Genomic DNA, 72089 nt, shown 5'->3' with positions numbered 1-72089 from the left:
TTTATTTATTTATTTTTTTATTTATTTATGATTTTGATTGTTAAATATTATCATATTGCATTATAAATAATTTAAATAGTATATAAGAATGTACTATTATTATATTACATAGAATTATTTGGATAAGTTAGTGTTTATTGTTATGTATTTTTTTTTTCTCATATCATTTTATTTAATATTAAAATTCAGTCACATCCCCCATATATATCATTAAATTATTTATATTTCCACTCTTTTTTATTTTAAAAAATTTTAAATATAATATTTTGCCTAAATTAAATAAATAAAATTGACCACATTAAGTGGAGTAATGCTAGGGAAACACTCATTCTCACACCCAATGCATCAAAGGAAGAATGAAATACAAAACAAATCAAGTTAGAAACACTAAATTAAAAAAAAAAAAAAAAAAACCTAATAGTGCATATTTAATGTCATAGAATCATCATCAAATTTTGGAAAACGATAGGTTGCCAATGGAGAGAGAGAGAGAGAGAGAGAGAGAGAGAGAGAGAGAGAGAGAGAGAGAGAGAGAGAGAGAGAGAGAGAGAGAGAGAGAGGGTATAAAAAAAAAACCAATACAAACTAATAAAGAGTAGATAAAGAAAAAAACCAAACGTCAATTAGTAATCATTGATTGGAAAACAAAGAGGTTGTGAGGAGAAGTAAAAAATAAAATAGAGATTACTGTATGGAGAATATTAAAAACTTTACAGTGCAGTAACATAAACCGTTAAATTCACTTAAAAAATTAAATCAACAATAAAAAATTAAATACAATCATAGCACTAAATTTAAATTTAAAACTAATCAAACTTTAACTATAGAAACCATATTAATCATAACTAAAGAAGAGATGTTCTTTGATAGTAGTAGAAATTACATAAGAAATAAAGTTGGAAAATTTAAAAATCCATTTTTTGACATTTCATTTAACCTTATTTCTAATATATATATATATATATATATAATTTTCATACACTATTACTTTCGAAAATCTAATGAACAATGCTATCTCTCATTTATTGTCTTTGTTATGCAAATCATCAGTTAGTAAATATATGATAATGGTAAAAAGCTTTACAAATGAGATCACTAAAAAATATATTTAAAATTAATTAGCCACTATCATTATGAAGTAGTAGTCTATAATTTTGCACATCCAAGAAAGTGGAATATACAGAGTTTTCTTAAAAGTATGTGTAAAGATTCACTATATATACATATGTGTGTGTGTGTGTGTGTGTGTGTGTGTGTGTGTGAAGGTAAAAAAAGGTATATTTAAGGTTTTTATTAACTTGAAAACTAATGAAAAACCAATGGTTAATAAATAAAATTATAGTATTAATAAAATATTTAATGTGACCATCCTAAAAAAATTATCACGCGCAACGCACGGGTATGCGACTAGTATATATAAAACAGAGACTTCATGAAGGAGTACAAGAGACCCTGCCAAGTAGTTCTCTAATTTGGATTTAGCATTTTTTTTACCTCTGTCATTAAGTGTTTTTTTTTTATTATTATTATTATTATTACTATAACCCAAAAGTTCACATTAATTTATTTTACTTTTATCTTATTAATATCTCATTAATTAACTAAATTTACACCACATCATCTCTATTCATCATGTCTTTTAGCACAAGACTCTCAGACCCAGACTGAACTAGGAGGTCGGACCGTGAAAACTAGGAACCGAATTGAAATTCGGTTTTTTAAGCATAGAGAACCAGGTATATGTGGCAGTTCTGTGAACCCTTGAAACCAGGTTGGACTGCACTATTCATGCAGAACCAGTGGCAAGAACTGAGCGGTCTAACCCCTTAGCAATTTTTTTTTTAAAAAAAACTTATTTATTTATTTATTTTTTTATAAAAACAACTTAACACAATTTTATTCTACTTAATTAAATTATCCATCTCTTACAAAGAATTAAAAAAAAATTATAATTAAAATCCTTCAAAGATATTCAACTTTACTTTAAAAATTAATCATAAATTTTAATGTTTTCATGGTTATTATTTTATTTTATTAACTTTCTTATTTAATTATTAAATATATGCTTAAAAATTATTAAATTTCACTCACATATATAGATATATTAGTCAATTTTACTAATTTTATAAATTTAATATCTATATTTAGGCTTTAATTAATTATTAAATTAATTATGACGTCATCACGGTTCGACCTTGGTTCGATCTCAAAAACCTTGAACCTCTCCTTTTTATGGTTTAATGAACGGTCCGGATCTGAAAACCTTGTTTTAGCATCTCACTGTTTTAGTATTTTAAAAAATAGAATAAAATAAAATAAAAATAGGTAAAGACTAATAGTAATAACTAACCAGATAAGGCCTTGGAGAGAGATGGAGAGACACAAAAATGTTGTGAATTATTAAATAAAAGACATTATTTTACTATATATTGCCAATATAAAAAAATTATCAATATAAAAGACTTGAGACTAACAAAACATTTGAAAGAGAGAGAAAGAGAAATTTGAGGGGTCGCCACCTCCGTTATATTGACCCCCCTCCACCATCAAGATGCCGAAACCCCTACGGATAATTTTTTTTCTTTTTTCTTTTTAAATTAAGGGCATAAATATGATTTAAATTTAGGTAATTTGATTGGATAGTTTTTGTTTTGGGTATTTAAGTAAAGAGAATATTTGGTACGTGTAAAACCACATTTTACCATGGCTTAATTTTAAATTATTTATAAGACATATGTATACACAGTTGCCCACATCATGTCTTAATGTCACACTATCGATGAGTGGAAGACATTCAAAGAGTTGGACATACTTTCATTTCATTGTATGAAATATGTGAACACAACACAAATTAGTTAATTTTTATGGTCTAATTACTCTTTTGCAGTTATTTTTTGTTTCATGATTTGAAAAAAATTAATAATCTTACCTTAAGGAGCTCACAGATTCCGCCGTCTCTAGAGCCAGCGTTGCAGGAGGCAATTGGCTTCTCTTAGGTGAATGCGGCTGCTCCGGTGGGATAATGTGTTCACACAAAATCACAGATTGAGATAGTAGAAGTTTTTGTTTTTTTTAATAAAATATTGAATTATATTGGTTTTCGAGGGATGTTATTCATTGGATCAGGAACCATATTTTTATGTGAAAGAATCTACGTGTCAACAATGTCTGATTGGAGGGAGTAAATAAGAATTTAATCTCAAACATATTCTATATCATAATGGGACACATCCATGGATTATAAATCATGGTTAAGTAAATCGTAGTTATTAAACCCTGGAAATTTTTTCTCCATTTAAAAAAAAAAAAAAAAAACCCTGGAAATTGATCCAATGTAAGCTTTGAGTAACTGGTTGAACTCGTGAATCACTAGTCAAATCTGTATTTAATTAAAATTTAAATAAAAATTAACAATATGATAAAAATGTACTAAACTATAAAAGCCATCCATAAAGGACAGTATGACCTAGCCTACTTTGTAATGCACAGTACATCGACATGGGGTAATGGGAAGTCAGCTTTGGAATAAACTTTGTCCGAGTCTCAGAAATCAATGCACATGCAAATTTTCCCATTTTTCTTAGGCACGTGGACCGGTGGACGACATTAGCTCGCCACTCAGAGTAATATACTACATGAAGAAACTAGTCTTTGTACTACTTCTCAACCTCTTCTTTGATCTTCAAAGTCCACTTGGGTTTCATTCTTCTCATTTCTTTACTAGCTTCATTTCTAGAAAAATGGTTGTCTTGTGCTTGACTATGTCAGATATCAATAAGGCCATGCCAAGAATTAGGCATCCCCCCATAGAGATCTTTTCATATTTATTAGCTCATGGCGTGAAATGTAATCTAAGAAGCACAAGTAAATGTATAGGTATGTGTGCGGGTATAACAAAGCAACACGACAATTTTTGAAAAATAGGACACTAGTACAGTAGAAATCGTCAATTAAATAATTATTAAATATATTTTTTTTATAAATTATTAAAAATTTATATTTCATATAATGTTAAATATATATCAAATTATGGGTAATAATGGATGATAAAATAAATCCATAACTACTATTATTTAGAGCATGCTCTCTTTGTTTTTTGAAAGGGTATTTAATTCATCTTATTCCCGTGTCCTAGTGATATCCTACATTTAAATAATTTTTTAAAAAAAAAACATGGTTGAAACTTGCATGCAAAAGCATACTAAATGTGTCAAGTGTCTAATGCAGATACAACACCCCAAATGAAGTGTTTATACTTATAACCTCGCATTCATCCCGAACAAACAGACGAAAATGAAAGTCGGGTAAATTGCAATTTTTTGGTCCTCAAATATATGTAGTGCCTTTGATTTTAGTCCCTAATTTTAAAGATATTTTCACTGCACCTTCAAAAGTGGAATATTTTAGTCCATGCTTGTGCTTTTCGTCCAATTATTTATGATATGGCTTGAGTGAACTGTTGATGTATTATTTATTGGTTGCCTTTTGGTTACTTTATTTGCTAAAAAAAAAAAAAAATTGATTGGTATCTTGGTCTAGTGATAAAGAGTACAATCATTAAAAGTGGACGTCATTTGTTGAAATTCTATCAAAAATAAAAAATAAAAATTGCCAAGAGCAATTGGCTTCTGGAACTCCCTTTCTCTATTTTCCCAACAGTTACAAAATGCTTGTTATATAGTTACTAAACAATTGTTAGCTATCTTTTTTCAAAAAGGAAAAATGTTACCTATCACTAGAACTCCCTTGCTCACACACCAATTGTTTGATGCTCAATTACTCAGGCACCCACCTTTTCTACACATTTAGCATTCATTATTTGGTCAAATGCTAATAGTTTGTAAGAGCGTTAGTATTGGTGGTGCTAAAAAACCATATTGCTATTTCTAGCACCACCAATCACTACCAATTACAACGTTAAAGTCATATAGATGGAAATAAGTCATTTCAGCTACTCCTGTGGATTGCTACCATTCTCTTATAGCTGCTTTGCCATTCCCTTCATGAAGAATATAGCATGTCATTTTTTGACCAACTTGCCAGTTTCCATAGCTTAGAGAGAAGTCTTTAGAAGCAAGACCATTTTTCACTCTTACATGATTCAAGCAGTTGGTTCTGGTCGGTACTCAATCAAACCAAACTTCATATTGGCCTGGTAGGAAGAACTATCTTCCGATCTTCGCTATGTTTCATCATAACATCAAGCTTTCCTAGTTTAATTGCGAAGTTTTGCACGTCAAAGAAACTCGGTTTTAAAAGTTAAAAACTTTAAATTCATCCAAGTTAAGGACCCATCTTTTACAAGTTACAACTGGGGTGGAATTCATGTTTTCCGCGTGGAAAAACTCAAAAAGGGGGAAATATTATTAGATAAATAAATGAATGATTAATATTATACTATACGCTCTTTTCACAATGTTGGTCCCAATATCTTAAAGGAATAGTCCCTAATCATTCTATAGTTTGTGCATAATGATCAATCTCAATAATTGAACCAGTACAGCACCATGATAATACCAAACTTTTCATCATAACATCGAGCTTTCCTAGTCAAAAGAAAACCGAAAGGCTTTTTTCAGCTTCCAATCACAATGAAGATTCAAGTGCAATGATTTGGTACTATTTCTGTTCGCAGTTTGACACTGAGGATGTTATCAAGCACAAAATATATACAAGAACCAAAATCTAGGACGGTAAGTGGCAAATTTGTACCTGTTTTGCTCAATACCAATTACACCTTACACAATGTACCTGTTTTGCTCCAAGGAAGAGAGTTAATTCAAAGCCTAGCACCACAAATATAGTACCAAATTCCAAAATATGATGGTAGGTGGCAAATTTAGGTACCGTTCTCCCAAATATATATATATATATATATATATATTTTTAGGTACCGCAATGGTTTCATTTTTAACTTCTTTTTTGTCAAGAAGCAATGTTTTAAATATTCCTACTTTCCTATATGAAATTGGGAGTAATAGAAAGCTCAACGTCAAACAACTGTTTTCGATAATTAACTATTTTGGATCTTGAACTATATATCATATTGGAATTTTACCCATAAATTATCAATGGAGTGAATTTAATCCTTAACATTGTGAAACTAATCAAATGTTAATATTGTCTCCACTTCCAATTGTGAGGGCCTTTTTTGAAAGGCTCCCTAGGCCCAACTCCAGTGTAAAGCTATGGGTCCATTTAAAAAGGCAGAGTACAATATGAGATGCTGAGTTATATAACCTCTACAAACGCCTCGCCTGCCCTGCTATCTCATAGCCCTAGAACATCCGGAATACTTCTCTAGTGATTTCCCTCATGAATGACACATTTGCATGAACTAGAAATTCCAACACTCCAAAGACTTGCTTTGCAGGGAATTGACTAGCAATATCTCAACTATTTTGTAAAAAACAAAAATCTCACGAACACTCTTTGTGGGGTCACTAATTTTCTTGATTATATTAATCTAAACAATTTATTTACACTATCTTCCTAATGACATGTAAGGGAGTGGGTGAACTGCACCATTGCTTGGCAAGAACAAGTGATTATCAATGAATTGTATTGTTCTACCCTGGAGTATTCCAAATTTGTATTTTTCTACTACTTTTTCTACCATAAGAGCATCTCTAATGGTGTAGCTAAAAGCAAAATAATCTCTATAATAGAGAATGAGACAAAAAAAAATGGTCTCCAATAGATTCTCTAAACCATGAATTTTTTTTTGGCTCATGAACAGTAGCTCATCAAATCTGATAGGCTGTACATTAGCAATTGAATTTTTTATTAAAAAATTATACCAGCTACTATTATATCAATTCTTTCTCTCTCCTTCGGATTTTTTTTTCCTCTCATTCTCTCAGTTGCTTCTTTTCTTCTCTAATCTCCATTGCTTCTTTTCTTTTTTTCTCTCATCTCTGTCACTTCTTTTTTTTTTTTCTCTCATTCTCTCTGTTGCTACCCAACAAAAAAAAAAAAAAAAAAAAAAAAGGAGAAGAAGAGAGAGAATGAAAGCTACTAGAATGTTCTTGAATGTGAGGGAGAAAAAGAAAATAAAAGAAGGGGTGGGGTGGGCAGAGATAGGCTAGAAACATGTGTGGAGGAGAAACACAAGAAAAAAGAAACAGAAAAAGAAAAAAAGAAATGAAAACGTATGGATGAGAATGAATTCAATGAAATGAAAAATAATATAAAAAATTTATAAAAAAAATCTTAATTGAGAAATGCTACCACAATATTTTCATAATAAATTTTAAGTAATAGATTGTTATTAGTTAATATTAGTGAGTAAAAAAATAATTTCAACGGTAGGTTCAAATTAGAACTAGTAACAACTTTCCATATAAGATTTTGATGTAATTCTTGTGAAAGTATTGCGAAAAATGTTGTGAATATAACACTTTTCATTGAAAAATATAATTGTTGGGCATGAATATAGGAAGAATAAATGATGATAAAAAAGAATAAAGAATGAATGATGAAATAATATTTAAATAAGATAAAGAATTTGTTGGAAAGTGTATTTGAAAAAGTGGATAGCTAAAAGGTAAAAGGTACTGTTCATTCTTCAAACAGTACAAAAATTTGAAGAATCTGCTGGAGATGCTCTAAAAGCATTAGCATTATGGGTGTAAAACCCTCCAAGTTTCTATTTTACAACTCAAATTATTAAAAACCTGCAACATTCGAGCATGTAGATGTAAAATTTATACCCTCTAGCTACAATAAGTTGCTAGTTATACAACTTATTGTCCAAAGGTTGGAAAATTAAGCCCTGTTTGGTGGAGTAGTTAAACAACACATTTTTCAGTTTTTAAACAACAATACACACATTTCCAGGCACTTTTTCACCCACACGTATTTCAAAAAAATAAAAACAACATTATTTAAACTCCTCTACCAAACGGGCCCTATTTTCTTATTTTATTACTCTTCACTCTCTCTGTTGGTTTGCTGGAGAGATAGAGACAGAGGAAGAGAGGAAAGAGAAATGAGATTTTTATATTATTTTATTAAGTAGTTAATATTATTTTATTAGGTTATCTGTAAAATTAAAACCTGAGATGTAGGGTAAGTTGTAAAATTGGTTGGTAAAGTAGATAAAGTGTTATTTGAGAATGCAAAATATGTTTTTTTTTTTTTTTTGGCATCCTCTGGTGTTGATGCTCTAAGAGCAATCGCACTAGTCTGTGTAAAATATTCAACCTACCTTTTTCTATTTTACAAAACTAGTTTTCCAAAATATCCATATCAATTTATCTATTATACACTCTCTTTTCTTTAAATAATCATTTTATATTCTTTTTTTATTAGTTCATCCACCAATGTCAAAACACACACACACACACACACACACTCTCTCTCTCTCTCTCTCTCTCTCTCTCTCTCTCTCTCTTGATGACTAAAATTTCTTTCGTTTTCTTCTTCCTCCCCTCTTTCTTCATTGAAAAACCCCATAAACAAACCAGAAAATTCCATAAATAAACCTCCAATCTTCACATCGACACAAACACATATCAATCAAGTAGACATGCCAAAACGGGTCAGAATTTAAGAACTTGACCCGACCTGACATGAACCCGAATTTTTTTACTAGAAGCAAACATAGGTTAACCTGTGACCTAACTTGATTTTTTGCGGGTCAACTTGACCCTACCCAGATAACCCGTAACCTGACCCGTTTAAAAAAATTCGCTAAAAAAATATTTAGACTATGTCCGGATACTAGGTGCATAAAGCACAAAGCACTGAAACCAACCAATAGTCAATAGATTATAGATGTTCACACTTCACATGAGACAAGACAAGACAACCACTAAGAGCTTCACATTCAATTTGAGCTTCACAAGTCACAACCACTAAGAGCTTCACAAACATGAGACAAGACAAGACAATCATTAAAAAAAAAAAAAAAAAACTCATTCATTTTGATACGATCACACTTCACAACTCACATACTAGACTCACTAGTAGTCTGTAGTCTAGTACACTAAGTCACTACTCACTATTTACAAGCACACTAAATGGCTAGATTTAGCTTGTAGTAGCCGACTAACTGTAGTCCACAAAGGCACAAATGTGACAAACCACAAAGCTTCCTCTCCTCTTGCGCCTCTACCCTTTTGTCCTTTTCACACTTTCACACAAAGCTTGAAGTGTTTCAGTTTCACACTTTCTCAGTTTCACTCTTGCACCTCTACCCTTTTCTCTGCCTCTACTCTTTTCTCTTTGCGCCTCTACTCATTTCTCTCTGTGCCTCTACTCATTTCTTTTATATTTTTCTTTTATCATCTCTATTTAAATAATCAAATAGAAAGCTATAGTAACCGTGCATATTTACACAATTGTTGTAATATTTTTGTACATGTACAGTATTATAGACCACTAATGTGGGTAATTTTTTAGCAAAAATATGTAAAATGAGCACTTTTTCTATTTTCCAATGATTGATGCAATTGCTCTAAGGACCACAACCAGAGTTGCTTGTTTCTCCTGATTGATCTGTCTAGACTGGCGCCTGGCCGCCTTATTTTATGCTGAAATGTTGTGCATAGTATGATTTTATAAATAAAGGTGCACAAGTAGGTTAAAAGAAGCAAGCACGAATCCTTCTCCAAACCAATTAGATTTCTGTTTAATTTGGACGATCTAGCTTGAGTGAGTCTTGAACGAGTGACATGCCAAATTCTCAGATTCCTTTAATGTTTCACTTACACTCTAGTGAAATCGATTTTGCTTAAGCAAAATTACACTGCTTCAATTCTTTGATCAGCCCCAATAGTAACTGAATAAAAATTAATGTGTCTTGGAATTAGCGAACACTTAAAACATAACAGATTAAAATATAAAACTTGTTGAGAAAAATTCTAATGAGATATTTGTTTGAGAGAATTTTTTCATACAAAATATTATCAGATAATGTATTTAAGTGTTCTTTATTCAGTTAGGAATTTCATTTCGTTGTGAAAAAAATTATTGCTCGGTTACTGTCAAGGTCCAGTAAGATGAAAATCTCGAGAGTGGTTGTACTCGTAGATATAACACAATAATTGACCTTATGATAAAACAATAAATAAATAAAAGAAAAGAAAGAAGAAGACAATTTTGGTTGGAAATTATGAGCGTAGAAAAATGCAATTTTGGAATAAGCTTGATGGCCCACCTTCCTCTAAGCAATAAGCTATTATCAGATAACAAAAGAAAATATTTTCCTAACCAAATAATCTTGTGTGGGATAATTTATCTAATTTTTTGCTGAAAAGTTTTAGTGAAACTGCATTATTAGTCTTTAAAATTCACTTTATCAATGCAATTAGTCTCTCAAATTTCAAGTGAGCACTATTGGTCCCTAAAGTTTTAAAAGTGAGTGGTACTAGTCTATTTGTTAACTGTAATTAGTGGTATTACTTATGTGACTAACAAATTAGTGACTCGACATATTTTTAAATAAAAAAAATTAAAAAAATTATTTACACATCACGATTTGAGTTGTCAAACAATTAAACTTCTTCTAATCCCAAAACAACCCAAGTCCCCTCAACCACAATCTTCATTCGACTTCCATACCAAAACCAAATACCACATTGCTGCAAATACCATCACAAAATCAAAATCTTCTTGAACCGTTTGGTTTGTCAAAAGTTGTGGAGTCAGAGCCATTGAACTCAAAATTGGAGACCATGATGGGGCAATTGTTCTTGCAAGCCAAGTTGCCTTCATGAGAAATGAGAGAGTCCTAGTCAGACTTGGAGGCCTTTGGAGTCTTTGGGACCATGATCCTTTGATCTTAACAAGGACATGAGAAGTGCCCAAGATGGAGGCCAACACTTTAGGGAGCAATTGCACTTACAAGACAAACTTCAAGGACTAATAGTTTAGTTTTGTCAAAGAAGGGTTTAGTAAAATGATTTCTCAATCTATTAATTATCAGAAGAGAAGTTTATATACAACTCGAGTACAACTCAGAGAAGCTAAAAGTTGTGCAACTAACTTAACAAACAAAACAGAAAATCTTACTAACTCAAGCACGTGAGGCACGTGTCAACACTAAAGGAAAATTACAATGAACTAAACTGTAAGTCGTTTCTGTACAAAGTAAGGAGAACTGAATTAAACTACTGTCGTTTTTGTATTTCCTTTATTCTATTGATTCTGCAGCTAGAACATTCAACTACTGAACCTTGTTCTGATTGTTCTTGTTCAATGACTGCTTGTTCAAACTGCTTTTTACTTAATTTCTGTTTATCATGACCTTGATAAGTTTCTCCAAAATATTTTTTAAAAAAAATGCTAAAATATATTTGTATGTTGAAAACTTCAAAAATAAATAAAATTTTAAAAAGTAGTACAAAATTAAAAAGTACAGCTTAAATTTAAAACTGACTCATTCAAACAAAAAATGATATTCCTGAAAAATCTAGAATTGTACCATCATGGTGATGGGTCCAGTTAAAAATTCCATTGTTTTAATGAGCGGACGAAAAACACCGCTGAAAGTTGTATCATGGTTGACCTAAGTCTCCGTCCTCAATCGAACAACATGACTTTAGAGTCTCCTTCCTGGTTGCACTGCAAATTGCAAATTGGCATAACTGCCTGACACAAACATGATTTGTAGAATTTCACCTCTTATTGCTTTCCTGCTTCTTTTCTGCATTCGTTTTCAGTCCACCAACACTACCACCAATGATACTGTCACAAATACCATCCAACCTGGCCATTCCCTGAATACCTCCGAGACCATTGTATCCACTAATGGAATCTTCGAACTTGGTTTCTTCACTCCAGGAAATTCAACAAAGTATTACTTGGGAATACGATTCAAGAAAGTTTCCGAGCAGAATGTTGTTTGGGTTGCAAACAGAGAGTACCCATTCCCAAATTCCTCTGCAGCTCTTTGTCTTAATTCGGATGGAAATCTTGTAATATCCGATGGCAGAATGACATACATGATGGCCAACACTTCAGCTGGAAACGGTACCTATGCCATGCTATTGGATACAGGTAATCTGATAGTCACAAACAAGGTCTTGGAGGTTTTGTGGCAAAGCTTTGACTATCCTACTGATACTATTTTTCCCGGAATGATACTTGAATTAGATTTTGTGGCAACATCATGGAAAAGTACAGAAGACCCAGCTCCTGGTCTTTTCTCCCTACAGCTGAGTTCTTCAAAGGATCAGCTAACTATAAGGAATGGGTCTAATGTATACTGGACTAGTTCAATCTATGCTTTTGGGGTTTTATCCGACAGTAATTGGAACGGGTACGGTATTTCTTGGCCTATTAATTACACTACTGGAATTTCAAAAATGGTGGTGGATGTGTACGGACAGCTTAAACTGCAGTCGTGGTCAGAAGATGATCAAAGGTGGCATTCGTTACAGTCATCTAGGTGTGGGGATTATGCTTTATGTGGAGCTTTTAGCATATGCAGTGAAACTGCTGAAGTACGATGTGGCTGTTCGACAGGTTTTAGACCTGTTTCTGCCGATTCTTGGAGTAAAGGGAACTCGTCCAATACTGGCTGTGTAAGGGAAACTGTTCTGCAATGCACTAAGAATATTGATGTTCAGAAAGATGGGTTTTTTCGCATGTCAATAGTTGATTGGCCTGATAATCCGCAGCATCGGGAGACAGCCAATCCTACTGACTGCCAATCGGCTTGCTTGAACAACTGTTCTTGTGTTGCTTATGCTTTATTATTACAAACCGCGAGATCCCAAGTTTCAATGCTTAGTATGGCATGGTGCTCTATTGAACCTGAAACAACACTCAGCCGATGACACAAACGGAATTGATTTCTATCTGAAACTTGCTACTTCGGATTTGGTCAAGCTAGGTAAGAAATTTGAAGACTTGTTAGTAATTAGTTATTAGCTAGGTATGGTTCAATATCCTTAAACGCAATGCTTAGGGGAGTGTACGTAAAAGACTAGACTTTGCCATCTTAATAAGTGTTAACAAGCACAAACAGGCACATGCCAGTTTTGTTTCTGACTATGATATTAAAGCCTACAAAGTATATCTCTTCAGATTTAAGTGAGCTAATATTCTCTCTAGTAGTAATTGAACTAATTAAGTTTAAGCACAAGAATTTCAGGGAATTTTACAGAAAGGGGTTGAGGTGGCTGTGAAAAGGCTTTCAAAAAGATCTGGGCAAGGTTGGGAGGAACTAAAAAATGAGGCAATGCTCATCGCCAAGCTCCAACACAAGAATCTTGTCAGACTTTTGGGCTGCTGCATTGAACGGGATGAAAAGATACTTGTTTATGAGTATTTGTCCAACAAAAGCTTGGATTTCTTCCTTTTTGGTTTGTAGTTTCTCCTATTTTGAAGTTTTTATAAAATTGTGTTTTGTGCTATTGTCCTTTGAACGTGTGCTACTAATTGTGCATTGCAATTTACTCATTTTATGTAAATCAGATCCAAAACAGCGCTAGATTTTAGATTGGGGAACACGACTCCGAGTCATTGAAGGAGTTGCTCAAGGGCTTCTTTATCTTCATCAATATTCCCGGTTCAGGATTATTCATAGAGACCTTAAGGCCAGTAATATTTTGTTGGATAGTGACATGAATCCAAAAATATCAAATTTTGGAATGACAAGAATATTTAGAGAAAACGACTCTCAAGCAAATACCAATAGGATTGTTGGCACTTAGTAAGTTAAATAAAAAAAAATAAAAAAAAAAACTTCTGAATCATAGTAACAAACATGAATGTATTCATGTGCCCATACATTTAAAAAAAAAAATTGAAACTACTAATTCTTTTTACTTGATAATGGTTTCTAGTGGCTATATGTCCCCTGAATATGCTCTAGAAGGCCTTTTCTTGATCAAATCGGATGTTTTTAGCTTTGGCATCTTATTGTTAGAGATTGTGAGTGGTCAAAAGAACACTAGTTTTTATCTAACCGACTCTCGCCATCTTCTTGGATATGTAAGTATCCTATTTGCACTTTCACTTGTAAAAACTTCTAATCACTTTTAAATTCTGGTTTTTTAGTTGGGATTTGCTGAAAAAAATATTTAATCACTATTAATGAAATGAAAACTATCTAGTAATCCTTAGGGGGAAAAATGTGCCATACGTATGAAGTCCCTTGCTTTCGAGAGGGTATTATACGATTATGTGTAATGGTTACATATGAAAGAGGTTACTTACACATGTGCCGGTTACATAAATTATAAATTCCTTGGTCTAAATACCTTAGAACCCTGACCAAATTTCCCCTGACTTTCAATTGATTATTCTTTTCTTTTTTTTTTCTTTTTTTTCCTCTTGTCTTTAAGGCATGGGAATTATGGACAAGTGAGAGGGGATCGGACTTGGTGGATCCTCTACTTGATGATGTATCTTCTATGCATGTGGCACTCAGATACGTTAACATAGCTCTCCTCTGTGTTCAAGAAAGTGCAGCAGTAGCCAGCAGATAGACCTACCATGTCTGAAGTTGTCACAATGCTAAGCAATGAAAGTGTAGCTCTACCTTGTCCCAAGCAACCAGGTTTCTTGAATGTGGGAACTGTCGTGAAGGAAAACCAAATTAATAGCATGACTGAAATTTGCTCTGTGAATGATGCATCGATTTCAATTGTGCAAGGCCGGTAACATTTCAAATTCCACAACTTTTAAGTTTAAAACACTCAAATTCTTTGCTTATGGAATGATCCATAACTTTTATTTAGACGTTATAATTTTCATTTTATGTTCATTTCAAAATCCACTTAATAAAGTTTGTTGTGCTTTGGATCATGCATGCTTTATAAAAGTTCACAATTTGAAGACAATATTAGAGTGCAAGCTGTGATCTTTAACAATGGTGATCTTTGACAATGGTGATGAAGAATTGAGAGAAACAATGTGAATGAGAAAATTGTGTATCTTGTATTGTATATTGCCAATAGATTACAAGCTGTGTCTTTATATACATGGATCAGAGTAGTAACTAACAGAATTATCCAAACTATAAGCCACCAATACAAAGAGAACACGTGTAAAACAAACTGTAACTGATTAACTAATAAATACTGATATGCGACTTGTAGCTTGGTAACGCTAATGCAAAAACGACATGTAGCATTACTGGTCTTCTTCCTTTTCTTCTTAATACCAACTGTTGCAGTCTTAATGTCTTCTAATAGACAAGAAGAAAAGCAAAAGTCAAACAGAAGGAAAATTATTAATTTACATTATACTATCAATATAACAGCTAACATTGTAAAACTAAAAAAATATGCACAGAGCTCTAATCCAATTTCATAATTACTGAGAAATATTAAATTACTTTCACAAATTCTATATGCTTCTTTAGCTCCACTGGTAACTGATATTCAAAAGAATAAGATCCACTTGACACATTAGTCAGATGAGACAAAGAAAACGTACCTGAAAGGAAATTTGAAGCCTATATCCTAAAAGCTGCCTGCATGAACTGTGATGAATACCATGTCATCTTGGGACCATGAATGCTGTTTAAGGCTTTAAAGCTGCCTCGAAATGTCCAACACCATTCTTGAAATTTCAAAAGTTCGTTTGCAACCCAAACTTCGTGTTCTGACTTCTGTGGTAGTCAGTGATGGGCCTAGTTGGATACTCTATTATATGGGTGGTAGCATTGGTGGACTGCAAACCCAGGCAGAAAAGAATGAGGCAGCTATATATTCTGGGACTATCTTGGCTTTTGTCCTTAATTTTCTTTTTTATTTAGCAATTTGCCCCTGTTTACAAATTATATTGGGGCGTGCCCCTATTTCGAAACTCGATTATCTTAAAATCGAGTTTCAATGAAATACTCGGTTTGTAGAAAATCGAGTTATGCCCGATCAAACTTTAAAATAAAAAAAAATTAAAAAATTTGCATGGAACTCAAATATCAAATAATCGAGTTACATGCAAAAAAAATTTTATAAGTGAGATCCCTATAGTGGCGTTTTTATTCACTATAGTGATGTTTTAAAGCTCTATAGCGGCGTTTTCCTACAAAATTTTTTTATTAGTGTTATTACCCCATCAGGGAGTCCTATAGTGACATTTTAAAGCCCTATAGTGGCGTTTTTGAACTCAATTTTCTACAGATCGAGTATTTCGTAGAAACTCGATTTTAAGATAATCAAATATTGAAACAGGGACATATCTCTATATAGTTTGCAAACAAGTGCAAATTGCTAAATAAAAAAAAAATAGGAGCAAAAGGCCGGATAGTCCATATATTCTGCACGGATTACACTTTGCACACAAGTCTGTAGTTCTCAGATTTATTAGGAAGGATTTAGGTTATTAGAAGCTGGGCCATTCAAAAGAGCCACAGTTTTTGGCCCATTCAACGCACGTCTTTGAAAGAGCTAGACCAATGAGCAAAAAGATCCACATATCCTGGGCCTTTGATCCTAAACCAATTTCCTGAGGCCCTTGAAACTTGAAAGTGTTCTAGGACTAGGGGTAGATAAACTAGATATACCTCTTTTCAAGCAAAGAAAGATCCACGTCTCTGATAAAACAGTGGAATTTCTCACCAAAAGTGCAGTGTTTTAGACTAATTTAGTCCAAAACATGAGCTCAAAAAAAAAAAAAAAAAAAAAATTAATCCAAAAGGACCAAAAAGCATGGAAATACCTTTCTTTCTTTTTTTTCTTTTTTTTTTTCCTAAGATGGGAAAAAATTTATACATAATATTCACTCCATGATTATTGTTATTTATTATTAAGCCAAAATATCATTTGAGTTTTTGGTATTGACAATACTTGAATCCTAAATCTCTTATTTGAAAATAAGAGGTTTTTTGGTTGAATTAACTTGAATCTACCAACATAAAAGTCTTGAAGCGATCTCTAGCATCTGATAAAAAAAATATAATATGATAGTTGGTAAAGTCAATATTTTCTTTGGAGAGAGCCAAACCATTTACTTCTGATTATCTCTCCTCAAATAAAGTATATACTTTGTCCCTTCTATATCATAAAAATGACATTTATAGATTATAAATCATTGTTAAAAAAACCATAGTTGTTGAACCCAAAGTAAAATTTGACCTAACGTAAGCTTTGAGTCACTAGTTGAATTAGTAAATTACGAGTTGAATAGTGGCAGAATATACAAGTTGAATCTCAAAATTTCTTGATTTCTAATTTGAAATAACAAGATATTCATATAAAATATTGTAGTAGTTGCATACCATGTTAGCTTTAGCCAAGATGTGTAGGATTAAAACTAATTGATATAGACAATAGGACATAGAGTAAAACATTTACAGAAGTTTATAAATAAAAAACATGTAGTAGTTGCATACCACGTTAGCTTTCGCCAAGACGTGTAGGATTAAAACTAATTGATATAGACAATAGGACATAGAGTAAAACATTTACAGAAGTTTATAAATAAAAAACACAAACTTTTTAAAGTTTAGAGATTAAAACTTAACTTTTAATAAAATTTTGGTACGAAAATAATTTTTTTATTATAATTTTTTTTTTTTTTGAGAAAATAGTCTAAAATATATTTAATTGTTGGTCAAAACTCATAACCCATTTTCCAATGGTCTATCTGCGGATGAAAAGTCTAGGATCCTTCAAAACCCTATACCATGTCAAGCATCCGAATTTGCTTTCACATGCACAATCAATTGTAAGAGAAATTCGTTCTAAACCACCCTCCACACTACTCTATTTCCTCAACAGCAACAAAATGCTTCGTATAAAGTTACCTTGGAGGCTCTCTATGTTGATTCTCTTCAGTTTCAATGAATGAAAGTTTTGTTGCGTTTTCAAAAAAAAAAAAAAAAAAAAAACAATTGTTACCTTTCACTAGAACTCCCTTGCCCCACACACCAATAGTTTTATGTTTGCTCATTACTCAGGCACTTTCTACACAATTTGAATTTGTTATTTGATCAAATGCTAATTGTAAGTTGTAACAACGTTGAAGCCATAAACAAAATTATAAAATGGTTATTTCCCCTACTCCAGTGGATTACTAATTACCGCATATCATTGTTCGAATAACTTGCCAGTAGCCATAGCCAAGAGAGAATTCCTTAAACGCAGGCCCATTTTTCTCTCTTACATGATTCATGCAATTGTTTTTGGTTGGTATTTAAAAAAATAATTAAATAAATAAATAAACTTCATTTTGACTTGGTAGGAAGAACCAAGGTTTTCAAACCCAGACCAAACCAAGCGGTCTGACCGGGTTAACTGGGAACCGGACTGAAATCCGGTTCTTTAGCATAGAGAACCGGGCATGCCTTCAAATTCTGTCAACCCCTTAAACCGGGGTTGGACCGCACGGTTGATGCAAAACCAATGGCATGAACCGTACGGTCCAACCCCGGTTCAAGCATGCTTGTTAAATAAGAAAAAATCATAAAATGCGCTTACCAAGTTTAGAACCTCAGACATAGAGCTGGAGCCTAACCACTCAACCAAGCTTGCAAGTTGATGCCCAAAAATAAAAAATAAAAATAAAAAAGAAAATACTTGAAGTAAACTTAACACAATTTTATATATATATATATATATATATATATATATAATACTTAACACAATTCTATTCTACTTAATTAAATTATCCATCTCTTACAAGGAATAAAAAAAAAATTAAAATTAAAATCTTTCAAACATATTCAACTTTACTTCAAAATTAATCATAAATTTTAATATTTTCGTAGTTATTATTTTATTTTATTAACTTTCTTATTTAATTATTAAATATATGCTTGAAAATCATTAAATTTCCCTCACATATATAGATATATTAGTCAATTTCGCTTTTTATAAATTTAATATCTATATTTAGGTTTTAATTAATTATTAAATTAATTATGACATTATGGGCGTAAAAACCCAACATTGTGTATTGGGCCTAGGGCCTTATTTTAAGGTTAAAGTGTGTCTGAAGAGAAAAAAATGATTGAGAAGGATTCCATATGGGAGAGATATACCTAGAAATGATCGAGGAGTATAGTTCGAAGAGAACATCAGTAGTCCGTAGAGTATATTTTCCTCGAATATAAAGAGTCTCGATCAAGCAAATATCTGGGAAGTTCGAGTGATCTTCCTAACGATTCCAATGTTAAGGATAAGCTTTGGGCATTTATGAAGATGATAAGAACAGAGAAATATCTAAAAGAAAAGTTGCTACCACCGCATTAAATGCACTGCACCAACTTTTTTAGTCGCATTAATGTGGAGAATACCTTTAAACAGTGCAATCTCAACTACTGCACTCATGAAGAACCGTCGAAGATATCTGATGGGATATATGCTCAAGTGAACGTTGAGATGAAGACAAGTGGACGACCAAGATAGTCTAAAAGAAAATTATATAAATGTAAGAGACCTCTTACAGAAAGGGGGGGGGGGGGGAAGGAAAAAGAGAAAGGGAGAAAAAATTCTGTTGTAGTTCCAAGAATGATATATACAAAAGTTTGTCTCTTCGGACATGAATATATTTAAGTTTCAAGTTTGTGCTTGCACAGATTCATCAGTAATGTTTTTGTTGAACGTTGTTTAATTCACAACCAACCCAGCTTTTTCACCCACTCTCTACAAATTCATTGTTTTAGGTTCATTGGGCTCATAATCCAAATCTTATAGGCTTGGGCTACAAATCTTTTCCCTACAGACATCATCACGGTTCGACCTCGATTCGACCTCAAAAACCTTGAGCCTCTCCTTTTTACGGTTCAATGAATGGTCCGGGTCTAAAAACCTTGGGAATAACCATCTTCGCTACAATACATTTTAACTTGCACTTGGAGCTTGGATTCCATTTTTGCTCTTAAATTATGCAAGAAAAATGTTTGATAACCTATTTACCCAAAGGTGAAATGTTTTCCTAATGGATCTTTAACTGGATTTGCACACTGGGGAGATAGGACAGTATTTTGATACCGTCCTTGTCAAAATTCTAAAGTTCAATTGGGTAGTTTTAACTTTCACCTTCAATTCTCTTTTGGGTTAAAGATCTAAACTCTGCCTTGTAGAAGTTCTCTTTCTCTCTCAACATGGTAAGAACACACTCCCTCCCTTAAGGGCCTCTCTAAGGGTTCTCTCTTGGACTACACCGCTCTCAAAATGGGTTGTAGCCCATTCTCTCGTGAATGCATGGATCAAGAAGTAGTGAATAGTTTGGAAAAGTTAAAGCTTGCAAAAGAAGAGAAGGAGGATATTGTCATTGCAAACATCAGTAGCACTAAGATTTTTGAAGAATGCTCTTTGAACTTATTTGGACGTCTACTTACAAATCGTCACCAAAATCAAAGAGCTTTAAAAAAACACATTAAAAGCAGCATGGAAGATGGGTTCTAACTTGAGGATTGTGGAGGTTGGAAATAAGATTATGCAGTTCAAGTTTAGCTTGAGGTACCAGTTAGAGTGGGTTGAAAAAATTGGACCACGGAACTTTGACAACAACCTACTTCTTCTCTGTCGATGGAAGAAAGGTTTAACATCAAAAAATATTAGTTTCTCCCATTCTCCTTTCTTAGTGCAAATTTGGGGTTTTCCATTTGAGAATATGACTAAAGAAATTGGGAAGGATATTGGCAACAAGATTAGGAGGGTGTTAGAAGTTGACAAACAAGCTATGCAAGCAAATCAAGCGAAATTTTTAAGAATACGAGTTGAGGTACCGATTGACAAGCCCCTCCGTAGAGGGGGGTATTTTAAGAATGAAGAGGGTGGAAGATGTTGGATTGATTTTCGGTATGAGAGACTTCCCACATTTTGTTACATATGTGGAATACTTGGGCATGATGAGAAGCACTGCCACTTAAATCCAATGGAACAACATTCAGAGAGGCAATATGGTGAATGGCTAAAGGCAGAAGGAGCTGTAAAGAGCGACGGTGAAAGGGAAAAAATGAAAGTGTAGACGGAGGCTGAAATGTGGAGCTTGCCATCTCCGATGGAGGGTGGAAAAGCCAGTGAAGTGGGTGGTGGTGTAATCAAAGTGGATGCAGCTACCTTGGACACAGTGAGGGATACAATCAAGTCAAATCATCGGAAGCAAGACAAGCTGAGCAGATGGGACAATACGGCATCAATGGGTTTGAAAATGGGGCTAGAGCAGCTAGCACGTGATAAGCAAAAAAGGCTCTAGAACTGAATTAGTCAAAAAAGAAGTGCATGGGAACGAGAAAGTTTAGGCAGAAGTTGGCAAGGAGTTTGGGCCGGTTATAGGAGAGTTGGAAGTCTTAAGCCCGATAAAGCCCAAAGAAAAGGAAGGCACAAGTGAGGGAAGGAAATTGCAGCAACAAGGCCCAAACTGAATGGAAAAACCAGCAGCTAGGGGAAGAATGAAAAAAATAGCAAGGGAAAAAGGAAAGGCCCAAGATGTTGAGATGTTTGGACAAGCCCAAGAGGTACGTAAAAAAAAAAAGAAAAGGTAATGTTGAAATTCTTTTTAAGTCTGATGGTAAAGCTTAGAAATGTATATGTGAAGGAAAATATGAAGGGGGTAAAAATTAATCTGTTGAAACGGCGATGACTGTAGAGTAGCACCACTGAGATCAATGATTGCATTAGGATAGAACTGCCGGGGCTTGGGAACCCCCAGACAGTTCGAGTGTTGAGTGAGCTCGTGCAACGTTGGAAGCCTAGAATTGTCTTTTTGTCAGAGACAAAGCTAAAGGAATATCAAATGGAAAAAGAGAAGGTAAAAACTAGTTTTCTAAATGGTTTGATTGTCCTTAGTTCAGGGAGAAATGGGGGATTAGCTCTGTTATAGAGTAAGGACATCAAAATGGAAGTTCAAGGTTACTCAGGAAACTACATTGATGCATTTGTGACTGACCCGGAATCAGGATTCTAGTGGCGCATCACGGGATTCTATGGAAACCCTGAAACCCATCGTAGGAAAGAATCTTGGGATCTTTTGAGAAGCCTAAACCAAAAGTATCAACTCCGCTGGTTATGCTTTGGTGATTTCAATGAAATTGTGTCGATGGAGGAGAAATTGGGTGGGGCACGAAGGTCTCAAAAACAGATGGATGAATTTCGAGAAGCAATACATCAATGTAAGTTCAAAGACCTTGGATACTGTGGCCCTGATACTTGGTGTAATATGGAGGAAGGCGAAAGAAGAATGTACTTAAGATTGGATTGAGCCTTGCCTACTTCTGAATGGATTGATTACTATAAAGATATAAAGGTGCATCATTTGGTAGATTCCACATCTGACCACTGCGCACTGCTGATAACTGATGCTACTATTCAAAAGCATCCAAATAAGAGAAGATTTCAATTCGAAGTTATATGGACCAAAAGGGAGGAATGCAAAGATATTATTAAAGAAGTCTGGGATGGCTGCCAAGAGTTAAACTCCCAAAATAGGATTGCTACTAGGTTGAAATGTTATGCTGCAAATCTCTCTAGATGGAACAAAATGGTATTTAGGCAAATTCCAAGGCAAATTCAGAAGAAAGGAAGACTCTCAATACACTGGTCCTCAAAGATAAAAATGGTAGCCTGGGCAGTGAGATTAATACGATAAGAAATGAGATTAATGATTTATTGACTAGTAAAAAAATTATGTGACATCAGAGATTGAGGGTGCAATGGATGGGCCTTAGGGATCGAAACACAAGATACTTCCACACAAGGGCTTCAAAAAGGAGAAAGAAAAACACCATCAATAGTATCATGGATGAAAATGGAAATTGATGTGACTCTATTAAAGGTATTGCAGAGGTGGTTGTGTCTTATTTTAAAAATCTGTATACCACTTCCTATCCGACTTGCATCCCAGAAGTCCTTGGTTCAATTCCAACTAAAGTCTCTGTGGATATGAATCAGTTCCTAATCAAAGAGTTCATAAGGGAGGAAGTTGAGACAGCACTAAAACAAATGCATCCAACAAAAGCCCTGGGTCCTGACGGTATGTCTGCTATTTTCTTTCAAAAGTATTGGGGTATAGTTGGTAATGATGTCATATGTATAGTCGTAAATGTTCTAAACTCAAATATGTCTATGGTAGAGATTAACAAAACTAACATCACTCTCATGCCAAAAACAAAAAACCCCCCACAAAAATGACAGAGTTTGGACCCATAAGTCTAAGTAATGTCACTTATAAACTCATATCGAAAGTATTGGCCAACCGTTTCAAAACAATGCTTCCCCAGATCATATCAGAAAATCAGAGTGCTTTTCTCTCTGAGATACTAATTACAGACAATGTTCTTGTAGCTTTTAACTTATGCACTATTTAGAACACAAGAGGGAGGGAAAGGAGGGTTATATGGCAATAAATTTGGACATGAGCAAAGCCTACGATAGGGTGGAATGGGGTTTTATTAAACAAGTGATGGAAAAAATGGACTTCCATGAAAAATGGATAAATTTGATCATGCATTGCATCAATACAATATCTTACTCTGTCCTCATTAATGGTGTTGCTTACAGTAGTATAATTCCCACAAGGAGTCTCCACCAAGGAGACCCAATTTCACATTATATCTTTCTACTGCGTGTAGATGGTTTTTCCTCCCTTATTAATGATGTAGCCAGGAATCAAAGAATTAGTGGGGTATCAATATGTAGAGGCAGGCCCAAGATCACACATCTGTTCTTCACAGATGACAGCCTATTGTTTTGTAAAGCAAATAACCAAGAATGCCAAAAACTTATTGATATTCTCCAACTATACGAAGTAGCCTCGGGTCAAAAAATAAATGCAGATAAGTCTTCAGTCTTTTTCAATAATACCCTCAATCATTGGCAAGTCAAAAGTTGAAATATTTGCAAAAATTAAAGAAAAGGTGGAGAAAAAACTATCGGGGTGGAAGGAGAAAATTCTTTCAGTGGGTGGCCGAGAGATCCTTATCAAAACTTTGTGACGAGATCCCAAAAAGTCTTTGTGACGAGATTGAAGGTATGATGAGAAAATTCTGGTGAAGTCAAAGGGGTCAAGAATCAAAAATTGCTTGGGTAAGCTGGAAGAAAATATGTAAGACAAAACTGAATGAAGGAATGGGATTTCAAAATTTACAGGCTTTCAACCTTGCTATGCTAGCTAAGCAAGGGTGGAGATTAATCTTGAATCCTAACTCTTTGGTGGCCTAAATCTACAAAGCTAGATATTATCTACATGGTGATGTTTTTAGAGCAAAGCTTGGATCCAGCCCTTTCTATGCTTGGAGAAGCATCTTGAATGGGTTGGAAGTTGTGAAGAGAGGTACCCGTTGGCGAGTTGGCAATGGCAATAGGTTACACATTTTGAAGGTACGAGGAGGTGGAAAGCTGATGTAGTAAGATCCTTGTTTTTGCCTTTTGAAGTAAGAACTATTCTAAACATTCCTCTCAGCCACAACTTTCCAAAAGACCAAATCATATGGGTGGGTAACAAAAAGGGAGAATTCACTGTGAAAAATTCCTATTATATCGTGGTTGGGGTATTAGATACAATGGAAGAATGTGAACGCTCTTCGGGTGATCCAAAGGGTCTTCTATGGAAGAAGCTATGGCACTTAAACATTCTATCCAAGATGCGAATCTTTGCTTGGAAAATGTGTATGAATGCTCTTCCAACACTTGTGAACTTGCAAAGGAGAGGAGTTAATTTATGGGAAATCTGTCCTGCTTGTGGGATGGAGCCAGAATCAATTGTCCATGCTCTAGTCAAGTGTGAAGTGGCTAAAAGAGTGTGGAAATGTTGGGTGGATGGCCCTGTAGACTTCCTAAATGTAAACATGGATGTTATAGATATTGCAATGCAAATATCTAAATCTAGTACGTTACGAGACCTAGAGATTTTCTTTGGAGTTGCATGGGCAGTCTGGTATAACAGGAACAAAATAATGCACTAGTCCTCAAGTTAGCTTCCTAATCATATTTGGAGCTTTGCTAAGAGATATATACAAGAATTCAAGAGTGTCTCACTAGCATGCTCTAAACACTTGCCTCTGACAAAAAAGAAATGGACAGTGCCTCCTCCAAGGGTTTTCAAGATCAATGTTGATAGCACAACATCTGAAAATGAAAGGAATTCAAGCATGGGAGTGGTTATAAGAGATGCAACTAGTACAGTTATAGCTGCTTGCTACAAATATCTTCAAGGACAGTACTCGGTGGAAGAAGTTGAAGCGCTGGCTATAGAGTGCGGTTTACTTCTTGCTAGAGAGCAAAAGTGGCCTCAAATCATTGTGTAATCTAATGCCTTAATAGCTGTTCAAAGCATCACAGTAGCTAAAACAAATGGCAGTCTTGGTCATGTGTATAAGGGAATCCTTAATTTGCTCTCTTCTTTTAGTAGCTAGAGAATCAAACATGTGAAAAGAGAATACAATAGAGCAGCCCATGAGCTTGCACAGTACGCAAGGCAAAATGAAGTTTCTCAAGTCTAGAAAGGGGTTGTCCTCCTATGGTGCAATACGTTATCCAAGCAGACTATATTTAGGATTGTACTGTGTTGAGCTTCTATTCTCTTTGCTTTGTTGTACACCCTTTTCTTTTGGAAATGATAATCCAGTTTGTGTTCCCATCAAAAAAAAAAATTAGGTAGTTTTGCACGTTAAGGAAACTCAGTTTTAAAAGTGAAAAACTTTCATCCATGTTAGATAAATAAATGAATGAATAATAGTATATTATATAGGGATAGTAATGGGGCAAGGCAGGTCTGCATGACAGGAAAAATTTTCTTACCCCATCTTTGCCTCTTAAGGCCCTATGAAGCCCTACCTCAACCTGTAAAATTCTACTTCTTGTTAATTTTTCCACAACTATTACAATTATTTTTAATAAAACAAGTTTCATTAATAAAAATATACTTGAAATTACAAATAAATTTATTCCATCAAATCAAACTAATTTTTAGCAAAAATTGAATAATATTATTTAAGTGTTTAACAAGACAATATCACAACAAAAACAAAAATCTCATAATACAAAATCAATGATTTAATAGTATATAAATTTGTTAATAATAAAGACAAAAGAAAATATTAAAATTGGTACCTTATTTCCAACCTTGCTAGAGAGAGAAAGAGAGAAGAAAAAAAAGGGCAAAAAACCTTGTTGGGTAGAATAAAATAAACTGATGATATGTTTATTTAAATAGTAAGATTTTAAGGTATGAAAAATTTACAGTTTAACCCTTATCAATGTGGGGCTAGGCGGGGCGAGAATAGGCTAGGGCGGGGCGAGGTGAGTTAGGGTGAAAATGTCTAAACCCATCCCTGCTCCACCACCTTTGTGGGGTGCAGAAAACCCGTATGGGGAGAAGCGGGGAGGAGCAGGCCAAAATTTTCATCCCTAATATTATACACTTTTTTCACAAGATTGGTCCCACTATCCCAATGTAATGGTCCTAATCATTCTAATTCTAGTTTTTGCATAAAATGATCACTCAATAATTGAACCAAGGCAGCTTCATGACAATACCAAACTTTTTATCATAACATCAAGCCTTTCCTAACCAAAAGAAAAAGGGAAGGATTCTTTCAGTTTTCAAACACAATGAGGAACTAAATGTGCGTAAATACCATGCTCTATATACAATAAATAAGTGTAATGATTTGGTACTATTTCTTTTGGCAGTTTGACACTAAGGATTTTATCAAGCACAAAATTTAAAATCACCAAATTCAAGGATAGTAGGTGGCAAATTTGTACCTGTTTTGCACAATATCAAAAACAAGTGTTGGCTTACACCTTATAAACCTAAAGTGTACTTGTTTTTCTCCAAGGAAAAGTCTCAATTCAAACATTAGAGCATTAGCATTTGAGGTATAAACCCCCCCCCCCCCCCTTTTGAATGGGTGGCTTTGGTGGTGGGTGGTGTGATAAAGTTGGTTGGCAATGGTAGAGGTGTGGGTCATATGGTGGCAGTAGCGGCGGCTCGACATGTGTGGTGGAGGCATCATGGGCTTCAACTAGGTTTTGGGGTTTCTACTTGGTTTTGGGGCTTCTGCTTTTTGTGGGTTTCTACCAGGTTTTGGGGTGGTGCGGCGGTGTGTGGTGCGGTGTGGAAGAGAGAAATAGATAGTGGTCGAGGTTTTGGTTTGTGATCTAGGTTTAGGTTTAGCTAGATGATTTGGGTTTGTGATCTGGATTCGCTTTGTTGGTGGATGTAGCTTCGGTTGTGGGTGTTGGTTCGATGGTGGATGGTGGTTCAATAGAGGCTGAGGGTTTAATGGTGGCTATTTTTCAATGGTAAGGGTGGGTGGTTTGATGGTGTTTTTGGTTGCTGTGGACAAAGAAACAGAGAGGGAAGAGGGAAGAGAGAGAAAGAGTAGTTTTTTTATATTATTTAATGTTGTAATTATATTATATTATTTAATATTTTAGTTGTATCTAAAAATAGAAACAGATGTGGATGAGTTGTAAAAAAAATGGAAAAATAGATAAAATAGATTTTGAAGATGCAAAATAGAACTTTTTTGCATCCACAGATGCAAATGCTCTTAACACCACATATATAGGATCAAATTCCAAAATATGAAGTATCGATTATTTAGGTACTGCAATGATTCAATTGTTTACCTTGTGCTTGTCAAGAAGCAATGTTTTAAATTTGTAATAAATTTCATTATATTGTTTTCTCTTCCCCTTTGTCTTTCTCTTTGTCTCTCTTTTTTTAATTGCCCCATTGCCTTTATAAAAGTGGGCAATGCATCTTTAAATCTCTCATATTATAGATTTCTCTTATCTAAATTTGGTCATTTTCTAAGCTAGGCTCATGACACTCTTGAGTGAACAAACATGTAAGCTCTAAATTGGGACAAATGGAAAATTATAGCACTAAACCAAAAAGAAGTCTCATCGCACATGCGAAGTGCGTGTGATAAGGTTAGCTTTCTTAATCATTTGAAAAGTTCATTTTTGAAAAGGGGTGGCTTTGGAAGCCTTCTAAGAAACGCATTTACCCAAAAAATGATAATAATAATAATAATAATTTAAGAACACATTTTTAGAGAGTTTGCTTAAATCAAGCCTCTCATTTTTTTGGTGGGATAAGGTTTATAGTGCTAGCTAAAAAGCTAGCAACTTTAAATCTTTATATCCACCACCGCACACCCATGGCGTGATGGTTACTCCAAAAGTACAAGTGCTTGTGGGGTAGGAGGGTAAATATTAGGGTTTAATTTTTCAAGAGAGAGTTTCACATACATATACACTTAGATTATAGTAGAGTAGAATTTTTATCTCGGCTAAAAAAAGAAAAAAAAATATGTATATATATATATATATATTTATACCCATGAGAAATCAACAAGGATAATAAATAAATAAAATTAAAGTATATGCAATGATGTACATGAAATATATACGATAAAGTACTCACATATCTACATATTTAGCCTTAGTTCTATGTTATTTTGTGACTGATTATATAATATCTTTGTGTTGCAGGTAACAAGGGCTTTACATGCAAAGTGGGGCTAGGCCAATTGAATCAAGCCAATTTACATCCAGCCAGGCATGAATATTAAATTTAAGTCCAATTGGAGTAAGGAATCAAAGGAAATTTGCACCAAATCCAACTCCAATTCGGATTAGGATTCCAGCCTGCACATCAGTTAGTATTTTCAGCATAACTTTCGGCTCAGATGTCCAATTGAGATGATTCAAGTTGGGCTGGAAAGTTAACTTAAAGGGCTACAACTTTGTAGTTTACCAGGAGCCCGAATTCTGACGTTAAATGGGCCAAAATAGTCGGTTAAGTGAAGTCTAAAAGTCTGGGATTTTCTCCAAACGGGAATTCAACTTGTAATAGGATTCCTTGACCTATTTAAAGGTTTTTTAGGGCAGAATTCAGGGGGGACGGAGGCTAGTGCTAGGGCTGACATGCAAAACAGAAAATTGGAGCAAGAGGCAGTGCCGCATGTGGCTTCTCTGTAGCTTTTCTCCATGATAGCATTGTGACTATTTCTTTCTCTATTTTATTTGTCTAGTTTAATGTTTAGTATTTTATTCTTTTGTTTTATTTCAATTACCATGAGTAGCTAAATTTATAATTAGGTTGAGGATGAAACCTTGTTAAGGATTATTAGTAATATTTATGTGATTTGATTTTTCCCACAATAGTTGTTCTTTAATGATTTAAATTGTTCTTGCTTCATATCAATTGACTAAGATGGGATTCTAGATATGAGTTCAATCATGTTTTTCTCATGATTTAGGATTTGTCTTAATTAATTGAATGCTTGGTTTATTAATTCTTGATTATAAAATGGATATCGTTTGTGATTTGTCTGTCAATGGATACAAGTTATGATTTGATTTTTAGAATTGGATATATCTTGTGATTTGTTTGGCTACGGATACAATTGATGATTTGGTTTTATACTTAAGAAGCGAAGAAGAACATGCTTTTGATTTTTAAAATAAGGATTTTAATGAGGATATTTTCCATGATAGCAAGATTGATTTCTAGATTATCATGTAGTGAGTTGGGAAAAATTAATGATCATAAATATATGNCCCCCCCCCCCCCCAGTTGCTATTTTACAACCAAAACCTCAAAAAGCATCCTCCATTCGGGTTTGGTTTCCATAATATTTTGCAACCTATGAATAGTTGGTTCTTATACATAGAACCACCTATTCACTTGGACGAAAAATAGATAATATTATTTTAATTGAAAATTTTTGATCTTCTCTCTCCTCTCTCCATTCACGCTACACTCATCTCACTTTTCACACTCTCTCCCTCTTTCCCTCTAACCTTTCTTCTCTCTATCTCGGTATCTCCTCTCTTCTTTGACTATCCCTCCCTTTTTCGATTCTCCCACTTCTCCCTTATGGCCCTATTCATCTCAATGGGTTTGCACATTTCTGGGTTTATATCGTGTGGGTCTTGGGTTTAGATCGATGTTTCTATGGTTTCTAGGTTTGAATTAATGCTACCATTGCCGTTTTGGGTGGTGGTTTCTTGGACGTTCTAGTTTTTGAAAATCGGTCTTGGGTCATGGTTTCTTGCTTGTTTCTAAGTTTTGAAGATTGGTCTTGGGTCATGGTGTTTGATTGGCAGCGATGGCTGGTGATTCGACGGTGGGTATGAATCTTGGTGGTATGGTAATAGCAGTGGGTTTGGCGAGTTTGGGTTTGAATGGGTGGCTTTGGTGGTGGGTGGTGTGATAAAGTTGGTTGGCAATGGTAGAGGTGTGGGTCATATGGTGGCAGTAGCGGCGGCTCGACATGTGTGGTGGAGGCATCATGGGCTTCAACTAGGTTTTGGGGTTTCTACTTGGTTTTGGGGCTTCTGCTTTTTGTGGGTTTCTACCAGGTTTTGGGGTGGTGCGGCGGTGTGGTGGCGGTGTGGAAGAGAGAAATAGATAGTGGTCGAGGTTTTGGTTTGTGATCTAGGTTTAGGTTTAGCTAGATGATTTGGGTTTGTGATCTGGATTCGCTTTGTTGGTGGATGTAGCTTCGGTTGTGGGTGTTGGTTCGATGGTGGATGGTGGTTCAATAGAGGCTGAGGGTTTAATGGTGGCTAGTTTTTCAATGGTAAGGGTGGGTGGTTTGATGGTGTTTTTGGTTGCTGTGGACAAAGAAACAGAGAGGGAAGAGGGAAGAGAGAGAAAGAGTAGTTTTTTTATATTATTTAATGTTGTAATTTATATTATTTAATAAGTTGTATCTAAAAAAGAAACTGAGATGTTGGATGAGTTGTAAAATAAAATGGAAAAATAGATAAAATAGATTTTGAAGATGCAAAATAGAACTTTTTTGCATCCACAGATGCAAATGCTCTTAACACCACATATATAGGATCAAATTCCAAAATATGAAGTATCGATTATTTAGGTACTGCAATGATTCAATTGTTTACCTTGTGCTTGTCAAGAAGCAATGTTTTAAATTTGTAATAAATTTCATTATATTGTTTTCTCTTCCCCTTTGTCTTTCTCTTTGTCTCTCTTTTTTTAATTGCCCCATTGCCTTTATAAAAGTGGGCAATGCATCTTTAAATCTCTCATATTATAGATTTCTCTTATCTAAATTTGGTCATTTTCTAAGCTAGGCTCATGACACTCTTGAGTGAACAAACATGTAAGCTCTAAATTGGGACAAATGGAAAATTATAGCACTAAACCAAAAAGAAGTCTCATCGCACATGCGAAGTGCGTGTGATAAGGTTAGCTTTCTTAATCATTTGAAAAGTTCATTTTTGAAAAGGGGTGGCTTTGGAAGCCTTCTAAGAAACGCATTTACCCAAAAAATGATAATAATAATAATAATAATTTAAGAACACATTTTTAGAGAGTTTGCTTAAATCAAGCCTCTCATTTTTTTGGTGGGATAAGGTTTATAGTGCTAGCTAAAAAGCTAGCAACTTTAAATCTTTATATCCACCACCGCACACCCATGGCGTGATGGTTACTCCAAAAGTACAAGTGCTTGTGGGGTAGGAGGGTAAATATTAGGGTTTAATTTTTCAAGAGAGAGTTTCACATACATATACACTTAGATTATAGTAGAGTAGAATTTTTATCTCGGCTAAAAAAAGAAAAAAAAATATGTATATATATATATATATATTTATACCCATGAGAAATCAACAAGGATAATAAATAAATAAAATTAAAGTATATGCAATGATGTACATGAAATATATACGATAAAGTACTCACATATCTACATATTTAGCCTTAGTTCTATGTTATTTTGTGACTGATTATATAATATTAAATATATGCTGATATGACTTACAAGGTGGATTCCAAAACCTTAATTCCTTTCCCTTGATTGTTTTCATCTTTTTATTGCTTTATATCTTTTGCTTAGTTTAACTATTTGCTTAATTTTATTATTTGCTTAGTTTATTTAATTTCAAAACAACCAATTTTTATTAAACTAGATTAGGATTAATTTGGTTAAGGTTTAATTAATTTTCCTACGTTCATTCAAGTCCCTGTGGGTTCGACCTCGTTCTTGTCAAACTATACTTCAGTACGGTTCGTACACTTGCGAGTATTTTAAAATTTCACAACATGCAATATATGAAATAATGCATTTATTTAAATAAGGTTCAATGTGTGTGTGTGTGTGTGTGTGTGTGTGTGTGTGTGTGTGCGTGTACTTTTATATTAACTTAGATAGATGGATATTCCAACTTCAAAAACAAGGAATTTAAAGTGTCATGCCCTGAACCCAAGTAAGAGCTAGGCACGTGACAACAACCACATACTTATAAAGTTTACATCCTACAAATGTGAAAGGCCTTCTTAATAACTAAAGAATTATCCTCAAAGAAAGTTTCATCAAAAAATCCAAAAATATCTTCAATGGTGCAATTGTCGAAGGATCTCCAAAATAATAATCTTCCAACATCAGAAAGAAAATAAACTAAATCTTTGAGACTAAAGTCTGAACAAAAGACAATATCAAACCTAAAAGTCCAAATCTTATTCCAATGATTCTTAAACTTCACTCATATGCACATCCCAGTGGAAGCCCAATTACATGCCACTCTTCCTGGTCGGAATCTGAAAGGAGAAAGATGGGGGGTGAGTTGACAACTTAATAAGTAACCAAAGTCCTAAAAAGCTCTATCAAGCAAATAGATCTGTAAAAAATAAGTTGTATATAGATCAAATATTTTAAATCTTACAAATGTATCATAGATAAATTAGAAATTAATCAGTTTTCCATATATATCAAAGCTATAATTTACAACAGGTTCTAAATACACATAAGCAGTTTCAAGGACTTTAAACAATTCAAATATTCAACATAAATCATATTTTTAACAATCTTTACAACTATGGTCACACTATGTCCCTGTGACTGGGCATTAAATTCAGATGAAACTAGTTTCGTGCTAATGTAAATCCCTTATTAACTAAGTCCAGAAATATGATAGGCTCGTGATGCTCCAAATAGAACTAGTTTCAATACCAAAGAATAACCCCCACTGGGGGGTATCAAAGTCAAAACATAGTCAAATTGTCTAAAATCATATATAACAAATCATAGTTTAAACAAAAATATATTTCATTCAAATACATATATAAAATCATATATTTAGTAATCAAATATATTTGTTATAATTTTTTTATTCTTTACTTTAAATCAATATAGCTAAAACAATTAAAATAAAATTGTAACAATTGTAAACAATTTTCAGTAGTTAAAATATGCACAAAAAAAAAAAAAAAAACCAATTAGGATAACATTATTTACCTCAATTAGCTCACCACTAAAAACTTCTTCTTAATACTTCCTCTAAAATCCTTAAATATCACCTAAATAATTTTCAAGTACCATTTACTCAATAATCAAATAATTTAAAAAAAATTTATTACAATACTCGACTAGAAGAAAAACTACTAAAAATATCCAATAATATTCCACTTATATCTCATTTTCAAAAATCCTCATATTCTAATATATCTTCTTTATTTTCTGCCACGATTAATGCCCTAGAGACAAAGCTAAAACTCTTAGTACCATATCATGCTAGAAGAAAAACAAAGACTCCTGGACACTATTACGCTAACGCCTTTCCTTCCTCTCTCTTTACTTTTTTTTATTTTTTATTTTCCTACCACCTGCCATCATTATCGTCTCAAAATCTCATGCCACCTACGACCATTATCATCTTTTGAGATGATGATAACTCCAAGTTAGGAATGGCAACGGGTCGGGTTCGGGCCGGGTTTTTTCATGCCCGGACCCGACCCGCGGGTCTTTCTTAGAAACCCAGACCCGGCCCGTTTATTAAACGGGTTTTTTCTTAACCCCGAACCCGCCCCGTCGGGCCTCCACGGGCCCCGCGGGCCCCGTCCCCTCATGCTCAGCCAAGCCCAAAATCAGAACCACAAACTTCCATTTATGATTTTTAGGCCCAAAATCACAACCACAAACATAAACACAGACCAAACACGATCAGATTTGTGATTTTCCCTTTCAAAATCACAAACCAAACACAAATTTAGATCTGTGATTTTCCCTTTCAAAATCACAAACCAAACACAAACACAATCTCACATTAAGACGAACTGAACCCAGAAAAAAAAAAAAAAAAAAAAAAAAAAAACGAACTGAACCCAGAAAAAAAAAAAAAGAACTCAACCCAGAAAAAAAGAAAAAAGAAAAAACGAACTGAACCAAGAAAAGAAAAAAATGGAGATCAAGGTGGAGCGACGCCGGAGGCCATGGGCGAGGAAGATGAGAAGGGCAGAGGGCTGGGTTTCAGTGTGAGATCAACGACGGCGAGGACGAAACAGAGTTGAGAGAGCTGTGCTTGACTGCTTGTGCGCTCCGTGTGAGTGAGAGAGCTGAGAGATGAAGAGGGAGAGGCGGTTGTGTGAGACAGTGACAGTGAGTGAGAGAGACTGTGAGCTGGAGATGAGAGGCGGAGGTGTGAGGCTGTGAGGAGAAATGAAATGAGGGTGAGGAGAAACTGAGGGAGGCGTGAGCTCTGCTGTCAAAAAAATGAGGGATAGGGTTAGTTATAGTTATATATATATAGGGGGTTTTTTGTAATTTTATAGTAACCGGGTTATATCCGGGTCGGGTTTCGGGTCGGGTTTCGGATTTTTTAATAAAATCCAGACCCGACCCGGACCCGTTTCGGGTTTTTTTAAAAAAACCCATACCCGGCCCTATTTCTAATCGGACCGGGTAAAATCCGGCCCATTAGGGTCGGGCCGGGCCGGGTACCCGCGGATCGGGCATAAATTGCCATCCCTACTCCAAGTTGGGCACATGACCTTTCAGGAAAAACAACCATTATTTTATTTTTCTTTTTTTTCGTGATGGCATGTCAGAACTCAAAGCCTAAGCGCAATGGTTTTTTTTTTTCATCAAGTCCCCCACTTCGGCACTGTTACTTAAGAAAACTTATGCAAAACACCTAACCCCTTAAAAGAAAATTTTGTAGCTTCTATCTACCCTTAACGCACAAAGGTATATAAAAAGATTAAGTTCCTGAACCTAGAAAAATCTGCATGTCCAGGTCCAGTTTACCGAAAATAATCCAAACTTTTCTTCGATTGCGTCATTAAAACTCTTGAATAATTAAATAGTTTTATTATTGATCAAAATACTCACATAAAAAATAATCTAATTCTAAATAAAGCTTAGATTTGACAAGAAATAAATTTTTAGGCTCTTACCTCAATTGTATAGTCAAACTTTTTCTACTTGAGTATTTTTGGTAGTCTATTCTCTCAAAATATCTGTCATTATACTCTGACTTAAATTAACTTATATATAGCTAAGGCTTCAACCTTATTTTCTAAAAACCCCCTTAGTAAAATTAATTGTAAAATTGACCCCACAAACAAATTTATTTAAATACCCCTCTTTTTAAATCTTTTTTTCCCGGGTATTACATAAAGGCGTAGAGCAATATATCTGTAAATAAAGACAAGGCAAGTATTTACTGACTGCACCTTTTTTCTTTTCTTATGTCTTTTCTAAAAAAAGAGGGTGAAATGAATGGAAGAATAAAATATAATTAAAATCCCATGACCTTTGCTTATTACTATTTAAATAATACAATTAAAAGTAAATAACACAATAGACAGTAAAAGTATTTAACTAATTTGTTTTAAGTTATCCGACGACAAATGCACAAATCTTTTATCAATATATAAAATATTATAGCTAATTATAAAAATTTTAAAATAAATAATTATACACTTTTAAATAATTTTTATAATTATTAAGGACACATTTTAAGTGGGTGAGAGGTTATTGAACAATGTCTCTATTGAAAATATCAAGAAACAACATTTGGCATAGATGTTATTGGCAAAAAAATTTATAATTGAGTTTTAATTGGTGTCATATTTTAACTTTTTCTTAAATTTGGAAATATAGCTTCACTTAAGCTAAAATATGTAAATAATTTTAATCTACTTATTATGAGTCACATTATGAAATTATGTTGTAAAACTTGTAATACTTATATTGATTTTGTTAGGTTCTAAAAGCTTAGAACAATTGGCAAACCGTGAATACAAACTTGTCCAGATATAGATCCTAAAGTCTATAGGTATTATTAGACAATGCTCAAGTTGATATAAGTCAAGATTCAAGAACATACAAGCTGCAGGAAGAAGATTTCGTAATCTGCCTGGTTCGACCGATCAAAAGACAAGCTCGACCGATCGAGAGTCATATCTGCAGAATTTTAATTAAGCTTAAATAGTAATTCAAGCCCAAAAAGGATTAGGGTTTCAGATCTACTTCTCCTAGTATATGAAGGAAACTCTGGGCACGTTTTTAATAAGGCTTTTTAGAGAGAGAAAAATGTGTCTCCTTTGTATATATTGTTTTGAACCCAAAAAGCTCTTTAAAGTCTTCTATCGATGTTATTCCTTGAAGAATCTCAAGATCCAGTATTGTAGAAGTTGCTGCATACAAAATCAACGTCTAAAGAGATCCAAAACCTTTGAATGGAATCTCAAAGTCACAAGCAGGTGAGCTTGTGTTGGTGCAAATGCCTAATAGAGAAGGAGTCCATGGATTCAGATATTGCACGTGGTCGTGTCAGTAAGTTCTACACGTGGTAGCAATAGGATGTTAGTAGTCTAAGTCTTATTGTAAACTTCAATTCTCTATAGTGGATTTGCTTTTTATCTTGAGGATAGTTAGGTTAAATCATCCCTAGGTTTTTTACCAATTTAGTTTTCTTAGGTCATCAAATCGTTATGTTATTTACTTTTCTACTACTTTGCATGATATGATTGTTTTGTTTTAACCTAGATCTGAATAATAAACCTAAATATTCACTTGATTAATTAATTAGGTTAAACAATCTAGTTTACAGGGATCTAAAAACCTAACAAATTTGCATAGCGCGAATACAATGTGTACTCCACAATTTTCAATATTAAATCAGAACATAAGATAGATTATGAAAATAATATATAAGTAACAACTTCTATTCAATTCTTGAAAGCTCTTGGTAGAAGAATTTTAATTGAAGTAATTTTTTTTAGTTTATAAAATTTTGACAATAGAATTTCTTAGAACAAACATGTTAATAAATTTAATAAACATACTTTGTATCACATAACATACTAAAGAAAAAAAAAAGTTTTAAAATTTTGGAGTTTAATTTGAAATAATTTCAAACTATAGAGGAATTATGTAATTTATACTAGTCTTATTAAAAGGTAACCATTTGTTACAAATATGATATCACTTAGGGATGATAATTTTACAACGCCCCACCTTGACCCACCCCTTCTCACTTCATCCCGCGCAGGTTTTCTTGCCTCGCAATAGATGGTGAAGCGGGGATGGGTTTAGACATTTTAGCCCTACCCCGCCCCGCATTGATAAGATCTATAATTGTAAATTTTGAGATTTCATTTAGATTCTCTCCAAGGCGTTATCTCCCTAACAAGTGATATCATAGCCCATGATAGTGTGTGTCAAGATGGCAAGGCTATGAAGCTCCTGTCACGCCCCAAACCCGATACCCGGATTTGTGACCATGACCGGCATGCTAATATCAAGTTTAAACCTGATATTAACAAGAACCAACTTAATTTTTTTTTTTTTTGAAACTTTTTGAAAAACTTCTCTCTTTCTTTTCATTCTTGTTTCTTTACTTAAATGATATAACCTTTCACTTGACATTCAGAGCATCTACACTGTACTCAAATAATAATATAATCCACCAATTACTCAAATTCTGAATCTCACATAATACATCTCTTAATACTGTGAAGTACACAACTTTCTTTAGATCCTTAAATACACAATACTACAAAGCTAAATATCGAATTGCTAATTTGGGATCTATACTTTTAAAACTAGAACCAGCTCCTTCCAAAACTCGACTAAGGCTCCCTCTGCTCCAAAATAAAACCTGCTAATTGAAAGAGTGGAAGGGGTGAGTTACACAGCTCAATAAAGGTAAGATATATGAGAATTTAATAAGGATGCATGTAAATCAAACCATTTCATTTTATAATTGTTCAGATAGGAGAACATCTTTTCATGCATAGTATTTTATACTATTCATAATAATAACTTATACGCTCCTTGTAGGAAAATAATTGTTCTCCTTTTTCTTATCAGAATAATATTATCAAAGTCTTTCGGATTGAGTTTCTTTCATTTCTTACAAAGTTACCATATATATATATTTTCATTACAAAATGATCATTTTAACTTAAAATAAGATAATCGGTAACTTTGTCTTAAACTGGAAGCATCTTAAAGAATAATAAAACTTTCCTTCATAAACTTCTTATCGTAAAATATTATAACTTTCATAATCACAAAACTTAACGTTTCATAAAGAAAAACAAGTATCTGATAACTTCTTAACATAAACTTGTACTTTCTTCAGAAACTTTATCTTTATAGGATAGCAGAACTTCAGAAACTTTTACCTTTAATGAACAGCTTTCTTTTCATCAGAAACTTCTTCTTTTCATGAGAGCTTTTAACTTTTCACAATGCATTTAACAAAATAATTCTCTCATGATTAATAACATAATATAGTTGTTCATAAATAACTTATTGGTTAGTCCGTAGCTGATAAGTCTGTACTTATTTGGGAGGCTTCTCGCACCACGGTGTTAGGCATCCAACATTCCCCACAATGCCAGGTATTCCCGAGATCACATCATAATACATATCTTCCAACCACGGGGGTAGGTTGGCTTCCCCCACAAGTTGGCCGTAACCAACAAGGGGCGGGTACAACAGAGCCAGTCCCACTTATAATGGCCAATTAGATAACGTTTTCCATGGAAAGCTAGTAATTAACCCCTACTAGCAGAGTTCAGATCACCAGAGGACATAACCCGAAAACATTTCATACTTGTACATCAGACTGAAAATTTATTATTTTGCATAACATTTTATAATAAAAGCATTTCCATTGTTTTCTTCATCATGTTCATGGGATTAGTAGTAGCATCAATATGCTTAAATCATATACCTAAGGTTTCGAAAGCTCATGAACATATCTTTGTTTGATAATACTTACATGTCATATATCTAATCAAAAACATTTTTAATGCATAATATACTTTAAAATAACCTCATGACTTACCAAATGCTCATATAACTTATCCCTTACCTGATGGCAGAGGAACCGAGAGCCTACAGTCAAAGGAGCTTAGACCTGGCAGTTGGTAACACCTAAACCAAAATCAAAACTTATTACTATCCAATATTTCCTTAACATAACTTACACATTCATCTCAAAGCCTATCTCTTAGAACCAAGGAAATCCTAATCTCACCTCAAAGAGGTTCCCACAAACACAAAACACATTCATCCTACAACATAATGTACTAAATCATAGAAAACCAACGTTCTCACATTAATCTCATATCTCTATGAGAGCCAACTTCATTTCAAAATATGCTTTGAGATTAGGGCAATAATGCATGCATAACATAGAATCCTTTAAGCAAGGTCATGTAACTATATACATTCATATGGTAACATACAACACGTTGGACAAAACAGCTTCATAAATACAGCCGTCACATGGTTTAGAACCCTTCATTTGAGTACTAAACATCAAAACAAGTTACAAAAAATTAATCCATGATCGAGACATACCGAAAGACAAGCATATTAAATTATAGCTCAAAAAATTCACCCTAGCTATAGAATTAAATCCTCAAAGTTAGGCATGTCCCTTACTGTTCACTGTTCTCTTCCAGCCGCATATGCCCCATTTGTAAAATACAAATGGGCTGTCCACACACATCAAATTGTCACGAAAGTTTACAGAAATACTCCCCTGTATATCCAGTATAAACCATAAAATTTTCGGAGTCAAAGAAAAAATCTATGATTTACTAAAAATCACACAAGACAGCATACTCAAATCTGTCCTGACAGAATTTTATGTAACTTACAAATTAAACCATTATTTTTATGTTCATCCAAATGCTGTGAAACCAATTCCATAACAACTTTATATGTCTTAGCTTTCATAGAAAATAACCCTAGAATCCTAATTCACAAAATATGATTTAATACATATTTTTCTTGTTGTAAACATCAAATCTGTCACAGAGACAGCTTCAGTACACATTCTTACAAAATCATCAACAAATAGCAATAGGTCTTAATTTCATTTGGGTATTTTTATACCTATAGCATACATATTAAAATATGTTAATAAGCATTCAATTGGTCACAATATCATTAAACTTTTAAATCACTAAAATAGAATCATAGTTCAGTCTCTAAAATCAGGATAGAGGATAAAGAAGTAGAAATAAACAAATGAAGTTTTGATTACTTACCCCCAAACTTTGAAGCTGAAATTTTAGTGTTAACCTTTTAATTTCTTCTTTAGAGAGGGATATTTTGTTTTGGTGGCAGAGGGAAGGCTGCCATGTAAGAGCAAAGAGAGAAGAGAGAAAGAAGAACAAAGAAAGAGGAAAAAGAAGTAGAGAATGATGTCGTGGAAGCCTGAAGAAATGCACACACGATGCTCTCTTGATGGAACAAAAACTAAACTGTTAATTTCGGGTAGTAAACCTCGAATCTACGAGAGGTTTCCCTGAATCCACAAGGAGATAAAACGAGAATCTACCAGAAGAAAATTTGACAAATTTCTGGGTTTATTGATAATAGTTTGTTTTGCCTCTGACGGCTACAAAACATATAAATACTGAGCAAAAACGTTTAAAACCCTAATTCGCACTAATTAAGCGTTTAGGTGACAAAATTACCGAATTTTACCAAAAATGGAAAAATTGAGTTAAACATAGAATCATAAACTACTGACCTTAAGGGTCGTCCCAAAACAAACGGGACATTATTCTGACTCTTAAACTAAAAGCTATTAAGGAAAAACAAATATTACTATAAATAGCAAAAACACTGTTTTGGGGGCCTTAGCAAAGGAATTTGCCTAAAATTTGGCGACTATCATGGTACATGAATCTGGATCAGAACACTGTTTCCCTTCAACCTGCCAAATTTTATGCAATTCCGACACTGTTACCTCTGATGGCCCCTACTAGCACCCCCCTTTGATCTTGTGTTATGCCTTCCTGCGCCCTTGCTGCTCCAAAAAGACATGTGCTGTCTGTTCTACCTCAGTCCCCTCCACTTGAAAAGAACTCGACCCCGAGTTCCCACTATCCGATTCATCAGGAGGATGATAATCATATAAGTCAGCAACATTGAAGGTAAAAGAAATGCTCATGTTTGGAGGAAGAGCAACCATATAAGCATTGTTGTTGATCTTCTTAGTAATCTGAAATGGCCCATACTTCTTGTCCTTCAATTTGTTGTAGGTACCAACAGGAAATCTCTCCTTCCTAAGATACACCAGCACTAAATCCCCAACATTGAAGATCTTCACACGCCTCTTCTTATCAGCAGCATCCTTGTACTTAGCATTTGTAGCTTCCAGTTTCTGCCTCACCTCCTCTTGCATGGCCTGAATACGGTCAGCCATATTCTCTGCTGCTTGACTCACTCCTGGAAGCTCAAGTAAAGGTACCAAGTCCAAAGTGTGTTTTGGGGGCACGCAATAGACGATGGCAAATGGAGACTTAGCAGTGTTTCTATTGACTGAGCTATTGTACGCAAACTCTGCTTGGGACAATGCAAGATCCCACTGCTTGGGCTTCTCACTTGAGATACACTGAATCAGATTCCCTAAAGTACGATTAACCACTTCTGTCTGGCCATCAGTCTATGGATGACTAGTGCTGCTGTAATTCAAGGAAATGTCAAAACGCTTCCACAAAGTTCGCCAGAAGTGACTAATGAACTTGGTATCCCGATCAGAGGTGATGGACTTTGGCACTCCATGCAAATGCACAACTTCTTTAAAGAACAAATTGGCCACTTGAGTAGCATCTGAAGTCTTCTTACATGCTATGAAATGGGACATCTTGGAGTACCTGTCAACCATAACAAAAACAGAATCCATACCTCGTTGGGTTCGAGGAAGACCCAGTATAAAGTCCATAAACAGATCTTCCCATGGTGCTTGTGGAACTGGCAAAGGCATATATAAACCAGTATTCTGAGATTGTCCCTTAGTAGTTTGGCAGATTGGACACTTCCTCACATGATTGCCAACATCTCTCTTGAGTTATGGCCAATAATACCTCTCTTCTACCAGTGCTATAGTCTTATCTCTGCCCATATGTCCACCCAAACCTCCACCATGCAGCTCCCCAATAATCTGCTCCCTCAATGAACTTTTAGGGATGCATAATGTCCACCCAAACCATCCTGGATGTACATACTATTGATAGCAGTATGAGTTTGTTGACACTTACCCCAAATATCACCAAAATCCTCATCATTCTCGTACAGCTCCTTGAGGCAATCAAACCCTACAACTTCAGTACGTAGGGTGGTCAACAACGATGCTTGCCTGCTGAGTGCATCAGCCACCTTATTGGTGAAACCAGACTTGTGCTTCAGAGTGAAATGAAAGCGTTGTATATAAGCTACCCACCGAGCATGCATCCTGTTATTGCTAACTTGACTGTTAATGTACTTTAATGCCTGATGATCCGTGTATAATACAAACTCCCTCTGAATCAGGTAGTGCTCCCAATGCTTAAGAGTCCGTACTACAGCAAAGAACTCCAGTTCATAGGCTGACCATTTACTTCGAGCTTCACAAACTTTCTCACTGAAGAATGCTATTGGTCTGTTGTCTTGTGAAAGAACAACGTTTATCCCGACCATAAATGCATCACACTCCACTTGAAACACCTTCTCGAAGTTGGGCAATGCCAAAACCGGGGCTGTGCTCAACTTTTCCTTGATCAAGGCAAAGCTTTGTTCTGCCTTTTTTCCCCATGAGAACTTCCCTTTCTTCAGACACTCCGTGATAGGGGCTACTATACTACTGAAATCTCAAACGAACCGCCGATAGAAGGTTGCTAGCCCATGGAAGCTTCGCACATCACTTACTGTCTTTGGGGTTGGCCACTCTCTGAGAACAGCACTGACCACATACGCACTGACCACATACCCTAAGAACAGTAACTTATCAGTCAAGAAGCTGCACTTCTTCAAGTTGATATACAACTCATTGGCCTGTAACACCGCTAATACTTCTCACACATGATTATAGTGGGCTACTTCTGTCTTACTGTAAATCAGGATATCGTCAAAATAAACTACCACAAACTTTCCAATAAATGGTTTCAATACCTGATTCATAAGTCTCATGAAAGTGCTGGGAGCATTGGACAATCTGAAAGGCATTACCATCCACTCATACAGCCCCTCCTTTATCTTAAAAGCTGTCTTCCACTCATCTCTAGGTCAAACCTGAATCTGGTGATACCCATTCTTGAGATCCAGCTTGGTGTAACACTTGGACCCACTCAACATATCAAACATGTCATCTAGTCAGGGAATAGGAAATCGATACCTGACTGTGATCTTATTGATGGCTCGACTATCCACACACATACGCCAACTCCCATCCTTCTTTGGTGTTAACAATGCCGATACTGCACATGGACTCATACTCTCCCTGATCTGCCCCTTGCTCAAAAGCTCATCCACTTGCCCCTGTAGAATCTAACCCTCTTGAGGATTCATCTTGTAATGTGGCAGATTTGGTAGACTAGCTCCAGGAGCTAAATCAATGCAATGCTAGATGTCACGCATTGGTGGTAAACCTGTAGGCAGCTCTTCTGGAAAAAGCTCTTCAAACTCCTTGACCAATGGTTGAATCACCTCAGGTATGTCAGCAACCTTCTTTGGCTCACCATCTGTCACTACTACAACATATACATGTTTGAACTCCTTACAATCCCTGTCAAACTCATCTTCATTGTTCACTATGAGGAGTGCTGGCTTCCCCTCCACTTTAGAAGCTTTGGGTCTACTGCCTTCCTTAATAGGACCAAGGACAATTTTTCTGCCATTCTTAAAAAACACATACACATTATCCTTACACTTATAAGTAGCATCTACATCATACTACCAAGGTCTACCCAATATTAAATGACATGCTCCATTTCAACAACATCACAAACTACTTCATCTACATAATATTTACCCATAGAAAAAGTAACACGACATTGTTGAGTAACAAGAGTTTCCGTACCTTTCTTGATCCAACCTATCTTGTACGAAGAGATATGCTTTTCTATTTTTAGTCCCAGCTTGGTAACCAAACTCTCCATCGCAATGTTCTCTACACTGCCACTATCTATGATCAAATCACAGACCCTTTTATTGATGGTGCAATGTGCTTGGAAGATCTCATTCCGCTGACCACCGTATTCCACCCTTGGTGTGAGTAATAACCTCTAAATCACCAAAGACTGCCCTAATGGCACACCTTCCTCATCCTCTTGGACTTCATTGGGATCATAGGCATACGAATCTGCATCATTATACACCTTTTTACCCTCATGTTCACCTTCTACCTCTCCCTCTTTTGCCACTACCAGATTCACTGCAGCTCGCTTAGGGTAAGTACTAGATCGATGTCCTGGTTCTCCGCACCTGTAGCACTTATTCCCAGTTGGACTAGCATAGGGGTTGGCATTCACTATTGGCTGGGCTGCGGAACCTGCTACTGCCACTGTGGATTGGTTGACACCACTATTCTCCCTAACCACGGGTTGTGACCATGGTGTAAACATGGGCTGTTTACCTTTGTTGGCAATGGAACTCCGAATTGTGGTTCGAAAACTTCGAACCTGTCCTGAGATGCTAAAATTCTATTTTCTTGGATAAGGTTACAGCCTCATTCAAAGTATATAGGGTTTGTAAGGATACCTGATCTCGGATGGAAACTCATAACCTGTGTACAAATCTGGATATCCATTGATCTTCAGTTTCCTCCAAATCATTGCGATTCGCCAACCTATTAAACTCCTCCATGTACTCATTAACTGTCCGAGTACCCTACCTGCAATCCTGGTACTATCTGAACAACTTCTGCTGGTAATCTGGTGGTAAGAACCGATTTGCCATTAATCTTTTCATCCTCCTCCATGATCGTATTGGAAGCTTTCGTTCACGGGTACGGTTTAATTAAACACGATCCCACCAGGCAGATGCTCCTCCCTTCAATTTATAGGCCACCAAACACACCTGTTTGTCATCTACTGTACCCATATAGTCGAAAAACTTTTCCACCTCACTGACCCAATCCAGATATTCTTCAATGGAGACATTACCATTAAAGGATGGTAACTCTATTTTCATCCGATAGTCCCTCTGCTCCTGATAATCTCGACCATTATTCATCGCGGGACCACGATGATTTCCAAAGACTCTCTCTGCATACTCCTCATCTTCACTGTCTTCTTCATTGTAGTCTTGCTGCCTGTTCTGGTTTGGACCACGATAGGGAGCGCCACGCACTCGATTATCACGTCGCTCTTCGTCATCGCGATTAGGGTTTTGGTTAAGCAAGGTGGCAAGTGCTGCTTGAATCTGTTCTAGAGTTTGCTGGGTTGAATCACGAAATTGTTGATTTTCATCACAAATATCAAGGAACTCAGCCCTAGTGAGGACTGGGTTATTGACGTTGTCACTGCCGTCATTGTTATGGTGGTCACCGTCTCGCCGGTTAGCCACCAGACTAGGGTAAATCAAGGCTCTGATACCAACTAATGTCGCAAAAGCCTGAAAAAATGCACACACGATGCTCTCTTGATGAAACAGAAACTAAACTGTTAGTTTTTGGTAGTAAACCTCGAATCCACGAGAGGTTTCCCTGAATCCACAAGGAGATAAAACTGGAATCCACTAGAAGAAAATTTGACAAATGTCTGAGTTTATTGATAATAGTATGTTTTACTTCTGACAGCTACAAAACATATAAATACTGAGCAAAAATGCTTAAACCCTAATTCGCACTAATTAAGCGATTAGGTGACAAAATTACCGAATTTTACTAAAAATGGCAAAATTGAGTTAAACGCAGAATCATAAACTACTGACCTTAAGGGTCGTCCCAAAATAGATGAGACCTTATTCTGACTTTTAAACTAAAAGTTATTAAGGAAAAAAAAATATTACTATAAATAGCAAAAACACTGTTTTCGGGGCCTTAACGAAGGAATTTGCAATTTGGCGACATTCATGGTATCATGAATCTGGATCAGAATGCCGTTTCCCTTCAACCTGCCAAATTTCATGCAATTCCGACATTGTTACCTATGATGGCCCCTACTGTTACCCCCTTTTGATCTTGCATTGTACCTTTCTGCGCCCTTGCTGCTCCAAGAAGGCATGTGCTGTCTGTTCTATATCAGAGAAAGAGGCTGGACTTTCTAGTTTGATGCAGCTAGGAAAATAAGATATGGGAGAAGACTTTTAGGGCAACAAAATCAGATAAAGAGAGCGAACTTGGGGGGAAATTCTTACCTAGTCCCAGACTACAAGGTCACCAAGCTGACCTTGTAGTCCCAGCCAATAAGAGCAAGACAGGTAAGATGAAAAAGCTGACATTGTACAGCTCATCAACCATGGCAGGAAGTCCACAACGTTAACGAAAACGTTACCAGCTGTTTTCAACCATTCTTTCATAGGGTTAAAAAGTTTTTGGGCCCACTTTAATTTCAAATTTCAAATTTCAATTCAGCCGCTTCTTTCTTATATTTCATTCAAGGTTTTAAAACTAACCCTAAACTAAAACTAACCCTCTCTCATACCCTCACGCCTCTCTGTCTCACTCTCATGCCTCTTTGTCTCACTCTCACGGTCTCACCTCACTCAAGCTCACGCCTTTCTCTGAATCTCTCTCACTCACAATTTTTTTTTCCTTCTCACCCTCACAGCGTCTAAACTTGCCTTTGCTTTTGGGTTTTTTCTTTTTTCTTTTTTCTTTTTTCTTTTTTCTTTTTTCCATTGGTCTCGGTCTCAGTCTCGCCCTCTGCGCTCTGCTCTTTGCTTCTCTGCTTCATCAGGTATTGATTCTTTTAATTATAAATGTCTGAATCATCAATAAAGTTCTTAGCCCCTGTTCGGTTCCAAAGAAAATAGAAGGAAAAACTTGATGCCAAATTTAAGTTCTAATCACCATTTTCGTGGAATCATAGGTGCTTAAAGGTGATTTTGGAAGGAGCGTTAGCCATATGACCCTGAACACAACTTTCGGCCTGAACACATGACCCTCTGTTTTTAGTAGGTGGGAACACGGGAAAAGCTCTGATCAATCTCCTCTACAGTGTTAAACAAAATCCCATCAGAGTTCACCCACTCAGAAAGGTTCTTGCTTTGAAAAACCGAGACGTAGAACAGAGATGAACATCTTTAATATTAAAAAATGTAGAACGTAATTAATTGTGAATTTGTATATTGAGTATGTCTTTAACGCACATGTATTTCTTTTCAGGTATTGTGTAAATGTGGTTAATGCCTTTTCTAATTATAACAAATTAATAGTTTTAGAACTAATTTAATAATGTCATTTCCCTTAATATTGTAGCATAACACATCTTTTTCTGTTTTCCTGTCCTCACTACTCTGTTTGACGTATCCATTAGATTTTTAATTTTTAATTTTTACAATATCAAAGGTTTAAAGACAAGAATTTCTGTGACAATTCTTGAAAAAAAAACACTTTTTAAATGGTATACTGATATTGAAATTGACAATTAATGGCCCATGACCAATTTTCATGTGATTTTGGGCCAGGAAAGAATTTTAGTAGCTGAACAAACTCAGCTAGCTTGGGACCTTTTTAAGTTGTATACTTTATTTACTTACACATCAATAAAATTCTGTTTGTTATCTAAAAATAAAAGGTGCTTGAAGGGTGTATTTGTGGAATATGAGAAGCTGCCAAGTGCCAACAAAAGATCAATTTTACTATAATGTAATCAAAGCCTGAAATTGGTGCCATCTTATCCAAGGGATTAGTGAAAACTTGAGGTCTTTTATTGTTTGGCAGATTAACCACCTGAAAGGGGATTGCTGGTTACTCATGAGCTAGCACAGTTTGCAAAATGCAGCTGCACTAACCAGGTCTGGAAAGGAGTTTAACCCCCTATGGTGCAGCACCTTATTCAGCTGGATAAGACTTAATGTTTTATTGTATCAGTTTGTAGTTTGTTGGATAAGACTCCAAAGCCATACTCCTATCTCCATTAACACTAAAACTATAGTTAATACATAACTTTTACTTGGCAACAAGTCAAGATAAATCCAAAGAGAACAGATGTATTCCTCAAAAATAAAATAACAAACAAAAGAAACTTGGTGTCATGATAAATGTCACTTGGCTCCAAGTCAATAATTTGTGCCTAATTTGTGAAGTTCCTAGGATTCTTGGCTACATGGCATCTTCGGTCTTCCCACCTGGAAACATATAAAAATTATATTAGCATATTGAATGGAACAAAAATGAATACATTAAGAATGAAGTATAAAGGAAGTCATCTTTAGAAACAAGAAATAAGTAATAAAATTGATAATGCAAACACACCACAAGAATTTTCAAATCTACCTCTTGTATATGTGTGGAATTTGATTGCTTGGAGCTATATATCAACGAGTTCATTTGTGAGGGAATATAAGTCGTTGGATTCTATAGAGATCAAAATATAAGAAAACATTATTTCGAAACAAAGCTCTATACACATGTTAATACATAAATGATAAATATTTTATTCCATTTCAAATAAATAATCAATTATGTCAATTTACCTGACTAAGTTGTGTTATAACATTGGTACCTTGCAACATAGTTGTAAATGGAACATTTACACAACCCATTTCCTATATAGAGACAAAATTCATATTTAGCTATTACGTTAATGACCAAAATTATGATTACACATTATAAGTATCCTAAATTTGTAAATTAAATGATTCTGAATACCTGAGAATGATTTGTCCATGACATGTAAGATTGACCGTGTGCATTATCACTTGTAAATCCTAAATGAGAGTAGGGATTTGGTGGTTGGTATATAGCTGGATTGTATGAGCCACCGAATGACACATTTGAATTTTCTTTAGAAACTTGTTTTTTTGCTTTTCCTATAAAATTGCACATTAAAAAAAATCAAACATAATAATAATTGTAAATAAAAATTTGTATTAAAAATAAAAATATGACATATATTTAGTATAAAGAAAAAAAGGAATTTCTTACGTGAAGAGGATGCATCCTTAGACGATTTTGTCTTGCACTTCTCAAAGTGGCCTTTAAGTCTATCCTTTCATAAGCCTTTTGATCTCACACTTGGGGGATTTAAAATTGACACATGATTTGATAAGCCAAGCATTTCATCAGTTATATTATGCTCTACAACTTCATTTTCTTCCAAATTTGCATTTGAACCCAACTTTGATGACTCTCTTTCGATTTTTTCATCAAGTCCCAATAAAATCTTTTGACAAATGCTTTTAAGGCTATCATCCCCTTGGCTTTTGGATATAATTGTATTAGCTATACATAACATGCTATTACGCCACACTATCTCGGCCTCTTTAGCATCGCCACTTGAATGATTGTCTTGTTCATAAGCCATCATCCCTTTCTTAGCCTCCTTTGTCCAACGTTTCAAAATGTATTGGCTTGGAATTTTAGTCAAATTTTTTAAATTGAAGACCCGCAATGCATGACAACAAAGAATTCCCAATGATTCAAATTTCTTGCAAGAACAAGAAATGTTGCTATTGAAATGATCAAAATGGACAATGCATACTCTTTCACTATCTTCTTCTTTCACCTCAAAGACATTAATTGTATCTTGACAATCAACTTGCTTCCACTCTATTGCAAGACTATTAAGGAATTCATATTCAAATAATCTGAATATCTTACATGTGTAAACTTGAGCTGCATGACCCAAAATACCACTCTTCTTAACTGCTCTTTGCGGGGCGCCTTGCTTGCATCGAAAATCTTCATTAAACTCTGAAGATCGCATACCTGCCAACACACTTTCATATTTAATTACAAAGTTAGTGAGGCTTATTGTTGTATCTGCTATATTATTCAAAACATGGTTTGTGCTTTCACTCCTCGAGGAAACTTTAAATTCAGCTGTGAAGCTATCCTTAGTGAATGCAGTGCTCCATTTATGTCGAATTTTGTACATCATATTAAGCCAGTGATGATCTTCAAGATTAAACTTATGCATCATTTTATCCCATGTGTTTTGAAATTCCAATTCTGAATCACAATATTTTTGACACTTGTTCCACAAGGATTGAAACTCCGAATTAGAATTTAACTCTCCAAAGTAGGAAGGTGCATTTTTTGAAATATGCCACAAACATAGTCGATGATGTGTGTTCGAAAACACTTCCTCAATAGCATTTGACATGGCTTGATCTTGGTCAGTAAAAATTGTTATTGGAGATCGATTCCCCATTGAGTCTAAGAATGACTTGAACAACCATTTGAAAGAAGCAGTAGTTTCATCCAAAAGAAATGCACACCCAAATATTACATTCTGCCAATGGTGATTAACACCTACAAATGGTGCACAAGTCAAATTATATCTATTGGTGCGGTAAGTAGTGTCAAATACCACAACATCTCCAAAACAATCATAATCAACCCTTGATCTCCCATCTCTCCAAAAAAAATTCGTCATGCGATTTTCTTGATCTACTTGAACCGTGTAAAAAAACATGGGATCTTCTATTTGCCTTTTCTTAAAATGATTCAATAGGCTTTGAGCATCTCCAGCACTAATCGTTGACATCTTTTTTGTGTTCACATGATTATAACAATCTTTTTCAGTGAAGCCCACATTCTCACTCCCTCCAACTTCTTCTGTTAAATACAAATAAGTATTCTTTGTACTTATACCAGCATTCACCATGGAATCAATTAAACCTGCCTTAGGTTTTGAAATACGACAACCCGATCTTAACAAATGTCTCTCTGATGGTAGTGCAAGTTCATGATTATGCTCTGGATTAAACGCAGTAACCCTCCACACATCATTTTCAACTGTGAAATGAATAAATGCTTTACAGCCAGTTCTAGTCTCTAGTTTATTCCAATTTTTCTCTTCACAAGGATCTTCATCTACTCTAAAACCCTCCTTAGAACATAGAAATTCACGTTGCCTTATGTTCTTTGTCCCATTAAAATATCTAGGCTTTCCTTTCCGTATACTAAAACCTGTTCATAATGCATAATCATTGTATAAATTGTATGCTTCATTTTCAGTATATGTCACCTTATCCAACAAATTGTCATCACTATTTTCTATTCGTTCAACAAACAAACAATCTTCAATTCCTTCAATATCACTTGAATTGCAAATAACTACAATAATTTTTATGAAAAAAATAAACATTAGAAATAAAATATTAAGGAATTTACAATACAATAATTATCCTATGTGTGCAATTTTTTATGTGTTCTTAAAGGCCCATGGTATGCTTTATTACAAAGCTTCCCCACTTCTAGGCACAAATATAATTAGAAATTAGACATAGTTACCAATATAAAGATGAATATATTATTTATTCCTATCATATTATATATATATATATATATTTTATATACACATTATATATATAATAACCAAAAAAATAATAATAATATCACTACACATATTTTATTTGGGAGCAAACACCTTTATATATTTTATTTGGGAGCAAACTTATCACAACAAAGCAATAAATTCATACCACAATATATTTTATTTGGGAACAAACATTTCACAACAAAGCATTAAATTTTTCACCAAAAAAAAAAGCATTAAATTCATACCTCATTACATTTCTATATATTTTATTTAGGAGCAAACATAAACAACAAATCATAATACATTCTTTAAAAAATGAAACAAAACACAGCAAGACAAAATAAATTATACCTCCATTACTTTGAAAATTGGGCTCTTCCATGCTTATGCGAACAAGATTTTATCTCTTTACACTAGAACTTTTCACTTGATTTCTCAAAAAATCACACACATAATATTTGTTTGTGGTCACACAGTGCACTTGGTTTTTGTCGGCACTGTGCAAGACCTTGTGGCTTTTGTTTTCCCTTGTTCCAAAGAGAACCCTAAAAGGTTCTCTTTGTCCTAAGTCTCAAATGGAATACAGCTGGCTGTCTCCTTTTGTATATTTTATTCTTTTATTAACGTTAACTGTTGACTAACGTTGGGGACTTTTTTTTTTTATTTTTTTGAGAATTAACGTTGGGACTTTCTGCCATGGTTGATGAGCTGTACAATGTTAGCTTTTTCATCTTACTGTCTTGCTCTTATTGGCTGGGACTACAAGGTCAGCGTGGTGACCTGTAGTCCAGGACTAGGTAAGAATTTCCCGGACTTGGGTGGAATACATGTGGAGCTTAGGAAATATCTCACCACCCACTTTTCCAACTTTGCATTCACACTCACTTTTCTACAAAAATAATTTCTTGCATTCACACTCACACTTTTCTACAAATAATACCACTTTGCATATACATATATATATATATATATACATATCCTTACCTTTATAAAGTTATATCCATCACATTAAAAGAGCATATATGTGTCTATAATATCACAATAGCAAGACTTTATGCACTTAAAGTAATTAAAATAATCATAAGTATATAAACCCTTGGACTCAAGAGAGCTTCCTAGCTCTTTCCTTAAGAGGAAAGAGAGTAAAGTGAATGAGGAATTCAGATTTTTGCTTGGACCCGTATGAAATGGAGAGGTAAAAAGCTTCTTGGAAGTTATAGTTGCTTGAGAAAAGTAAAAGAAGCAATGAGGTGGAACTTGGTGATTGCATGGCCAAGTCTTGGTCTATGGAGTTTGTCATCATGCATGAAACTTTGGCATTATATGTGTTCAATTTTCATTGGTTGCATGGGGTGAAAACTCCACTACAACATCTCATGCATAATACATAGTTAATAACACCAACAACTATATATATATATATATATATATCTATCTATCTATCTATATACATATATCTCATAACTTAACCACTTAATATAATTTTGTACATACTTAGTATATATTTAAAAATACAAATAGCCATTCAATTATTTATAATTTTTACAATTCTTATTCAAATGTATTATAAAATAATATGCTTATTAAATACTCTTATATTAATTTAGAAAGTAAGTGACTTAAAATAATAATTAATTATTTAAACACATAGTTTAACTATTAATTTGGGTCGGGATGTTACATCTCCCTTTCAGAGATGAAGTAGGTATAGATTCCTTTCGCAATTGGAGTACGGACAAGGTGTGTGTGTACTTGGGGCTCACACAAATGTGCATCACATAAGGCAACTCTACAAAAGCCCACACAACTAATCATTGAAAATGGCCCACAAAATAGTAATGTCAATTCTGCTAGTTCAAAAATAATAGTAAGGTGATTCTTGTGGATGGCATACAAGAGGCTCATAGTGACAAGTTGTTAAATATATAAAAGTCATAGACAAGGAAGAGCAACTAGAACTTATTTATAGCCCACTAGGAGGCTCAAAGCTCACAAAGAGACAATGACTCACATGTGATGAGAAGATTGTTAGGCGTATACATGTGTGTGGGAGTTCTGCATTAAAGAAAAAAATAAAGGAATTAGGGAATTACTATGACATAAGTAGGTCTAAGTATTTAGCTTTAAGCTTTTCATTTAATTAGAATCCAATGTGTTATATTAATGAATCAATTAAAAATTTTCCTAGGTATTATTTCCCAACTAACGCGCTTATGACAGAGCAAGTTAACATCCATTAAGCTGACCCATCCAGGATGGGACATATATTGGACGAAGTCTAGGAAAATTAGGTAGCTGAAATACTGGGGCTGCACTAAGCAAGGAACAATGGCAATATGGTGGTCCACAGAGTGACATGATATGCATAGAATATGGAGGATGTGAGGGCGTTGGTTGTAGTGTTCGTTTGCGTTAAATGGTGGAAAAGATTCCTTAAAACAAAATGGAGGAAAAGTAATGTTGACTACTTCAAGTTGCAGCGCTGACGTCTAAAAGTCTCCTTCCTCAATTCAAGAACAGGCTGAACAGCATACATCTGCAAAGCGCAATTTGTCCTTGCATATCTGCCTGATAAAAATGAGTAGCAAAATTTCCCCTCTCATAGTTATTGCTTTGTTCCTGCTTGTTTTCTGCATTGGTTTGCAGTCCTCCAACGATATTGTCACGAATACCATCCAACCTGGCCATTCCCTGAATACCTCGGAAACCCTTGTATCCCCTAATGGAATCTTCGAACTTGGTTTTTTCACTCCAGGAAATTCAACAAACTATTACTTGGGAGTACGATTCAAGAAAGTTTCTGAGCAGAATGTTGTTTGGGTTGCAAACAGAGAGTACCCATTCCCAAATTCCTCTCCAGCTCTTGCTCTTAATTCAGATGGAAATCTTGTAATATCCGATGGCAGAATGACATACATGGTGGCCAACACTTCAGCTGGAAACGGTGCCTATGCCATGCTATTGGATACAGGTAATCTGATAGTCACAGACAAGGTCTTGGAGGTTTTTTGGCAAAGCTTTGACTATCCAACTGATACTATTTTTCCCGGAATGACGCTTGAATTAGATTTTGTGGCAACATCATGGAAGAGCACAGAAGACCCAGCTCCTGGCCTTTTCTCCCTACAGCTGAGTTCTTCGGATCTGCTAACTCTAATGGAGGGGTCTAAAGTATACTGGTCTAGTTCAATCTATACTTTTGGGGTTTTATCCCACAGTAATTGGTACGGGTACGGTATTACTTGGCCTATTAATTACACTTCTGGAATTTCAAAAATGGTGTTGGATGTGTACGGGCAGCTTAAACTGCAGTCGTGGTCAGAAGATGATCAAAGGTGGCATTCGTTACAGTCATCTAGGTGTGGGGATAATGCTTTATGTGGAGCTTTTAGCATATGCAATGAAACTGCCGAAGTACCATGTGGCTGTTTGACAGGTTTTAGACCTGTTTCTGCTGATTCTTGGAGCAAAGGGAACTCGTCCAGTGGCTGTGTGAGGGAAACTGATCTGCAGTGCACAAAGAATAATGATGTTCAGAATGATGGGTTTCTTCACATGTCTAAAGTTGACTGGCCTGATAATCCGCGGTATTTTGACTTTGGCAGTGATAACGAGTGCCAATCAGCTTGCTTGAACAACTGTTCTTGTACTGCTTATGCTTATTATTACAAACGGCGAGATCTCAAGCCTCAATGCTTTCTATGGGATGGTTCTCTATTGAATCTAAAACAACTCTCAGCCGATGACATATATGGGATGGATTTCAATCTGAAACTTGCTACTTCGGATTTGGTCAGCCAAGGTAAGAAAATTTGAAAACTTGATATTATTATTATTATTTTGAAAACTTGGTATTATTAAGAGTACGTAAATCGTTTTTTTCCCCCCTCTTTTTGGCGGTTGTGTTTTCTTCTTAGCACAATTATCTATTTTCTGTTTAAAATAACTTTGAGGAGCAGTAGGGGCTCTACGATTTTTTTTTAGAATAGTTACTGAAAAATTTAAATTATACAAAATATAATAAAGCAATAAATTAAATATTTGCTACAATTGCGAGTTAAGTCACTAAAGAGAGCAAAATTGTTGCGATTACAAAGCCAAAAAAAAAAAGTATAATTGGAATCACCATCAAGGAGAACTCACAACCACAATTTTTTTTATACCACTTTTTAAGAAAAAATGAAATTAGAAATTACTTTTATTGAATAAGTTAAACAAGCTACAAATTTGAATAATTAAGGATTTTTATCTTTTTGTTTTATAATAGACTTTTTGTTGAATAATTTGTTCACTTGTTGTTATTCGGTTTTGTCTTATTTTTCTTTGGTTTTTGTTTGTTATTATTTGGGCTAATATTTATTATTAAAATTTAAGCTTTTTTTAAAAATTTATAAAAGAATTAAGGATTATAGTTGGGAGGCAAAATTAATTTTGGAATAATGCTACATTTATAATATTTTTACAATAAATCTTAAACAAAAAGTTGTTATTGGTGGATAAAAATAATAATATTAGCACTGGGCTCAAATTAGAATCAGTAATTGCTTTATCAAATTGGATTTGTTGTAAAATTATGATAAAAATGTTGTGAATGTAGTATTACTTTATTTTTGTTGAGTTCAAATTTTTGTACTCTCAAGTTAGGGTGTTCGACATTTTTATTAGGGTGGTCATGATAGGTTAGTTTAGCATATAATATTTTTTTAGCAAGTGTATATATACATTGTTGAGTTAAGATAGATTGACCCTAGTTAACTAATTCAATTACCCAAGTTGATTAATTAGGTCAAATTACATACAAATTGTGGAGGCACCAACAAATCACCAAATAAACTAAATGCAGTGGAAATTAAATTGACACGGTAATTTGTTGACAAATGGGGAAAAGCTCTCATACAACAAAAATCCTAGCGGGTAAATTTAAGGCTACCACTTCCAAAAATTCACTAATTAATAATCAAGCGGTTACAAGTATGAGGAATCTTACCACTACCTTAGCCTATCCTAAAATACCCACCTACAGTGTAAGGTTCACTTCAATACCCAATTGAACTTGATATTGTAGTAATCTTCTTTCCTTTACTGCACAAATCTCAAATCTGTAACTAATTCATTTGCACAGATCTCAATAAGTAACTAATTTCAGTAACTTGAATAATAGTTGTTAGCTGCAAAGTTCTTCACTTCATCAACAATGAAGATCAAGAAACACTTGGTTACAATACCTTAAGGTGTACAAATGCAGTAACTTCACATAGAGTATATGAATTTTTAGTCTCTGTTTTCATACTTTATGACTTTTAAAATAAACCTTATATATGACTAGAGTTGTGAGAAAAGAAACCCTAATCAAACAAGTTATCATGGGTCGAATTTCAAATCTAGAAATTTTGAAATCGTAGATCTTGATAGATCGAGCTTATGTCGAGCTTCTCCATTAAACTACGATACTAGCATCTGTTGAGCTTCTATCAAGATTTAATGAAACAGTTTTTCTTCACTTGTTTCTTGGATCATTCTTCAAGTTTTTAACAATACCACTTGATATGTTTGAAAAACATACTCCTTGATATATTAAACCCAACTTAAATCTACTTAATTACAAATAAAATGTTTTTTTTGTCAAAAGATTAGCCAATTACATAGAAAATACGACCCTAACATACATTTTTTTGCAAGTCAGGGTGGAGCCACTAGTGGAGGAGATATCTATAGTAATGATGCATAGGTTATTTATTTCTTTGATTTTCTTTTACAGACACGAACTCAAGGAATCAAACAGCAACAGACGCAGCAAATAACAATTCAATCTCTGGAACGAATAATAAGAAATTTGGTGTGTTGCAAATTTTGGTACCGACTGTGTCTACTCCCTTAGCAATTCTTACATTGGGCCTTATGTTTTATTATGCGAGGAGACAGCTTAGAAAGAAGGGTGAGTAAAGAATTGCTTGAAACGCTATTTAAGCAATAAAAATTTACATCCTTAATTAACACCGTATAAATTTGTTGTTCACTATTCAGGGGAGGATTTGTTACAGTTAGATTTGGGCATCACCCAAACAACAGAAAGTTCTGAGCTTTCTGAAGTAAATAAGCCTGGAGATGGTAAGAAAAAGGAAGTCAAAATGCCATTGTTCAGTTTAAAAAGTGTTTCCGCTGCAACTGATAATTTCTCAGATGCAAATAAGCTAGGAGAGGGTGGTTTTGGGCCAGTTTATAAGGTATGATTCAATATCCTTAAACGCAATTAATGCTTAGGACAAGGAGTGAACATAAAAGACTAAACTTTGCCATGTTTAGTGTGAACAAGCACAACAGGCACATGCCAGTTTTGTTGCTGCTTATGATATTAAAGCCTACTAAGTATATCTTTTCAGATTCAAAGTGGGCTAACGTTCTCCCTGGTGGTAATGGAACTAATTAAGTTTAAGCGAAAGAGTTTCAGGGAATTTTACTGAAAGGGAATGAGGTAGCTGTGAAAAGGCTTTCAAGAAGATCTGGGCAAGGTTGGGAGGAGCTAAAAAATGAGGCAACTCTCATCGCCAAGCTCCAACACAAGAATCTTGTCAGACTTTTGGGCTGTTGCATTGAACGGGATGAAAAGATATTAATTTATGAATATATGTCCAATAAAAGCTTGGATTTCTTCCTTTTTGGTTTGTAGTTTCTCATATTTCAAAGTTTTTATAAAATTGGGTTTTCTGTTATTGTCCTTTGAATGTGTGCTACTAATTGTGCATTGCAATTTGCTCATTTTATGTAAATCAGATCCAGAAAAGCGCAAGATTTTAGATTGGGGAACACGGCTTCAAGTCATTGAAGGAGTTTCTCAAGGGCTTCTTTATCTTCATCAATATTCCCGATTCAGGATTATTCATAGAGACCTCAAGGCTAGCAACATTTTATTGGATAGTGACATGAATCCAAAAATATCAGATTTTGGAATGGCAAGAATATTTGAAGGAAACGAGTCTCAAGCAAATACCAATAGAATTGTTGGCACTTAGTAAGTAAAATAAATAGAAACTTCTTAATCATAATTACAAATATGAATGTATTCATGCGCACATACCTTCTTTTTTTTTTTAAATGAAGCTACTAAGTTTTTACTTGATAATGGTTTCTAGTGGCTATATGTCCCCTGAATATGCTCTGGAAGGCCTCTTCTCGATCAAATCGGATATTTTTAGCTTTGGTGTCTTATTGTTAGAGATTGTGAGTGGTCAAAAGAACACTGGTTTTTATCTAACCGACTCTCGCCATCTTCTTGGATATGTAAGTATCCTATTTACACTTTCACTTGTAAAAACTTCCAATCACTTTTCAATTATGATTTTTTTGTTGGGATTTGTTGAAAAAAAATATTTAATCACTATTGAAAGCTAACTAGTATAAATATTAGAGCTAGATTAGACCCCCAATTTTTTAAATCATGGCTTAATTGCTTTTAATCTACTCAATTAGCTGTAGAATAAGAGTAATCAAATACACAATTAACCAGGACTACTACCTAGTGAATGGGCATACATTTTTGACAACTAAGTATAAACACAAGGAGTAAAGATAACACCGCGATGTGTTATCGAAGAGGAAAACCGAAGTCTTCAGTGTAAAAACCTCTTTGCGACCCTCCAAACCGAATCAATACTCTATTAAATAAATTGGAGTACAAGAATTACAATATAGACCCTCTAAGCCTAGACTACCCTCTATACTTAGACCCTCTAAGTCTCAGCTACCAACGGACTTCACTGAGTCTTGTCTTCACTAGCTTTTCAGATCCCACAATTATCACTAATTGCATCCTTATGGCATGACCCAATGCTTCCCAAAAGCTCCAAAGCAAATCACAACATTCAAAATGGGTGTGGTTTGTGTTTGGGCTGAGAACCTCTCAAAAAATATGGAATTAGAGAGGGAAGAGAGTGAAAAAAAAATAAAAAAATAAGAGAAATGTGTAGAGAATTGTAGGTTTGCAATCTCTAACTCTCAAATAGATTTCTAGGGTTTTCTCTTTGAAACTTTTATAGTGTGAGTGAAGAAATGAGAAAAGCACTTAGAAAATAGCCTGTCAGCGTATCTCATGAGTCAGGTCACAAGTTGGCCAAGTCACGAGCCATTCACGAAATGCCTCTAACACTTGAGTCTTTTGAACTTTCAGCATGTGTTACTCACGTGGCATTTTGCAAGTTGCACCACTCACAAGTCAGTCGCAAGATGCTCTCTCTTCACAGTTCTAACCAATATATTCCACACTGAACCTATTACATTTAATCTCACAAACATATAGGAAAATTATTAAAAATATATATATAATCAAATTTGACAAGGAATTAATGCCAACAAAACAGAATTGAAAATTACAACTGTACAACTATCTGTTAATGAAATGAAAACTATCTACTTATTCTTAGGGGGGAGGGGGAAATGTGCCATACATATTAAGTCCCTTGTTTTTTAGAGGGTATTTATGTGTAATAGTTACATGTGAAAGGGGTTACTTACACATGTACGCGTTACATAAAATCAAATAGAAATTCCTTGTTCTAAATATCTTAGAACCTTGATAAAATTTCCTCTGATTTTAAATTGATTGTTGTATTTTTTTTTTTTTCGGATTTTAAGGCATGGGAATTATGGACAAGTGAGAGGGGATCGGACTTGGTGGATCCTCTACTTGATGATGTATCCTCTATGAATGTGGCACTCAGATACATTAACATAGCTCTTCTCTGTGTTCAAGAAAGTGCAGCAGATAGGCCTACCATGTCTGAAGTTGTCGCAATGCTAAGCAACGAAAGTGCAGCTCTACCTTATCCCAAGGAACCAGCTTTCTTGAATGTGAGAACTGTCGTGAGGGAAAATCCAATTAATAGAATCACCGAAATATGTTCTGTGAATGATGCATCGGTTTCAATTATGCAAGGCCGGTGACATTTCAAATTCCAGCCGTAAGGGTTATATTTCAAATTTAGTGCTTATGGTCCATACTTTTATTCAGACGTTATATTTTTCGTTTTCTGTTCATTTCAAAATCCACCTAATAAAGTCAGTTGTGCGCACTTATATAATAAAAGTTCACAAGCTGAAGACAAGAAGAAAAGGAACAGTAAAAGACCAAGACTAGAAATCAAAGAGAAGAAGAAAAACGACGACAGTAGCTTAAAGTATTAGTCTCTTATACTACATGTCGTATTCTTATGTATTATCTGCTTCTTCTTTTTTGAGAAGGTATGTATTATCTGCTTGATGCATAATACTCGCGAATATCACGTAACTAGTGGTTGTACAGATATCCTATGTTACATTGACAGTACAATATAAACCAATGATTTTCTTGAATCTAACTAATTCTGTTCTGTTATTTCCTTCCTCCCTTTTTCGTTCCTATATAAACATAGTTGTAATCCAATTTCATAATTAATGAGAAATACTCAATTGCTTTCACAAATTCTATGTGCTTCTTTAGCTCTTCTCGTAATTGATATTCAGAAGATTAAGATCCAGCGTACCTGATATGAAATTTGAAGTCCATCCTAAAAGCTCTCTCCATAAACTGTAACGAATACCATGGCATCTTTAGTCATCTTTGTTCGACCATGACTGCCGTTTAAGCTGTCCTGACACGTCCGACACCGTTGTGGAAATTTCAGAAGTTCCCGTTTGCAATTCAAACTTCGTTCTACTCAGAAACTTTCATGTACCTTTGAAGTTTCCATTAGGAAAATTTATCAGAAAACAGAATGTAGCTAACACAGTGAAGCTAGAGAGAGAGATAGAGAGAAAGAAGGAGAATCAAGAATTGAAGCTCTGAAAAATATCTGAATCAATTTATTAAAAATATGGTTACAGAAAGATTTATATAGCCTAAAGATCAAAGAAAATAATCTAACTACCTCTAACCAATTCCTGATTACACGGATCAGCTTCCCACCATCTGATCATTATAATATCCAATTTATCATCACCTTACACGTGTCAACACAAATAAACTAACTACATTACAATTGAAAACTACATGTAAATTGATTACACCACTATAGAAAGCTACAGGTCGTATGCTTTTGTAGCTGAGCTGTTTAATGGACTTCATCAACACATGTATATATTTTGCCCCAATACTCTGCCTCTCTGCCTAATCAGAAATCTCATCTTGAAATACTCTCATTTACCTTCAAACTTTGACATTCCCCCTCAAGATGAGAATCTAATCTGTTGCTTGCATCTACATCTGTTTTCTTTGCAACTGATCTATCACCATCTAAGACTGAACATTCCCCCTGAGGAAGAGAAGCTGAAACATGAATATTCATAACATTCAGTTTACTTAACAAATGTCTCAACTGTGAACTGTTAAGGGCCTTAGTGAGCAAATCTGCCAGCTGAGTGTGTGTGGGAGTGAAAAATAGCTTAACCACTTTGTCTTGCACCTTATCTCTAACAACATGACAATCAACCTCTATATGTTTGGTTCTCTCATGAAACACAGGGTTTTCTCCAATATAAATGGCTGCTTGATTATTACAAAACAAAAGAGCAGGTTGGGGATGCCAAATCTCCAAATCCTTCAACAATGACAGCAGCCAAGTCAGCTCACACACAGTGACAGCCATAGCTTTGTATTCTGCCTCAGCAGAAGATCTAGACACTATAGATTGTTTCTTAGACTTCCAAGATATTAAGGAATCACCTAAAAATATACAATAGCCTGTGGTTGATCTTCTGGTGTCTATACAAACTGCCCAATCAACATCTGTATAAGCCTTCAAATGAAAATCTGAAGATGCAGACAAGAAAATTCCTTGACCTGGACAGCCCTTTATGTACTGCAAAATCTTATAAGCTGCATCTAAGTGAGGCTTCCTTGGTTTGGACATGAATTGACTCAACTTATGAACCGAGTAGGCTATGTCTGGTCTGGTGATGGTTAGGTATATCAATCTCCCTACTAACCTTCTGTAGACTCCCGGATCAGGTAACGAAGTACCTTGTAGCTTGCTCAACTTTAAATTTTGCTCCATTGGTACCTTACTAGGCTTACAAGCGGACATACCAGCATCCTTTAGAATCTCCAAAGCATATTTTCTTTGGCATAAGCTGATCCCTTTGGCTGATTTGGCTATTTCAAGACCAAGAAAATACTTCAAGCCTCCAAGGTCTTTAAGCTTGAAGTGTTGATCTAAGGAGACTTTGAGTGCTTCAACCTCTTGAATATTGTTGCTGGCTATGAGAATGTCATCAACATAGACTACTAATGCTATGAAAGAACCACCAAACCTCCTTGTAAATAGTGAGTAATCAGCCTTGGATTGTTTAAAACCAAGCTGTTTGACAACAGAACAAAATTTAGCATTCCATTGTCTTGAGGCTTGTTTGAGTCCATATAAGGACTTATTTAACTTGCAAACAACATTCCCTCCTTTGCTGTGAAAGCCTTGAGGGAGTTGCATATACACCTCCTCATGTAAATCCCCATTCAAGAATGCATTGTTGACATCTAACTGTACCAAGTGCCACCTTTTCACAGCAGAGATAGCAAGAAGGGTTTTAACAGTAGTTAACTTGGCAACAGGGGAAAAAGTGTCAGTAAAATCTAATCCCTCTTGTTGAGTAAATCCCTTTGCAACTAGTCTTGCTTTGTACCTCTCCACAGATCCATCTGCCTTGTACTTAACCTTATAGACCCACTTGCATCCAATTGCCCTTTTGTTGAAAGGCAAAGGAGTAAGTGTCCAACTATTGTTAGAAACCAAAGCTGCAATCTCAGCATTCATGGCATCTTTCCACTTAGGATCCTTAAGAGCCTCATGATAGAATCTTGGTTCAGGGATTGAGGTAATAAGGGAGCAAAAATCTGCATAGGAAGGAGAGAGTTAGGAAGAATTAATGTAATTAGAGAGAGGATATTTAGTACCTGATGGAAGAATAGAACCTGACTTGTTGCTGTTGAGAGGAGTGGACTGTGTAAGTTCATTTGAAGTAATGGTGCTGCATTTGTAATCCTTCAAGTATGTAGGAGCCTTAGAAGGTCTAGAAGATCTTCTTAGGGAAGGAATAGATGCAGGTGGAACATTTATAGGATTTTGAGCAACTAAAGGGATAGTAATAGATTCTGCAGAAGTGGAATGACTAGAATCTGATATGGCAGATTCGGGTACAACAAATTCAGGGATGACAGTATTGATATGATCTACTGCTTGATTTGAAACTTGGGTAGGATTACAAGGGGAAGAAGAAGTGAGTGAAGATGGGAGGACAGGATCAAGAAAAATGGCATCAACTGGGGTTGCCACATTAGGACAGATATGAGGAAAAGAAATAGAGGATTGTGGTGAAGTGATAGAAGAGATGAAAGGAAAAACATGTTCATGAAAATAGGCATCCCTTGAAATGAAAAGTTGTTTGGTTATCAAATTCAATAATTTGTAACCCTTGACACCAAAAGGGTATCCAAGAAAGACACAAGGAATAGATCTAGGAGCAAATTTTGATCTATTGTGAGCCAAGGTAGATGCAAAACGTAGACATCCAAACACTTTTAAATGATTATAAGAAGGAGTTTTGCAATAAGGTTTCTCAAAGGGAGTTTTATGATTCAAAACAGTACTAGGCAACCTGTTAATAATGTGCACAACTGTCAAAACACAATCCCCCCAATAGCAAAGTGGTATATTTGACTGAAATTTTAATACTCTAACAATGTTCAAAATGTGTTGATGCTTTCTCTCCACAACTGAATTTTGTTGTGGAGTAGCAACACAAGAGTGTTGATGTACAATCCCATGTTGAGCATAAAAATCTTTGAGAAAAAATTCTTGAGCATTGTCAGTCCTAATTACTTTGATATTAGATTGAAATTGAGTAAAGATCATGTTATAAAAAGAGATTAACAAAGGCCTAGTTTCTGTTTTGAATTTCATTAGATAAACCCAAGTGGATCTTGTAGCATCATCCATAATTGTAAGAAAGTATCGAAAACCATCATGAGTTGCTTTAGCAAAAGGTCCCCATACATCACAATGTATTAAATCAAAAGCATGCTCAGACATATGATTGGAATTAGGAAAGGGTAATCTTTTAAATTTGGCAATTGGACAAACAACACATTCTTTATTGGAATGAAAAGAAGGCACATCTGATACACAATAAGGAAGTTTGTCATCAGACACATGTCCTAATCTAAGATGCCATAAGTATGACTTATTGACAGTAGAATCATTAGAAACAGAATGAACAAAAGATTTGAAAACTGACTCTAGGACAGTTCTTTAGCAAAAGGTCCCCATACATCACAATGTATTAAATCAAAAGCATGCTCAGACATATGATTGGAATTAGGAAAGGGTAATCTTTTAAATTTGGCAATTGGACAAACAACACATTCTTTATTGGAATGAAAAGAAGGCACATCTGATACACAATAAGGAAGTTTGTCATCAGACACATGTCCTAATCTAAGATGCCATAAGTATGACTTATTGACAGTAGAATCATTAGAAACAGAATGAACAAAAGATTTGAAAACTGACTCTAGGACAGTAGTTGCTTCTGAAGCAGTCTTGCAATTTTCTGAGGTTTGCAGCAGATAAAGATTGTTGTGAAGCTTACCCAATCCAATCACTCTCCAACAAGTAAGGTCCTGTATAAAACAGTAGTTTGAAAGAAAAACCAAACAGCATGATAATGATTTGGTTAATTTGCTCACTGATATCAGATTAAATGAAAAAACTGGGACACAAATCACATTTTCAAGAATCAATGTTGGGGTAAGTTGGACTGTGCCTATGTGTGTGACAAGTACCCTTTCACCATTAGGCAAATGTACAAAGGATGATAAGGAACTAGTTATGCTGGTGAAAAGGGATATAGAATGAATGATGTGATCAGTGGCTCCTGTGTCTAGAACCCAAGTTTCAGCATTATGAGCTATTTTATTTGAAGGATTTTCAGAAAAGATTGAATTCTTCAAATTAAGGCAAATGGAATCCTGGAAAGAGGCACAAGAAATACCTGAGAGAGCAGAATTGGCTGCATGAACAACATCTTGACTGGTAGAGGAAGAAACATGAGAGCTCAGCATTGATAGTAATTGCTGGCATTGCTCAGCTGTGAATGGAAAGGAGCTTGGTGCAGCCTCAGATTGACCATTTTCACCATCAAAAATCACTTGATTTGCCACAGATATTTTTCCTTTTTACTTGTATCCTGGTGGGAATCCTACTAGTTTGTAGCATTTTTCCATGAAATGGCCAAGTTTTCCACAATGACTGCAGATAGGTCTACCCTTGCTTTTGTTCTTTCCTCCTTGATTGAACCCCTGAGTCTTGACTGCCAAAGCTGTTGAATCAACTGATACACCACCTCCATTGAAACCTAAAGCCCTCTGCCTCTCTTCTTGTATCACCAAAGAGAAGGCTTTGTCAATTGAAGGACTTGGCTCCATCATCGAAATCTGAGTTCTGACTTGTGAGAAAGCTTCATTCAAGCCATTGAGGAACTGCATCAATGCATCTTGATGATTGAAGAGTGTGCTTTTATCATTCACTCCACAAATGCATTGGCCACATGAACAAGATGGTGAAGGCCTAAGATTGAGTAATTGATCCCATGATGCTTGAAGATTAGTGAAGTAGGTAGTCACAGTTGTATCTCCTTGCATAATTGTTGAGATCATCTTCTGAAGCTGTGAAATGCGTGGACCATTAGCTTGAGAAAAACGGTTTCTGAGTGAATTCCAAACCTCCATTGCAATGTTTCTGTAGATCACACTTGTAGTGATATGAGGTGAAACGGAATTCAAAATCCATGAGGAAATCATGGAGTTGTTCTTCGACCAAGCAATTTTCTCCAGAGGTGTGACAGCCATAGAAATTGTGATAGAGCCATCAATAAAACACAGCTTGCTCTTCGCATCTAGTGCCATAAGCATAGCCCTAGCCCAATTGGGGTAATTGCCCTCAGTCAAGAGCTGAGTAACAAGAATCGCACCTGGTGACTCTCCATGGTGCAAAAAGAAAGGGCTTCTCGGATCCTCAATTGGAGAAAGCTCACGATGAGCATTAGATTGAGAAGTAGTGGAAGAATGAGCTTGATCTTGATTCGCCATTAATGGAAGCAAAAGAGCTCTGATACCATATCAGAAAACAAAATGTAGCTAACACAATGAAGCTAGAGAGAAAGATAGAGAGAAAGAAGGAGAATCAAGAATTGAAGCTCTGAAAAATATCTGAATCAATTTATTAAAAATATAGTTACAGAAAGATTTATATAGCCTAAAGATCAAAGAAAATAATCTAACCACCTCTAACCAATTCCTGATTACACGGATCAGCTTCCCACCATCTGATCATTATAATATCCAATTTATCATCACCTTACACGTGTCAACACAAATAAACTAACTACATTACAATTGAAAACTACATGTAAATTGATTACACCACTATAGAAAGCTACAGGTCGTATGCTTTTGTAGCTGAGCTGTTTAATGGACTTCATCAACACATGTATATATTCTGCCCCAATACTCTGCCTCTCTGCCTAATCAGAAACCTCATCTTGAAATACTCTCATTTACCTTCAAACTTTGACACAATTGTTGGATTATCGGCCCAAATAGTCCGCAATGTGTGCGAGGGTTAAATATTAATTTCTATGAAAAAGAACCGTGCACAATGCTGTAAATTATAAATAAGATAATTATGAATAATGATGATGGCATGTTTGGCCACGGCCGGTTGTGTGAGGTTTGACTTGATCAAACATGCAATTGAGACTTTCTTAGAGATAATAAGTTGTAAATGGGGGCAATGAGGTGAATAAAAGAGCTAATTTAATGTTCAAACAAACATGGGAGAGTTAATGTTTTGTGTCCTAATTTGTAAAAATTGAAATGAACATTAGCAACTTTTATGGGTTTTTAAATAACTCACTTGAGCGCTAAAAACAAAAACAAATGACCACACATGAACCGTTTAGGGAAAAAAACCTACAACAACCCAAACACCATTCACTCTTATCACTCACATTCACTTAATTATACATTAAAGATATTCATTGGTTTTATTAATAAATAAATCTATTTTAATTTTGCTTCAACAACAGTTTATATTATCACTAATTTCTGGCCAACTTTACTCTACTCCCACTTAGAAATAGTCATGGGTAAGATATGGGCAGGGTATACTGATACTCGACCCAATTAATTTGTCCATAGATACCCAATTAGTATCCATATCCAATTGTTACCCCAGTTTGTTTACGCATGAATATTCACACCTTACCCAAACCCGATTTCTATAAAATCACCAAGTATGCTCAAAAACCACTAAAATGACCAAAAAATCCAAAAAATCTCTAAACTAAGCAAAACACCCATGAAACCTATAAAATGAGCAAAATACTCCCGAAATCATCAAATATGCTCAAACCCCACTTAAAATTACAAAAATACCCCATAAACCAAAAAAATGATTGAAATACCATTGAAACCTTAAAAATGACCAGAGTACCCACGAAACATAAAAAATGTTCAAAATACCCCCTGAAACCCAAAAATTACGAAATACCTCCCTAAACCTAAAAAATGACAAGAATACCCCTAAAACCTAAAATTTCACTAAAATACCCCAGAAACATAAAATTACCGAAATACTCCCTAAACCTAAAAAATGACCGAAATACCTTCAAAACCTAAAAACTAACTGAAATACCCCCAAAACTTAAAAAATACCAAAATACCCCCTAAAACTTAAAAAACACCGAAATAGCCCCAAACCTAAAAAGTTATCGAAATACCCCCAAAACCTATAAAATGATCAAAATACCCCCAAAACCTATCAAATGAAAAAAAATTCCCCTAAAACCTATATGGTGATAAAAATACACCAATTTTTCTTTAGACTATACTTAGAACTTTATTCGAGGGTCTTTTCGTCAAATTAAAGGTTTTAAGAATATTTCAGTCATTTTGTAGGTTTTGAGGGAATTTCGGTAACTTTTTAGTTTTCGGGGTTATTTTGGTCATTTTTTTAGATTACAGTGGCATTTTTATCATTTTTTAGGCTCTAGAGGTATTTTAGTAATTTTTATAATTTGGGCCTATTTTGGAAATTTTCTAGGTTTTGGAAGTATTTTGGTAATTTTAAGGTTTCAGGAGTACTTTTGTAATTTTTTAGGTTTCGGGGTATTTTTGTCATTTTTAGGTTTTGGGGGTATTTCAATTATTTTTTAAGATTTGGGGGTATTTCAGTCATTTTTTAGGTTTAGGTATACTTTTATCATCTTATAGGTTTTAGGGGCATTTTTGTCATTTTATAGGTTTTCGGGGTATTTTAGTCATTTAATAGGTTTTTGGGGTATTTTTGTCATTTTTTTATGTTTAGGGGGTATTTTGGTAATTTTTAAGCTTGGGGGGTATTTCGGTCATTTTCTAGGTTTTAGGGGTATTTTGATTATTTTTTAGGTTTAAGGGGTATTTCGGTAATTTTAAGTTTTTCGTTTGGGTCATTTTTTAGGTTTTAGGGGTATTTCAATCATTTTTTAGGCTTAGAGAGTATTTTAGTAATTTTTAGGTTCTGGGGGTATTTTGGTCATTTTTAGGTTTCAGTGGCCTTTCAGTCATTTTTTAGGTTTATGGAGTATTTTGTTTATTTTTAGATTTCGGGGGTATTTCGGTCATCTTTTAGGTTTAGTGGGTATTTTGGTAATTTTCAGGTTTTAGAGGTATTTTGGTCATTTTTTAGGTTACGGTGGTCTTTCAGTCATTTTTTAGATTTGGGGAATATTTTGGTAATTTTTAGGATTTTGAAGTATTTTGGTCATTTTTTAGATTTAGGGTGCATTTCGGTAATTTTAGAGGATTTAAGGAGTACTTTGTTCATTTTCAAGTGTTAGGGACATTTTGGTAATTTTGATTATTTGGTAATTTGGTGGGTTTAGGTTTACCCATAATAATTTGGTTGAGTTGGGTTTGAGTTAGATTTAATTAGTTAAATGAGTAATAATGGGTAAAAATTCAAACCCTACATGAAAATTTTGATAATATCCAAACTCTATCTAATTACCTTCTACTCATTAAGAATCAAGGTTTTCAGACCCGGACTGTTCATTGAACCGTAAAAGGGAGAGGTTCAAGGTTTTTGAGGTTGAACCGTGATGACGTCATAATTAATTTAATAATTAATTAAAGCCTAAATATAGATATTAAATTTTTAAAACTAGCAAAATTGACTAATATATCTATATATGTGAGGGAAATTTGTTGACTTTCGAGCATATATTTAATAATTAAATAAGAAAGTTAATAAAATAAAATAATAACCATGAAAACATTAAAATTTATGATTAATTTTTTAAGTTGAATCTTTTTGAAGGATTGTAATTATAATTTTTTTTATTTAATTCCTTGTAAGATATTGATAATTTAATTAAGTAGAATAAAATTGTGTTAAGTTGTTTTTATATAAATAAAAGCAAAATGCTAAGGGGTTGGACTACAAGGTTCTTGTCACCAGTTCGTGCGGTCCAACCCTGGTTTTAGGGGTTCACGGAAATGCCAATATGCTCGGTTCTCTATGCTTAAAAAACTAGATTTCAATCTGGTTCCCAGTTTTCACGATCTGACCTCCCGGTCTAGTCCGGGTTTGAAAACCTTGTTAAGAACTGGGTATTACTTAGAATATTTAGATCAGGTATGGTTGGATATCCATCACCCCATGAGTATGGCCATCCCTACTCCCACTCAATCCAAATTATTCATTAGTGATTAGCATGGTTGGATGGATAGATACTATTATGGGTGGTAGCAATGATGAATTGCAAACCTAGGGGGAAAAAAAGAGCAGGGGAAATTCTTCCACTACTCAATTTTGAATGACGCAGCAAGCACATATTACACTTTACACAAGTATGGAATTATCAAATTTAGGAAGGAGAATTAGATTATTAGATCATATTCATTAATGCTTATGTAATAGAAAGAATATCACATTTTAGTCAATCAAGCCCAAAATTCTCCCACATTAGTTTATGCATAGTTGTGTAAAAATACATAATTGCTTTAGTAGCTGTATAATTTACACTGACACTATTCGTTTTACATTTAGTTTTTTATTCTTTTTTTATATATCTCAATGATGAAGAAAGTGAAAAGGTTTTTCTCCAAAGTGGTTTACAAAAAAAAACTTTTCAAATTATTCCTATATCTTTTTATTTTATATGAATTTTTAAAATCTAACCGTTGAACTGCATGTTTTTATTATATTTTTCATATTTGCAAAATTTCAAGAATATAAAAATTCGATAGTTATGTTATCAATCAAAAGTTTAAATTTCAAATTTTTGTAGTCTAAAATTATGCATAGAAAATAAGTTTATTGATCAATTAGTAAATAATATCCGATTTAAACGAAATTTTACATGTGTGTTAATAATATAAAGAAAATACAATTCAACGGTTGGATCTTCAAAATTTACATCGAATAAAAAGATATAGGACGAGTTTAAAAGATTTCTCTCCAAACTAGTTTAAAGAAAAACCTTGTCCTGAAGAAAGAGTGTATAATGGTTGTTGGGTGTAAAAAAAAAAAATCAAAATAATTTGATATTTTAATGAGATGTAGTATAAAATAAATAATCTTTTTTTTAGAGAAAGTTTCAACCTATGGCGTTCGCTCTTGAGGATAATTTTTTATTATCAGACCAAGACACCAATCAGTTTTTGATATAGGCGGGGATTGAATTTCAGATCTCTTATTCAACTATCAAAGATTAAGAGATTTTATCAGCTAATATATGGTATTTTAAAAAATGAGTATGTAAATATATATATATATATACACACACACATATACACTAAAATAAACAGAAATTTTTGCACTTATTGATACAAACGCTCTAAGAAGCTACCTATCTGGTGTCCTGGGCCATTCAAAACAACCAAAGTTGTAGGCCCATTCAACGCACGTCTTGGGAAGAGCTAGACCATTGGGCTAAAGATCCACGTATCCTGGGCCTTTGACCCTCTCTTTTCAACCAAAGAAAGATCCAGGTCTCGATATATATATATATATATATAAAATATAAAAAAATAATAAAAAACAGTGGAACTTCTCGCTAAAAGTCTAAAATTAGTAAGTAGTGTTATAGTCTAATTTAAACTTCAATCCTGAAATATTAAAAACAACATGGAAATATATATATATATTTTTTATATAAATATGATAGAATTTTAACTTATAACATCCACTTTTTAATTATTGTAATCTATTATTGGGTCAAGACATCAATTGAATTTTTGGTATAAACAAGGTTCAAATCTCAAATCTCTTATTCTAGAATAAAAATTTTTACGAGTTGAACTAACTAAAATCCATCAATATAAAAGTCTTGAAGCGATCTTTAGCACTTCATAAAACATTGTACATTTCAAAATTTTGCATGGATCAATCATCAGCATTATATCCTAAGATAGTGAACCAAAACAAAAAAAAAAAACAAAAAAAAACAAAAAAATCCACAAAACCAAATATGATATGATAATTGGTAGGGTAAATATTTTCTTTGGAGGGAGGCAAACGATTAACTTCTGATTACCTATCCTCAAATAAAGTATGGGTTTCTCTATTCTACATCATAAAAGGACATTTATGGTCTGTTTGGATACAACTTATTTTGCTGAAAATTGAAAACATTGTAGCAAAATAATTTTTAAATGTGTGAATAATGCTGTGAGATCCATTTTTAAT

At 34.6% G+C, this 72089-nt stretch overlaps 3 protein-coding genes, 1 long non-coding RNA gene and 1 pseudogene across 4 annotated transcripts; 4 read left to right on the top strand and 1 right to left on the bottom strand.

The window, feature by feature from the left end:
• Nucleotides 1-11477: 11477 nt before the first annotated feature.
• On the top strand, nucleotides 11478-14760 carry LOC112040664 (G-type lectin S-receptor-like serine/threonine-protein kinase At4g03230; annotated as a pseudogene).
• Nucleotides 14761-20301: 5541 nt separating this feature from the next.
• LOC112040617 (uncharacterized) lies at nucleotides 20302-20877 on the top strand. The gene has a single exon (XM_024073500.1). It carries the CDS (start codon nucleotides 20302-20304, stop codon nucleotides 20875-20877), a length of 576 nt encoding a protein of 191 aa, XP_023929268.1.
• A 25617-nt stretch (nucleotides 20878-46494) lies between these two features.
• On the top strand, nucleotides 46495-47304 carry LOC136070786 (uncharacterized). Its single transcript, XR_010632034.1, has 2 exons — nucleotides 46495-46806; nucleotides 46939-47304. It is a non-coding gene; the product is annotated as an uncharacterized LOC136070786 (long non-coding RNA).
• An 856-nt stretch (nucleotides 47305-48160) lies between these two features.
• On the bottom strand, nucleotides 48161-51721 carry LOC112040618 (protein FAR1-RELATED SEQUENCE 5-like). Its single transcript, XM_065781204.1, has 5 exons — nucleotides 51691-51721; nucleotides 49089-50987; nucleotides 48723-48883; nucleotides 48548-48619; nucleotides 48161-48199 (listed from the first exon to the last, which is right to left on the bottom strand). Exons 1-5 carry the CDS (start codon nucleotides 51719-51721, stop codon nucleotides 48161-48163), a joined length of 2202 nt encoding a protein of 733 aa, XP_065637276.1.
• A 1834-nt stretch (nucleotides 51722-53555) lies between these two features.
• Nucleotides 53556-60662, top strand: LOC112040619 (G-type lectin S-receptor-like serine/threonine-protein kinase At1g11300). Its single transcript, XM_024073502.2, has 7 exons — nucleotides 53556-55141; nucleotides 57098-57274; nucleotides 57364-57563; nucleotides 57788-57998; nucleotides 58111-58348; nucleotides 58470-58617; nucleotides 59968-60662. The coding sequence occupies exons 1-7, from the start codon at nucleotides 53917-53919 to the stop codon at nucleotides 60274-60276; spliced, it is 2508 nt and encodes an 835-aa protein (XP_023929270.1). The 5' UTR covers nucleotides 53556-53916; the 3' UTR covers nucleotides 60277-60662.
• Nucleotides 60663-72089: the final 11427 nt, after the last annotated feature.

This window comes from Quercus suber, unplaced genomic scaffold (assembly GCF_002906115.3).
Source record: "Quercus suber isolate HL8 unplaced genomic scaffold, Cork oak 2.0 scaffold_259, whole genome shotgun sequence".
Classification (NCBI taxonomy): Eukaryota; Viridiplantae; Streptophyta; class Magnoliopsida; order Fagales; family Fagaceae; genus Quercus; species Quercus suber.
Note: the sequence above shows the minus strand (reverse complement) of the source record. Positions and strands in the feature narration are given on the sequence as shown.

Bases quoted from the DNA above. Each gene is read 5' to 3' on its own strand.
- LOC112040617 (XM_024073500.1), top strand. From the start codon at position 20,302: ATGGGTTCTAACTTGAGGATTGTGGAGGTTGGAAATAAGATTATGCAG.
- LOC112040618 (XM_065781204.1), bottom strand. From the start codon at position 51,721: ATGGAAGAGCCCAATTTTCAAAGTAATGGAG. The intron at 50,988-51,690 runs GTATAATTTATT...CATTATGAACAG, and splicing joins CAATTTTCAAAGTAATGGAG to GTTTTAGTATACGGAAAGGA. The intron at 48,200-48,547 runs GTAAATTGACAT...ATATGTTTCCAG, and splicing joins TTATAACACAACTTAGTCAG to GTGGGAAGACCGAAGATGCC.
- LOC112040619 (XM_024073502.2), top strand. From the start codon at position 53,917: ATGAGTAGCAAAATTTCCCCTCTCATAGTTATTGCTTTGTTCCTGCTT. The intron at 55,142-57,097 runs GTAAGAAAATTT...TTTCTTTTACAG, and splicing joins TTCGGATTTGGTCAGCCAAG to ACACGAACTCAAGGAATCAA. The intron at 57,275-57,363 runs GTGAGTAAAGAA...TTCACTATTCAG, and splicing joins GAGACAGCTTAGAAAGAAGG to GGGAGGATTTGTTACAGTTA.